At 38.4% G+C, this 72,089-nt stretch overlaps 4 protein-coding genes across 5 annotated transcripts; 3 read left to right on the top strand and 1 right to left on the bottom strand.

Annotated features, from left to right (window-relative positions):
* The first annotated feature begins 29,039 nt into the window (after positions 1-29,039).
* Positions 29,040-34,251, top strand: LOC113121123 (26S proteasome regulatory subunit 10B). The gene is made up of 14 exons (XM_026291364.1): positions 29,040-29,124; positions 29,518-29,597; positions 29,689-29,728; positions 29,803-29,855; positions 29,944-30,011; positions 30,173-30,287; positions 31,908-31,995; positions 32,083-32,144; positions 32,222-32,345; positions 32,439-32,500; positions 32,663-32,783; positions 32,862-32,942; positions 33,032-33,103; positions 34,044-34,251. The coding sequence occupies exons 1-14, from the start codon at positions 29,040-29,042 to the stop codon at positions 34,160-34,162; spliced, it is 1,170 nt and encodes a 389-aa protein (XP_026147149.1). The 3' UTR covers positions 34,163-34,251.
* Positions 34,252-34,271: 20 nt separating this feature from the next.
* Positions 34,272-38,496, bottom strand: LOC113121124 (cell growth regulator with RING finger domain protein 1-like). Its single transcript, XM_026291365.1, has 6 exons — positions 38,261-38,496; positions 37,919-38,055; positions 37,651-37,834; positions 35,531-35,678; positions 35,348-35,455; positions 34,272-35,160 (listed from the first exon to the last, which is right to left on the bottom strand). Exons 1-6 carry the CDS (start codon positions 38,362-38,364, stop codon positions 34,828-34,830), a joined length of 1,014 nt encoding a protein of 337 aa, XP_026147150.1. The 5' UTR covers positions 38,365-38,496; the 3' UTR covers positions 34,272-34,827.
* A 2,871-nt stretch (positions 38,497-41,367) lies between these two features.
* On the top strand, positions 41,368-55,828 carry LOC113121125 (phospholipase DDHD1-like). 2 transcript variants are annotated; one of them, XM_026291367.1, is made up of 13 exons: positions 41,368-42,190; positions 43,732-43,908; positions 44,240-44,368; positions 45,693-45,840; positions 45,926-46,035; positions 46,134-46,240; positions 47,075-47,322; positions 51,432-51,507; positions 51,599-51,748; positions 52,661-52,725; positions 52,894-53,072; positions 54,200-54,448; positions 55,044-55,828. In XM_026291367.1, exons 1-13 carry the CDS (start codon positions 41,452-41,454, stop codon positions 55,223-55,225), a joined length of 2,559 nt encoding a protein of 852 aa, XP_026147152.1. In that variant the 5' UTR covers positions 41,368-41,451; the 3' UTR covers positions 55,226-55,828. The 2 variants fall into 2 exon arrangements, with proteins under 2 accessions (XP_026147152.1, XP_026147153.1); XM_026291368.1 differs by lacking the exon at positions 55,044-55,828 and having other exon boundaries at positions 52,894-53,130; positions 54,200-54,303.
* A 3,736-nt stretch (positions 55,829-59,564) lies between these two features.
* LOC113121126 (syntaxin-binding protein 6-like) lies at positions 59,565-61,879 on the top strand. Its single transcript, XM_026291369.1, has 5 exons — positions 59,565-59,797; positions 60,972-61,139; positions 61,242-61,372; positions 61,445-61,694; positions 61,865-61,879. Exons 1-5 carry the CDS (start codon positions 59,707-59,709, stop codon positions 61,867-61,869), a joined length of 645 nt encoding a protein of 214 aa, XP_026147154.1. The 5' UTR covers positions 59,565-59,706; the 3' UTR covers positions 61,870-61,879.
* The last annotated feature ends 10,210 nt before the right edge of the window (positions 61,880-72,089 follow it).

Here is a 72,089-nt window from a genome sequence, read left to right on the forward strand (position 1 = left end):
TGATCACAGCGTCGCTTCCTGTCTCGCGGAGGGCAGTGAATCGGTTCTGGATGGAGATCTCGAAGGCAGGAGGGGGAGAAGCCGTCGCCCGGGACCCGGCTCGCGTCCTCCGCTGTGGATGCACCCAGGGTCCGTGGTGTCCCGGCGTCGCAGTGAAGGACATCTGGGAAGATCGCATCCTGGGTGCAACGGGCCTGCGCAGAGAAACACACGGAGTAGATGTGGTGGGACTGTTAACAGCACGCTGTATACTTACCCCGGACTTGTGAGCGTCAGCCTGGGATGATTCCAGCGCGGCTCTCCGCTCTCTCAGCTGGGCCTGCCTCTGTTCCAGGTCGCGAATCTGCTTCCCCACGGCACAGGGTGGAGACATTCATCCGCCATTAAAGCAAGTAACAGTGAGTACAGCAGTGGTAATGTGTGTGAATATTAGTAATGTGTGTGAGTATTAGCAATGTAAGCGCAGTTAGCAGCAACCACGCTTGCTGATGCTAACTGGCTAAAAGCTAATAGCAGATCCGGGAGATAAAAATAAAACTAGTGATAGCGAGACGCTTTGATTGTTTTTGTTGTAGAATACAATAGAGGATATATTCACACGTTATATAAACGGAAAAGATAATGTATAAAATTGATTTTTAAGTTAAAAATAGTCAATGAAAAGAATATAGTGACGGAGCTCAAACGCAGTACAGCCGTCAACAACAAACTGCACCTCACTTAAGTAGAAGTACTAAAGTATTCAACATTTTTTGTACTTAAGTATTGCAAGTAGTCTATTTTAAAATTTACTACTCAAGTACTGAAAGTAAAAGTACAAGTATTGTGTTATGTAGTTATTAAAGAATGTAGTCAAAAGTTTGAACATATTGTTTTTACTATTTCAAATGATTAACCTAAAGAACAATCACAATTCCTTTGAATGTAACTTTTTGTAAACAAAAAACGGTCACAGGGTTAGTCATTAATAACTTACCCTCCTGTCGTTTCAAACCCGTGAGACCTCTGTTAATTTTTGAAACACGGTTTAAGAAATTTTAGATTTAGTCCGAGAACTCTCAGTCCCTCCATTGAAACTGTGTGTACGGTATACTGTCCATGTCCAGAAAGGTAAGAAAAACATCATCAAAGTAGTGTGACATCAGAGGGTCAGTAAGAATTATTTTAAGCATCGAAAATACATTTTGGTCCAAAAATAGCAAAAAATACGACTTTATTCAACATTCTCTTGTTTCTGTTGTAAGACAGTTCAAAACAAAGCAGTTTGTGATACCCAGTTCGCGAACGAATCATTCGATGTAACCGGATCTTCTTGAAACAGTTCACCAAATCTAACTGAATCATTTTAAACGGTTCACGTCTCCAATATGCATTAATCCACAAATGACTTATCATTTGTGTGATAAGTGAAGAACCGTTTCTGTCAGATGTGTCCGATTCGTGAACCGAGGAGCTGATGATACTGCGCATGTGTGATTCAGCGTGAAGCAGACCGACACACAGAGCGTCTGAACTGAACTGATTCTTTTGGTGATTGATTCTGAACTGATTCTGTGTGAGTGTTATGAGCGCGGGTAAACCGAAGGCTTGAATCAAGAGCAATCATCGCCAATGACGCCATTACGTCGAGAGCAAAAGAACTGTTGAACCGTTTTCTTCAACTGGTTTATTGAATCGAACTGTCCGAAAGAACTACTGTTGATCCGAACACCGATGCAACCGGTTCTTCACTCGTGAACGAGTCAGTCTATTGTTCATTATCTGGCTTGGCTCGGTGTTCATCACAGCAGTTCAGTCAATGTACTGTTTGAGTACATGAATTACTCCGGGATATTGGTTTGTTTGAACTCAGAGGGAGTATCACTCACATTAAAAAAGCTAACAGCTTAAGTCATTTGTGGATTAATGCGTATTAGAGATGCAAACCGTTTAAAACTATTCTGTTCGATTTGGTGAACTGAATGATTCGTTCGCGAACCGGAAATCCAGCTGCTTTGATTTGAACTCTCTCTCACACAGACACGGAAGAGAAGACAATGCTGAATAAAGTAGTCTTTTTTGCTATTTTTGAACCAAAATGTATTTTCGATGCTTCAAAAAATTCCAACGGACCCTCTGATGTCACATGGACTACTTTGATTATGTTTTTCTTACCTTTCTGGACATGAACAGTAGACCGTACACACAGCTTCAATGGAGGGACTGCTCTCGGACTAAATCTAAAATATCTTAAACTGTGTTCCGAAGATAAAAGGAGGCCTTACATGTTTGGAACAGCATAAGGGTGAGTTATTAATGACATAATTTTCATTTTTGGGCGAACTAACCCTTTAAGCTGTTAACTTGTTTAATGTGGCTGACACTCCCTCTGAGTTAAAACAAACCAATATCCCGGAGTAATTCATTTACTCAAACAGTTCACTGACTGAACTGATGTGAAGAGAGAATTGAAGATGAACACCGAGCCGAGCCAGATAACGAACAACAGACTGACTCGTTCACGAGTCAAGAACCGTTTCTGTCAGACGCGTCCGATTCGTGAACCGAGGAGCTGATGATACTGCGCATGTGTGATTCAGCGTGAAGCAGACCGACACATAGAGCTGAACCGAACTGATTCTTTTGGTGATTGATTCTGAACTGATTCTGTGCTAATTTTATAAGCCCAGGTAAACCGAAGGCTAGCAGGCAACGGCAACGACGCCATTACATAGAGCGCAAAAGAACCGGTGAACTGTTTTCTTCAACTAGTTTACTGAATCAAACTGTCAGAAAGATCTACTAGTGATCTGAAAACCGATGCAACCGGTTCTTGACTCGTGAACGAGTCATTATCTGGCTCGGCTCGGTGTTCATCTCTCTCTTCACAGCAGTTTAGTCAGCACGCGCAGTCTTCGCTCAATGATGTGCCAGCTTCATCAAACCTGCCATCTACAGTTCTGGCAGTGGTAATGTGTGTTTGTAATGGAATGATTCGTAACATTTTTATAATTGTAACGAGTAACGATGCAACACATAAAAAAATATTGGAGTAAAAGTATTAAACTCAGCGAAAATATGTACTGAAGTAAAAGTGGAAGTAGGAGAAAAAAATTATACCTTAGTAAAGTACAGATACCGCATTTTAGTACTTAAGTACAATAGTGAAGTAGTTCTACTTCGTTACTATACATCTCTGATAGTATGATATCTTAAACATCGAGCTGTTGATAGTGTGATGTTTTCTATTCCTGCAAAATCATGGACACTGCGTGAGACACCATCAATGTCAAATCAGAGTAACCTACGAATTCTCTAGAAGCCATCACGGCCTTCTCAACAGCTGCCACCCTCAGTGTGGCAGGCCTGCTGCAACTGGGTCTAGTTTGCTCCCGCTTTCTCTGTCCACTCAATCCTGTAATATAAATCCAACCCCTTCCGTCTCAGGGCTCTCAGGGGCAGCTCAAAAATTTTATAATTTGGAATAGATGTTCTACATTAGGAACACATCCCCCAAAATTAAGCATTTGTTTCTTTGTTATTACTGGTTTTGGGACTTTTCTTGACTTTTTCTTTTCTTGTAACCCCTTTTTTCAGACAGTGATTTGCTATTCAGTGTTATTACATGCCCCAGGAATGTAATCTGTTGTTTTACGAACTGCAGTTTTGTCAGGCTGACTTTATGGCCCTCCTGAGCCAGATGCTTCAGGACGGTCACAGTGTCAGTTTACACTTAAGCTCATCAAGAGCACACAAGCAAAGATCATCCACATACTGTAACAAAGCTGTACCTGCTGTCAGGGTCAAAGCTTCCAAACTCCTTCTTAGGGCTTCGTTGTAAACTTCGCCCTCAAATTCAAATGCAAATCCGAATTGGCTGTCTTTATCAACTGGCACACTAAAAAATGCATTTTCCAAATCTACCACTGAGAAGAATGTTGCATCTTGTGGTATTTGTGATAAAATTGTGTGTGGATTTGGTACTGATGGAGCTCTTTGCCTGTCAGCAGCGTTCACCGCCTGTAAATCTTGTACAAATCGCCACTCTGTGGGCTGACCCACATCCCTTATCTTTTTTACAGGAAAAATTGGAGTGCGAACTGGAGAATCATTGCATGGCACCATTATTCCCACCTTTAATAGTGACTCAAACACTGTTTTTATACCAAGAATTGCCTCTTGTTTTAGAGGGTATTGACGTTGACATGGTCTATAATCAGATTTTGGGGTGACCACAACTGGTTCACATCCTTTAATCAAACCCACATCATATTTGTGTTTTGCTCATAACTCTGATGGCACTTTTGTTAATGCTGGATGTATTAATGAGGTGCAAATGATTGTCATGCAATGATTCTCCCTCTTTCTTTTGTCAATGGGTACCACACCTCTCTCTGTTTCAATGTCATGCTTGCACTCAGTCATAAACGCTCCCAGACACTCACTGTGTTTCACCCCCTCCCCTATCTGTCTCCAGTCTTTGGCATAAACACAGTTTTTCACAAACAAGTCTAATCTGGGCCCTGTCTGGCTCCTGTCCTTGGAAAGCGATAAGTGAGGCACAGAATCTTCCATTAAGTAAAACTGAAACTGTTTTTCTGTCAGGCAAACTGAGACTGCACACACATTTACTGTCTAAAACATTTTCTCAAAATGTAAAGTTTCTCCTTTTCCTCCCTCAAACCTTTTTCATACTGGTCATCTGGTTGTACTACAACATGTGACGTGCAATGCAATTTGTCAGGCAACATGATTTCTCTATCAAATGGTTTTGTTCTATCTTTAGCCAGTTCACACATCATTCCAGCCCAATCAGAATTTATGATGTGCCATTCATATACCCATTTTGGTTCTGTCTGCAAACAGCAAATCTGCTCTTTCTCTGCCACTTGGATATATATCCAAGTGGACTTATATATATTATATATCAGCTAAAAACTCAATCAATATCCCCTCTACTAGCATAGGACATTTAGGCATTTTCATAAAAGCTTCACTTTTAAACATAATAGCACATTTGTCAGGATGCTTTTCGACAGAATCAGACATACACAAAGGAAAGCAAGCATTTTCTTCATTGCAGAGAGCAGAAAGTACATCAGTGTATGTGTATGTGTTAGCGGTTAGAAAATTTTCACTTCCCTGACTTGTGACTGTTGGTTGCTCGCCCGGGACCCCTCCTCTGTGCTCTCCGTCTCCCTCGCTTCAGTCTGCCTGTTGATTTTGCCGGTCCTCCGGGCAATCCTTTGCCCAATGGCTGTCCTTTTTGCACAGTCTGCATCTGGTACAATTCAATATCTCATGTTCATCAGTCTTGCAGATCCGACAACCCCATCTTTCAGAGTTTCTTTCAGTTTCGTTCGGATATCTTCCTCCTCTCTTCCACTGCTGGTCTCGCTGCGCAGAATAGCCCCCCGGCCTCGACACGGCTTGCACTACCGCCAGCTGCCACTCCTTGTCGGTTTTGGCTTTCACTCTTTCCTTCTTCGCCATCTACACCTCCTCTGCATGCAAAGCGTGTGCCAAAACAGCAGACAGCCGTCCACTTTTCCATTCTATGTAGCTGGTCTTTACTGCTTGTGCAATTTCAGGTCTCAGTCCATTCAAAAACTTGCTCCGCATGTGACACTCCCATGTGTCAGCTTGATCCCCTCTTTCATCTGGTTCCTCCAACCCACTGTGTTTGTTGAAAATCAGGTACAAGCGGTGGTAAAAGTCCTGAACAGATTCGTCTCTGGTCTGGCAACAGTTGCCAATCTTTGCTGTATCCACACGCGCTGGAAATGCTGCTTTTATTCCGTCAGCCAGCTCGTCAACGGCCTTTCGGTAGCTCGCATTACTAAGATGCATCCACTCGCAGTGTTCTCTCCGACAGTCCTCTTTCTGCAACTTTCCACTCACTTTATGCCAGCTCGTAGCCCCCAGTTTCACTGCCAACAGCCTTCTCAGTTCATGCACGGTAGGGCTGAATTCTTGGCAGGAGGTGACTAATTCGATGGAAAATTTATCACCTGCTTCGTCAGGGCTCGGCAAGTGAGCCATCACTTCCTTCATGTCCGTTATAGTACATGGTCTAAAGACCATAATAGGGCCGTCAGGGCCAGAAACTTCAATCTTTGGAGCTGTAATACTCACATTTTCTTCTTTGACTGGTTGTCTGGTTTTTCTTTTCTTTGTCGGGGGTGCTCTGCGCACTATTTCCTCTTCTATGTCCTCGTTGGGGGTTTCAGGAATGATTTCTGGGTCTTCCTCTGTTTCTTGTCTCCATTCTGGATCTGGCCACAGTGCTGTTGGTCTTCTAGGTGGAGAGCAGTCGAGGTCGGGGTCCATTTTCGCGGCTTGCACCTCGGTCACCGGGGAATGTGTATATGGCGGAGGTACATGTTTAGAAACATGTTTATATTCTTTGACTTTGGTATAGTTTAATTGTTATTGTTACATGTGGAGAGTTGAGGTGAATGAGAGACGTGAGATTGAGTAATCATTTATTAGTCCAAAAATAAATGGTTAAATTGCTGTTGGCCTCATGTCTCCTCTTATGCTGTGGACCCCTTTCTCAACGAGCATTTCATAACAGGGGTTCGTAACATAAATGGATCTTGTCCTGATTTGTCCCGGATCTTGTCCTGATTTTTCTTTTAAGGTTGATTGATCCTGAATTGGATTCTGTGGAGCAGATTGGGGGTGATCCTACGTATTCTTCGGTTAGAAAGGGTGAGCCAGCAGGGCTGTGTCTAGCGCCAGTCCTGACGACGGTTTGCTGTTTATTGTTTTCTTTATTATTTTAGTTTGTTGTTTTTGGAGGTATTCCGGGGGAGAGAGTAATCTCTTAATCTGTACCTTCTGAAGACTAGTTAGGTTATAGTTAGCTTGATGGTTAGGTAAGTAGGACCGGAGTGCGTTGGTTTATTCCTAATTGCTTATATATTGGGTTTTCTTTTGTCTTCTTGTAAAGATGGCAACCTTTGAGTTGAGTCAATTTATAGATCAACCTAGTGTTGAAGTATTAGAGACATGTCGGAAAAATGATTTGTTTCTCATTGCTCAATATTATGAGATTTCTATCTCTAGAACACTGCGTAAAGAGGCGTTAAAAGCTTGTTTTGTGGCTAGTTTGACTAATAAGGGGGTATTTCCTTCTATGTAAACTGTTCCTGTTGCAGCAGCGGAGTTGGTGGCACCGGCTGCAGGAAGTCCTCCCTTACGTGTGTTGACTGGTGATCCAGTCACTCCATTGATTGAGGTTGGTGCGGAGGTAGGTCCGTCGTCTTCAATGCCTAAATTTGAACCTCTTTCACTTTCTACACAGTCGTCACCGGTAGTTCAGATTCACGTTTAAAGTTACGTTTAGCACGGTTACAATGGGAGACTCAGGATAGAGCTCAGACGAGACAAGATGATTTGAAGCATTAGATCGAGATGTATCGAATTGATGCAGATACAAAAGTGCGACTGCGGTAGTTGGAGTTGCAGTCTGTAGCAGAGGTACCTAAAAAATCTACTTTTAAAACATCTAGTTTGAATGGTAATTCTGAGACCCCAGCACGTCCATCAAATTCGAGTATTAATTCTGGCTCGACTGATACCGCATCGGAATCTGTAGTAGCGCCGTTTTCAACTCATTTTGATGTTGTTAAAAATATCTCTATTGTTCCACCCTTCCGTGACAAGGAAGTTGAGGCGTATTTTCAAGCTTTTGAACGAGTTGCAGTTGCTTTAATATGGCCAAACGAAGTTTGGGCACTAATTTTACAATGTAAACTATCGGGTAAGGCGCAAGAGGTGTGTGCATCTCTCTCGTTAGAGGAAAGCGTACAGTACGATGCAGTAAAAAAAAACGCAATTCTACGGGCATATGAATTGGTGCCTGAGCATGATCGACAGCGATTTCGTACCACAAAGAAGGCAGTGTCTCAAACTTATGTCGAGTTTGTTCGTGAAAAGGGAATTTTATTTGATCGGTGGATCAAAGTGTGCAAGGTAACTGACTATAATTCTTTGTGAGAACTTTTGCTGATTGAAGAATTTTAAAACTGCATTCCAGAACGTACTGCATTGTACTTAAATGAACAAAAAGTCAGCACCGTACAACAGGCTGCTGTGTTAGCTGACGAGTACGCATTAATGCACAAAACTGTATTTTTTAAGCGTTCGTCTGATTTTGGGGGTCCCTCACCAAAAGAAAATGAAAATATTTCTGATTAAAAAAATAGATGGGTTCCTACCAGTCCGAAGTCTGATAAAGAGTGCAGTTATTGTCGCAAAATGGGACACATGCTAGCCGAGTGTCGTATCTTAAAACGGAAACAAGAGCGACAAGATTCTTCATCTTTTCAGCCTCGAGGTTCTGTTTTGGTGAAAACTCTGTCTCCGTCCTTCTCTGGTTTTCCTGCAACATCATCATGTTCGATGGATTTGTGTCGTTAACTGATAAGGTAGAGAATCAAAAACCTGTAAGAATCCTCCGGGATACAGGAGGATCTCAGTCCTTTATATTACCAGATATTTTGGATTTTTGTGCTGACTCTGCGTGTAATACTAGCGCGATTGTGCAGGGTATTGAAATGGGTTTGGTGCCCGTTCCTCTTCATCGCGTATACGTCTCTTCTGATTTGGCATCTGGGTGTTTTGAGGTTGCAGTTCGTCCCTCTTTACCTTTGCTTTGAATTCATCTTTCTGCTTTGATCTAGCTGCTGATTTGCCCATCTCGCGGGAAACTCTGATTGAAGCTCAGAGAAATGATTCCTCATTAAACAAATGTCGTGCGAGTGTTGAAAATAAGACCATGTCGTTACGTAACCAACAGTATTACTGGAATGATAATGTGCTCATGTGTAAATTGAGTAGATCGCTAAATCCTGAGCAGCGGGAAGACTGAAATTCGGTGCATCAAATTGTGGTACCTTTGAGATTTCGACCACATGTTTTAAGTCTCGCCCATGACCATCCTTGGTCTGGACACCTTGGGATAATTAAGACCTATAACCGGGTGCTCCAACATTTCTTTTGGCCAGGGTTGAATTCTGATGTTGCATAGCACTGTAAGACATGCCATATTGGTCAGGTCAGTGGAAAACCTAATCAGGTAGTACCGGTTGCTCCTCTCTGTCCTATTCCTGCAGTCGGCGAACCATTTGAGCGTGTTTTAGTGGATTGTGTGGGCTCACTTCCTCGTGCTATGTCTGGTTGTCAATATTTATTGACAATCATGTGTGTGGCAACACGTTTTCCAGAAGCCATTCCATTACGGAACATAACTGCTAAGACTGTAACTAAAGATTTAACGAAGTTTTTTACAACTTTCGGGTTGCCGAAAACCGTTCAAACTGATCAGGGTTCAAATTTAATGTCTCTCGTGTTTCGTAACTCGTTAAAAGCTCTTGGAGTGTCTCATGTTGTGTCGAGTGCCTATCACCCTGAGTCGCAAGGGGCTTTGGAGAGATGGCATCAAACATTAAAATCGGCTCTGCGCAAGTATTGTATAGAGACTGGGAATGAGTGGGACGATGGAGTTCCATTAGTCTTATTTGCTGTGCGTGAGGCCCGACAGGACTCGCTTGGGTTTAGTCCGTCAGAGCTTGTGTTTGGTCATAATGTCCGTGGACCCTTAAATATGTTGAAAGAGGAATTCCTTTGTACATGTTCATTTGCGAAGACTAATGTCCTTGATTTTGTATCACGTACTCGTGAGCGCTTGCGTAACGCGTGTACTGTGGCGAAAGAAGCACTGTCTCTTTCACAAAAGAAAATGAAGAAACAGGCAGTTGTGCGTAATTTTCTGCCAGGGGAGAAAGTTTTAGTGCTGCTCCCCATTCCTGGGTCCACACTCTCTGCGCGTTTTTCTGGCCCCTATGTGATCAAAAGTAAGTTGAGTTAAACTGATTACATCTTATATACTGCTGAGAGGAGGCGAAAAACTCGCTTATGTCACGTCAATATGTTGAAACCATATTTATGTCGTGTTGAACCACCGGCAACGTTTCAGCATTTGATGTCTTAGGTGAGGTTCCTAATTGCAATATTTATTTGGATGATGTAGTCATATATTCATCTACATGGGATGAACACCTGTCGACCTTACATGACGTGTTTCGATGTTTAGCAGATGCTTCCTTAATGCTAAACCTTAAGAAATGTGAATTTGTAAAGGCTTCTGTCACCTATTTAGGGAAGCAGGTGGGGAATGGTCAGGTACGGCCATTGGATGGAAAAGTGGCCGCTGTCCTTAGCTATCCAGTACCTACTACGAGGAGAGAGTTGCGTAGATTCCTGGGCATGGTTGGATACTACCGGTGTTTTTGCAAAAATTTCTCAAGTGTAGTTGCTCCCTTAACTCAACTGTGTAGTCCTAAAGTTTGTTTCAGTTGGACTGATGAGTGCCAGCAAGCTTTTCTCTCTGCAAAATCTCTTCTTTGCAGTGCACCTGTGCTGTCTGCCCCAGATATGACCTGCCCGTTACAGCTTGAGGTGGACGCTAGTGCAGTTGAAATAGGTGCTGTCCTGCTACAGGAGGGTGCTGATGGAATCGGCCACCCAGTGTCATACTTTTCAGCTAAGTTTAACCGTCATCAGTTGTATTACTCCACTGTTGAAAAGGAAATTTTAGCTATGTTGTTGGCATTGCAACATTTTGATGTTTATGTGGGGTCCAGCTCTTGTCCAGTCGCCGTTTATATGGATCATAATCCGTTGGTATTTCTGCATAAAATGTATAACCATAATCAACGATTGATGCGTTGGGCTTTGATAGTTCAGACGTATAACTTGGAGATCCATCACAAAAGAGGATCTGACAATGTGGTAGCCGACGCTTTGTCTCGTGGTTTGGTTTAGGTTTTGGTATGGTTTCATTCAGAATTTGTTTTTCCTTGTCCTTTTAAGGAAAGAGAAAAGTCAAATTCTTCCTTTAGGGGGAGAAGTGTTACATCCTAAGCCTTCTGAGTGTTGAATCTGTATTTGTTTGTTTGTGATCTAATTAGTCTTTTCTCTTCTGAGTGTTAGGCTTCGCCCCTGCACACCTGTGTCCTGTTTCTCTGATGGCTCAACTAGAGTATATAAGAGAAGGGTGAACCAGAATGAAGCATGCAGCAGTGAATTCCATTCAGCGGTGAATGTGGTCCGCATCATGATGTCCAGCCTCCGAAGAAAGCGGTGTTCTATTTGATGTTTATTTGGTTTGATCTATTTGTCAGTGTCTGTTAAGTATATTCTTTGACTTTGGTATAGTTTAATTGTTACATGTGGAGAGTTAAGGTGAATGAGAGACGTGAGATTGAGTAATCATTTATTAGTCCAAAAATAAATGGTTAAATTGCTGTTGGCCTCATGTCTCCTCTTATGTTGTGGACCCCTTTCTCAACGAGCATTTTATAACAGGGGTTCGTAACAGACACATCCAAGGAATCCCACTTTGACACCAAATTGTCGTGGCAAAATTTAAATCAACTCTCGTCAGCATAAGAGACAGACTCATTCTCAGGTATAATTAAAAAGAAAGCCTTTATTCTTTGCAAAGAAGGTCAGACAGTCATACAGCAACACTGAGTTCCGGCAGAGTGAAACCGCCCCAGGAAGAGGGCAGTCCTCTACCTTATATCCCTTTGCTCTTCCAAGGTTGCACACACTGAACAGCTGAAATTTTCCATAGGTAACAAAACACATTCTCTGTGGATCCCTTCCCGCACATTTAGGACCTGGGTGACCCCCTCAGGTCATCCCGAAGCACTGCTCCCCCACTATATGGCCCAGTGACCCCCTCAGGTCATACTCAGACATCTGTTTTCCCCCAGGTGTCATTCCCCTGAGCCCACAGTTTCCGTGAATCACATGTTTGCCATCACTCTTAGGCCATAAAAATTCACACAAGAACAGAAAGGAAAACACATGCATATATGGGTATACAGAAGCAATGTTAAATGAATTTTTCCACCACACCTCAAATAAGCTGGTCTCCCGCTGCCTCTCTAGCTGCCGTTCTCTGAGGCGATGGTCAACCCGGATAGCTACATCAATGAGGGACTCAAGGTCAGGGTCTCGGAATGCCAACTCGTCTTTGAGCTCTGATGACAAAGCATGGTCGCAGGTCGCTCTTAGGGCTCTTTGATCCCATCTACTCTCAGCCACCAGAGTGTGAAACTATGGAGAACTCAGCTGCTCTCCGGGTACCTTGAGAGAGATTCAGCAGGCGACGATCGACATCACCTCCACTGGCTGGATGTTGGATAACTCTCTTTATCTCAATGATGAACTGTTGATTGTTTGTGGTTAGAGGAGATTTCTGGTCCCACAAAGCTGAGGCCCATTCCGCCTTACCGATGAGGAGAGTAATGATGTAGGCCACCTTACTGCTCTCAGTGGGAAAACTACTTGGTTGTAGTTGAAAGGCTAGAGTACACTGGGTAATAAATCCTCTGCATCTCTCAAACCTTTCTGGGGCTGGTAATCTGGGCTCAGAAGGAAGTGTCACCATGGACCTAGGTTGAGGATCAGGGGACTGGTGGAGTTCTTGGGGTGAAGAGGCCTGGGACTGAAGGCTCAATTTTGACAATCTGAGACGGAGTTTGATCATGTCTTTGAATGGTAGTGGCTTGCTCAGAGAGTGCAGCTAGGATCAGTTCCACATTGGGGGGTGGTGAAGACTCTTCCGCTGGGTTTGCTTCCATGGTTCAGTCTTGCTGTAACGAGGCTGCCTTAAGCAGGGATTGAACCCGGGTCTCTGGTGCTCTAAGAGTGTGAATTTGCTCACTGAGCTACTCCCAGACTGTTAAACCCAAGAACGGAAGAGCAAAAGAGCAAAAAAGGCCAAGGGGCTTGAATCTTCAAAAAGTAACAATAACCTTTACTAGGGAAAACAAAGTACAAAATAAACATAGCAAACTTAGCTACCATCAAACAAAAACGGGGGTCCAAAAATACAAGCACAATCAAACTTAACTTAGCAACTGGATACACAGGAAGCATAGGCTCAAGACTGAACACAATAGCAGGGCACAAAAAGACTTATAAAGGGTCAAACACAGGTGTGAGGAATCAAAGCTGATGAGCAGAGCACTGAACATGGTACAGGGCGATGACGCCCTCTCGAGGAACGGAGAGACCATAGGGATAGAGTTCATAGGGCAAAAGCCATCTGCAGTTCTGGAGGGAAAATGACACCGTACTCATTGAGAGTGACCCCTGCAGGCCAGGATGAAAACAGCAATGCAGATATGAGCCCATTACAATACCATAGAAACGTGGAAGAATAATCTACTAATACTGAAGCAGCAAACTCTGCAAAACACAAAATGGGTCACTGCCAGAACTTTTGGCCATGTACTGTGATTTCTTCTCTGGAGTCCCTGAATATTTTCACAATAGTATGTATGGCACTTGATGAAAGACCTACATTCTTTGCAATTTTGCATCACTAAATGTGATTTTTGATTTGTTTGACACTTCGTTTAAGGTAAACTTTGGCACAAAATAATAAGCCATAATCCAACTTTGCTTACAAAGACTGAGATGCTCTTTATACCCAAACAAGATACCTTGACCTATTACCAATTCACCTGCTTACTGTGAACTGTTTAAAAACAGTTTAACCTGGATATCCTATAACCTTTTCACTTTTATTTTGCCTTGGTCCCTTTTTTAGAATTTGTTGCAGCCATCAAAATGTGTTCATATTTACAAAATACATTTACGTTGGTCAGTAAAAATCTTTTCTTTGTACTTTTGTCCATTGAATAAAAATGATAGAGAATGAACAAATCACAGATTCTTGATTTTATTGCATTGCCAAATTTCATGAGACAAGTGTCAAACAACAACAACAAAAAAAAAATCATTTTGCAGGGCAAAGAAATGAAGTCTTTCACCAAGTACTGTACCACCTTCAGTATCAATACCAGTGCTTTAAGTTCTGTCATTCTCATTGTTGGGAACATTACTTAAAAAAATTTATTAGTTACAGTTACTCACTACTGTTAGTAACTGAATTACTCTATAATAAAAGTAACTCGTTACCAGGGAAAGTAACTCTTTGCATTACTGTTAAAAAAAAAAAGTTGCTGTTTGTCAAAGATTTTATTTTGAGCAGTTTTTACAAGTCAGTTAAATTGAGTAGAACAGACAGGTGTTCGTACATTACTTTCACTATTTATTGCACGTCAACAGAGAGCAAGAGTTTTATCCTGCACTTACAAGTACTATCTTTGTAAGAAAAGTGTTTTGGGCCACTAGATTTGTAGATGCGTGTGTCACACATTACATGTACACATTACATGCACGTTCTTGCCTTTGACCACAATAAATTTGAATGAGTGCTTATATCTCCACCTTGAAAATGCCAACTTTTCATCGGATTGCTCCTTACTCACCATCTCTGCTGCTGCCGGAATCGCGCGTGCGTGCGTGCGTATGTGTGTGTTTGACACCACTGGCGTAAAAAAACTGGCTTTGGTTGGCTACCATGAAATACATGACTCTGCCTTAGCCAATCAAAATCGCTTATCTCTTAATCAACCCACCCCCTTACTCGCTGTGTGAGCCAGGGGTGCATTTTGATTACATAGTTTATTAAGTAAATGCATAGTAACGCACCGCATTAAACGTCCAGTAATGTTAACGGCGTTATAACGACGGGAAAAGTAATTAGTTAGATTACCCCGTTACTGAAAAAATAATGTAGTTACCTAACACCATTCTTTTAAACGGCATTATTCCAAAAACTGGTCATTCTTTAATAAGCTGCTTTAATGCTAAAAGTAAAATCAGACACAACACACAAATCATGTTCTGGTCACAGATATATACATTCAACTCAAATTTTGATACTTGTGTATTCAATAAATTAAATGCACACAGACTGAAGTAGTTTAAGCCTTTGGTTCTTTTAATTGTGATGATTTGGCTCACATTTAACAAAAACCCAACAACAATCCCAACAAATTAGAATATTTTTGAGATGGGCCTGAGAACAACTAGGGCCAACCTGTGCCGTGGCATCAGAGAGGCTAAGAGACAGCACTCCAGGAGGATAGCTCATCAATTCAGCGACAGCAGAGACACTAGGAACCTGTGGCAGGGGATACAGACCATTACGGACTACAAGCCCCCACCACGGACCTGTGACAACAACATCTCTCTGCTGAACGAGCTGAACACCTTCTTCGCTCGCTTTGAGCAACAAAACAGCACTACTGCACAGAAGACTACACCTCCTCCCGGCGATCGTGTAATGACGCTGACCCCAGACAGCGTGAGGAAATCCTTCAGTAGGATCAGTGCCCGCAAAGCTCCGGGTCCTGACAACATCCCTGGGCATGTAATGAAAGACTGTGCAGCAGAACTCACTGATGTCTTAACAGACATTTTTAACATCTCTCTGAGTCAGGCTGTTGTTCCCACATGTTTCAAAACTACCACCATCATTCCAGTTCCGAAGAAACCATCTCCATCCTGCTTCAATGACTACCGTCCTGTTGCACTTACCCCCATCCTCATGAAGAGCTTTGAAAGGCTAGTCATACACCACATCAAGTCTGCCCTCCCCCCCTCCATGGACCCCTTCCAGTTTACATATTGGTCCAACCGGTTGACCGATGATGCCATCGCCACTGCCGTCCACTCAGCACTCACCCATCTGGACAAAAAGGACTCATATGTCTGAATGCTGTTCATAGACTTCAGTTCAGCATTCAACACAATCATCCCTCAACAGCTCATCTACAAACTGATTCAGCTGGGGCTCAACACTTCGCTGTGCAACTGGCTGTTGGGACTTTCTGACTGGAAGACCTCAGGCAGTACAGGTTGGCAGCAACACATCCATCACCATCACACTGAACACTGGGGCCCCCCAAGGATGTGTACTGAGCCCCCTCCTCTTCACTCTACTAACCCATGACTGCACACCATCACACAACTCCAACCTCTTTATTAAGTTTGCAGATGACACGACTGTGGTGGGTCTCATTAGCAACAAAGATGAGACTAACTACAGGAGTGAGGTGAGCCGCCTGGCCAAGTGGTGCAGTGACAACAATCTGTCTCTGAACATTGAGAAGACAAAGGAGATCATTGTAGACTTCAGGAGAGCACATACTCAGCACGTTCCACTGACCATCAACAGTGCGACTGTGGAGAGAGTGAGCAGCACCAAGTTCCTGGGTGTACATATCACAGAGGACCTCTCCTGGACTGAAAACACTGCAGCACTGGCCAAGAAATCACAACAGCATCTCTACTTCCTCTGCAAACTGAGGAGAGCCAGAGCCCCACCCCCCATCATGTACACCTTCTACAGAGGCACCATCGAGAGCATTCTGTCGAGCTGCATCACTGTGTGGTATGGAGCCTGCAACGTGTCCTGCCGAAAGACTCTGCAACGCATAGTGAGACCAGCTGAGAAGATCATTGGTGTCTCTCTCCCCTCCCTCCAGGACATTTATGGAACACGTCTCACCCGCAAAGCCCTCTGCATCACAGGTGTTCCCACTCACCCATCACACAGCTTTTTCAGCCTGCTACCATCAGGGAGGAGACTTTGGAGTCTCCAGGCCAGGACCAGCAGACTGAAGGACAGCTTCATCCACCAGGCTGTCAGGAAGCTGTACTCCCTCCCGAACCTGCCCCCCCTCCCCTCTTCTTCCCCAGGCACATGACATGCACTAGTCACTTGTGCAGCATTGGTCTGCTCACTACCTCATTCGGCATGGAACTGACGTCATTCCACTACCTCATCAGTCAGTTAAATAAAATAACTGCTCTTGGTCACTTGTCACTTTAATCAGACTTAATAAGATATTTTTAATAAGTGATTTTTTTGCACTAAAAAAATCTTTTAACTGCACTGTTGGTCACTTCATTGATTTGCACTATATCTGTCATTTGCCTTGCGCTGCTTTATTTAACTTTATTTTTAATTTTATTATATGTCTTTTTTTATCATTCCCTTATTGTATAGTTGTATCTACATTTTATATTTGATCTAGTTATTTTTTAGGCTTTAATGTTAATGTTATCTGTATGCACCGGGGTCTGAGAATAACGCAATTTCGATTCTCTGTATGTATGTACTGTACATGTGGAAATTGACAATAAAGCAGACTTGAACTTGAACTTGAATATGGTGACATGTCAATCAGCCAATCAACTCAAAACACCTGCAAAGGTTTCCTTCAAAATGGTCTCTCAGTTTGGTTCACTAAGACTGCTGATCTGACAGTTGTCCACAAGACAATCATTGACACCCTTCACAAGGAGGGTAAGCCACAAACATTCATTGCCAAAGAAGCTGGCTGTTCACAGAGTGCTGTATCCAAGCATCTTAACAGAAAGTTGAGAGGAAGGAAAAAGTGTGGAAGAAAAAGATGCACAACCAACCGATAGAACCACAGCCTTATGAGGATTGTCAAGCAAACTGGATTTAAGAATTTGAGTGAACTTTACAAGGACTACGCCGGTTTACCATGATAATTTGGAGCACTTCATGCTTCCTTCTGATGACCAGCTTTTTGTAGATACTGATTTCATTTTTCAGCAGAATTTGGCACCTGTCCACCCTGCCAAAAGCACCAAAAGTTGGTTAAATGACCATGGTGTTGGTGTGCTTGACTGGCCAGCAAATTCACCAGACATGAACCCCAGAGAGAATCTATGGGCTATTGTCAAGAGGCAGCCATATCACCCTGGAGCCCAAGACCGGTTTCCCACTGAAGCTAAGCAGGGCTGAGCCTGGTCAGTACCTGGATGGGAGACCTCCTGAGAAAACTAGGTTGCTGCTGGAAGAGGTGCTAGTGAGGCCAGCAGGGGGTGCTCACCCTGTGGTCTGTGTGGGTCCTAGCGCCCCAGTGTAGTGATGGGGACACTATACTGTCAACAAGCACCGTCCTTCGGATGAGACGTTAAACCGAGGTCCTGACTCTCTGTGGTCATTAAAAATCCCAGGATGTCTTTCGGAAAGAGTAGAGGTGTGACCTCGGCATCCTGGCTAAATTCGCCCATTGGCCTCTGACCATCATGGCCTCCTAACAATCCCCATGTCTACTGATCGGCTTCATCACTCTGTCTCCTCTCCATCAGTAAGCTGGTGTGTGGTGGGCGTTCTGGCGCAATATGGCTGCCGTCGCATCATCCAGGTGGATGCTGCACACTGGTGGTGGATGAGGAGATACCCCCTGTCTATGTAAAGCGCTTTGCGTGTCTAGAAAAGCGCTATATAAATGTAAAGAAAAGAATTATTATTATTAAGAGGAAGGCTGTGGACAGTGGTCATCACACAAAGTAAGTTTAACATGTTTATGTTTCACTTACAGATCTCTGTATTTTTCAGTGTTTACACATATGATGTTTACATTTTTTAAATACTATACTCACTGTTAACAAGTGAAATTATAAATACTCATCTATTTGATTGACAACTTATTTTTTTATCAATTTTCCATGGACACTCCATTATTAGAGCTCAGAATTAAGCTAATGTGCTAATTTGTATCCCTTGAGACTGTTTTTAAAACTTTTATTTAAATTAATAGATGTTTTTGTCATCGTAATCGAAATCATAGACTGCAAGCTTTTGAATTGAATAATGTATAATGTTCCATAAGCGTTTTATTTCGTGCAGCGTTTTGATTTTGAAACGTGCAGTGCTCATGTTTATTCAACGAAGACAAATGCCACAAATGAATCAATGTATGGAAAACAGTGTATATCTAAATATCGGAAATGTGTTTAAAAATCATCTTTTATGGAAAAAATTATACCACGATACTAGGGGTGTAACGGTTCACAAAATTCACGGTTCGGTTCGATACGATACACTGATGTCACGGTTCGGTTCGGTTCGGTTCGATACGTTTTGGTACAGCAAAATGTAAAAACATCTCAACTTTTCAGAATGCCGCAAGCGCACCGCGGGTCATGTGACAAGAACCAGCCAATCAGCTTCATCCTTTCCCGTAACAACGTTGAGAGCTCAGCCAAGATGAAGGAACAGCTGATCATAGTTGTATATGGATTGCAATTTTGAAATAAATTTAGTAACAGAGTTACTGCAAGCGATTTTTAGAGCTACAAATCCATTTATCCTTCGCTGAAATTTCCGCGTCTCATGGAGAGAGCACGTCATTGTTGCTTAGCAAAGACAGACGCCTCATGAGCGCTTCTGCCCGAGCGCTTTGGAAAGGAGGAGAAAGACGTGCTTAGCGTTTTCCATGCGTTTTTAGGCGCGATATGTGAACGGCCTCTAAGGCGCTCGCTCACTCAGCACGCGCTGAAGGCTCGTTGCAAAATGTCTAAAGCATTTAACAGACCAGAAATATAAGATCCTAAAATAACCAACAGGTCTGGTGTTTGGGTTGGATTCCCTGTGAGCTATAGGGCCCTATTTAAACGATCTGAAACGCAAGCGTCAAAGCGCGAAGCCCAAGTAACTTTGTGGGCGGGTCTCGGCGCTGTTGCTATTTTCCTGGCGGGATAAATGGCTCCAATGGGTTGGTCTGAAGTAGCTTCATTATTCATTGGTGTGGTTTGGGCGTAACGTGAAATAAACCAATCAGAGCGTCATCCAACATTCCCTTTAAAAGCAGGTGCGCAAGTTCCATTATGGATTGCTATTATTATGGCGTATTTACCAGGCGCACGCCAGGAGCGGTTCACAGCCGAGGAGACTGATGTTCTTGTAAGAGCAGTGAAAGACAGAGAAGTTGTGTTGTATGGGGATGGGAGAAACCCACCCAAAATAGCGTCATGATTTCCGTCATCTCATGTGTTAATATTTTTTTAGTGTAACGATTTATGATTTGCAAAAATAACTGTTGCATCTGTGTAGATTACATGAGCAAAGTGTATGCGCGTTGTGCACGCTATACATTATGGTCAAGCATGCGCCCCTAAAATAGCATAATGAACAACGCACAACGCGCCACTGACTTTAGACTAGGTTTTTTCTGGTCAGTGGCGCAATTGTTTAATGGAACAGCAAAATAGCACCAGGGATTGTTTGCGCCGGAACACGCCTCCTTTTTTGTGCTGAACCGCCCAGGGAGCGCAAGTTCATTCACTAGTTTAGAGACGTGCTTCTGTGGAGGAAAAAGCGCGCTTTGCGCGGGTGCAAAATAGGAATGACACATGCGTCGGTGTACAAAGTCAATTGCGCTGGGTGCAAGATAGGGCCCCTTGTGTCTAAATGCTGCAGGGATAGTTTGCTGCGTGCATGTTTCTCCTTTTTTTCGTCTTTTCCCAGATAGTACTGACGCATATATCCCAGATATTCCCGCTGGTGTTTTTTTTTTGTATTCCCGCTGGTGTACCCTGTCATGTTGCAGATGCGACATACCGTTGTTTTTTTATCCACCACTCTCTTGCCATCACCATTATAGCTTAAAGGGAATCCAAAGTGCACCCAAACACCAGACCTGTTGGTTATTGGAGGATCTTCTCATTTCTAGTCTGTTAAACGCATTGGCTATTTTGCAACGAGCCTTCAGCGCGTACTGAGTGAGCGAGCGCCTGCTGAGTAGCCTAACATAAACATATAAGATGGTGTTTTTTTCTTCTTCGGGAGTGTCAGGGGCGTTGCCTGTTACGTTGTTTGGGTTATTGGGCTACCTTGTTGAACGCATATCATTATATTTCTCTCTCTCTCTCTTTTTTTTTTTTTTTTTTTTTTTAATATAATTAATTACTCCAACGAACCGTTCGGTACACATAATGCGTACCGCGTACCGAACCGAAAGCGTCGTACCGAACGGTTCAATACGAATACGCGTATCGTTACACCCCTACACGATACATATTGATATTGAATTATTGTCCAGACCCTAATGTGGAGCATGTTTTTATAAACATTATTAGTACAAATTCCTGTGAAGCTGTTTTTAAACCGTGTGCATTGTGTCAGGGTTTGCAAGGAGGAACTCAAGTGCAGACAGGGAATCACAAAACAAACGGTTTATTTACAAAAGGGAAAACAAAACCCACGAGGGGGAAAACAAAGACTAGGGCAGATACAAAAATAACTAAATAGGACTGATTAAACAAGATAAATAAAGACTCAAAACAGGAGAACACTAACTACAAATAACACTCACGGTTATACAAGGACTTCAGAGGTACAATCAATCACAATCACAAGTGTGGAACACATATGTGGAACAATGAACCGACGCAGGACAGAGCACACTAGGAGATCTAAATAGGGGAACTAATCAAGACACGACAGGTGACACAGATAGGACAAAGTTCATTCCCCTCAAAGTTCATTAACGTCGTTGCACAACACGTGGATTTGAGCTTTCCTGTGTGGCGTCATGATGGAGGTGGACGATACCTCGAAATTTGAAAGTATTAAGCGTATACATAATTATTCTAAAACTGCCCATGATCTGGATTCATTGGATGTGTGTCTTCCCGAGTCTCCAGCGGCAAGCCCGTTACCGAAAATGCGACGCCCGTCCTCAGACCCCTCTAATGCTGTTTTGCGGCAATAGAGAGACTGGGTAAGAAGCAGGATGACTTTATGGAAAAAACTTCTGGAGGTCGAGAAATCGGTTGCAACCAATTCCATCCTCATCTCCGATCTCACAACACGGGTTGACGCCGTTGACAAAAAAACAGAGTCTGCTGTTAAATCTGATAAAATGGACTCCCAGCTATCTTCACTGGCTGCAGAAAATAAACGCTTATGGGATAAAGTGGATGAGCTGGATGCCTACAAGAGGCGTTGGAATCTGAGGATTTCGGGTGTGCTGGAGGAAGTTGGAGAGAATGTCAAGATGGTAATAATGGACATTTTTCTTCAGGTGTCACCAGGCTTAGCAGATGTTCTGCAGTCTTCAATTGATGTTGCGCACAGGCTTGGCCCCAAACTGGGCAATGCACGCCCGCGTACTATAATTGTACAATTTCTCTCTCGATCTCACCGCGATCGTGTCTGGGCTGATGCAAGACGATCAGAAGTGCTCAAACAGAAGAAGATTAGGATCTCAGAGGACCTGACGCAGAGGACGAAGGAAGCACGGAACAAACTGTGGCCTTTGGTGGAGAAAGCCCGAAAGGAGGGTCGCCGTGCTGGCTTCAGGGGGGCAAATGCTATCGTGGATGGAAGGAGGATTTCTGCAGACGATGTCTGATTTTTGCCCTTTTGTCTGATCTTTTGTTAATCGAGACATTTATTGACATTAGCAAAATTCTGACAAATATGTATGAGCATTAATAAGGTAAGCAAAGGAGGGAACATAACGGATAGCCTAAACCGTTATTAAGGGGTATGGATATGTTTCAAGTTTTGCACTTTAATTGTATTCTGTATTACATTTCATAACTTTGTTACGATTGTAGTTGTATAGTATTTTTTATTTAATTTTTCTCGTTTTGTTACTGTTCATATGGCGGTTAAACTCTTTATCTTGGTTAATGTTTATGGTTTTAATAATCATACACAAAATATCTTATTTTTTCAGGATCTGTCTTCTAAAATTCTTGATTTAAAAGGTAAATATCCATCTGCTGCAGTAATAGTTGGGGGAGATTTTAATGAAGCACCTGACCTATGTTTGGATAGATTTCCCCCAAAACGAGAGTCATGCAGATGTAACACTATTATTAATGATTTTTGTAGTAACCTTTCTCTTTTGGATGCTTACAGGTTTATGCACGATAAAGATTGTTCATATACTTGGTTCAGTAAAGATCTTTCGAGAAAATCACGTATAGATTACTGGCTTACATCAGACTGTATATCTTCTTTTATTAAGTCCAGTAGTATCTTTCCTGCTCCCCTCACAGATCATGCTTTTATTGATCTCATTTTGTCTGATTCTGGTACTGGTTGTCACAGAAACCCTGGATATTGGAAACTAAATTGTTCTCTACTACAGATTCCCTCTTATTGTTTGGGTATTAAAAGCATCATTGAAGAATTTAAAGCAAAACCTGATGTTTCAATATCTTCTAATTGGGAAATGTTTAAATTCGAGTGTAGAAAATTTTCTATTCGATTTAGTAAACAGTTAGCCAAGGCAAAATCTTTAAAGTATACCTCCATATTAAGTGAAATTAATCAAATTTTAGGCAAGCAACAGACTAGTGAAGTTGATAAAGTAAAACTGCACAATCTTAAAGAAGATTTAAATAACTTTTATGTAGAAAAGGCTAAGGGTGCCTTTATTCAATCCAGAGTAAAGTGGCTAGAATCCGGAGAAAAAAATTCAGCATATTTTTTTTAATTTAGAAAAGAAAAGAGGGGAATCTAAGAAAATATGTTCTCTAAATATTGAGGGCAATTTGGTCACAGATGAAGCTAGAGTTTCTAATTTTGTTTCTAATTTTTATTCACAGCTTTATTCTTCCTCGTTTAATCCTCAGTTTGCTGATAGTTTTTTTGAGAGAGTTCAAGCATTCACACCTATTATAAGTGATGGAAATCGGTCGTCTTGTGAGATGGATTTGACTATGGAAGAGTTGGATATGATAATCCAGAAAGCCCCCCTCAATAAAATCCCTGGTCCAGATGGACTCCCTTTTGAATTTGATAGGACCTTTTGGCAAGACATAAATAAGTTTGTTTTTGAAGTTTTTAAAGACTGTGTAAAGAAAGGTGAATTGACTGAATCCATGAAGCAGGGCTTGATCACTTTAATCCCAAAGCCTAACAAAGATTCCTCATATTTAGATAATTGGCGCCCAATTACTTTACTTAATTCGGATTATAAATTATTAGCTTCCCTTTATGCAAATAGACTGAAACCATTTTTAGAAGAAATTGTCTCAGTTTCCCAATCTGGCTTTATGAAAGGTAGGCATATAGCAAATAACATTCGGCTTGTTTTAGATATGTTAGATTATAATGAATTGATCAATGATGGTGCAATCATTTTATTTTTAGACTTTTATAAGGCCTTTGACACAGTCGAGCATGAGTTTATGTTTGAATCTTTGCGCAAATTTGGTTTTGGCTCTTCCTTTATTAAAATAGTTCAGACTTTTTACAAAAATATTAACAGCAATGTGTCATTGGTGAATGGTGTTTCTCCCCGGTTTACAATTAGCAGGGGCATCAGACAAGGGTGTCCTTTTTCACCATTTTTATTTTTATTAGTCACAGAGTTTCTTAATATTTTTATTACTCGCTGTGTAGATGTTCATGGTATTGTTGCAGCTGAACACACTTTTCTAATTAGTCAACTGGCGGATGACACCTGTCTGTTTTTAAAAGATGAGAAAGAGGTTCCTGTCATTTTGGAAGCTTTAAAAACCTTTTCTAGTGCTTCTGGTCTCACAGTTAATAGAAATAAAAGTGAAATTATACCTATTCACAGTCTTGAAAAACATCATATAGAAGGTATTGAGGTCAAAAGTTCTGTTAGATATTTAGGCATTTTAATAAGTAAATCACCCGAAGATAGGATTTTAGATAATTTTTCACAACGGACAAAAAAATTGAAGAATGTCTTCAATTGCTGGCTACAAAGAAATTTAACTATCTATGGTCGTGTCCTGATAGCTAAAGCTGAAGGCATTTCTAGGATTGTTTACCCAGCTTTGACCTTATACGTCAACCCGAAAACTTGCTCATCTATTGACTCTATACTGTTTAAATTCTTATGGAAAAATAAAACCGAGTATGTTAAATGAAAGACTCTGATAAGATATACTGTGGAGGGAGGTGTGAATGCTTTAGACTTCAGTACTCTCAATCAGGTTTTCAAGATCGGCTGGATTAAACGTCGCCTGAATGCTGATTCTAATTTGTTATGGTTTCACATACCTAAATTTATATTTGAAAAATGTGGAGGGTTGAATTTTTTATTGTCTTGCGATTTTAAATGCAACAAACTTCCACTCAAGCTTGCAAATTTTCATAAGCAAGCCTTGGAGGCCTGTAAGCTTGCCTTTTGCCACAATTTTTCCCCTCATAGGAGTATTATATGGAATAATCAGAATGTGCTTTGTGGAAAAAAATCTATCTTTATTAAGGATTGGGTTGACAAAGGTGTTATTTTTATTTTGGATTTATTGAATAAGGATGGTAACTTTTATTCATACAATGAATTTATCAACCTTTTTGGAGTAAATTCATCACCTAAAGTTTATAACTGGGTTACTAATTCTATTTCACCTAAACTTTTGCATATGGTGAGGTCATTCTGTAGCTACAGAATATCCGTTTGTGAAAAGCCCCAATTGTCTATTGGAGGTTTGGAGCTTTCTAATGTCAAATGTAATAACTTTTGGATTAGAAAATGTCTTATTAGGAAGTCTAGTGCCGCGTTTCCACCGAATTTACCCGGAACATTTTTCCCAGGAACTTTTTTCCCCCCATACCTGTTGCTTTCTGCGTTTCCACCGCGGTGTAAAGTACCGGGAAGATTAGGCAAATGACTGGTGACGTAGGTCCGCGCGCGTTTCTCAATACAAAGTACTGCTGATAAAAAAAAAAAAAAGTACGCTGATTTTGGACGTGCATCATCGGTAGGTCAGACTTTGTGCATTCGACTGGGGAGTGTGATGTCCACAACGACGCAAGTCCGGTAAATCTATAAACAGCAGCGTAATTATATACTAATATATATATATATATATATATATATATATATATATATATATATATATATATATATATATATATATATTATACTTGATAACTTCAGTCAGCTCGTCTTGCTACTGCAATTTTCCCTACTGTATATTTACAATAAAACGAAATAGGATATAAAATACCACTGCCTCCTTTGGTTTTCATTTAAGCATAATAACAGCTGCAGAAATGTACTTACTTCAGGGATATGTGTAACGTTATATACAGCCATTACAATGAAACGAAATATTATATAAATTTGCCTTTTTTATTTTCATTTTAAGATATAGATAAATTGAATACAGACCAAAGAAAACCTGTTAGATTTACCCCGCAGCTGAATTATATGTCATGTTTAACCACTAAAGACACATCAGAGCCAGCGGCACATATCAGAAGTTCTATCCCAGGAGAGGCTGCTTCTCGGCGGATAGATGATCACTGGGCTCCGCTGATTGCGTGGAGCTCACCGTCTCAGAGATCGGCGAAACACATTTTTAAATAGGCGCTGTCTTTATAAATAAACCACAGATTTGAGTTTTAAACAACTACATTCTCGCCTGAAATACTTTTAAAATTACATTTCATCACACAATAACAGTAATATTTTGATGTTTGATGAAAATGGTGGTTGAACTCAACCAATGCTGCGTGAACTCAACCAATCAGAATGTTTAGCGCCAAAGTCCCGCCCCCGAAAGTTCCTGAACTTTAAAAAAGTACCACCTCGCCAGCAGGGACTTTCTGGGGGGCATTTTTTTACCCGGAACTTTTATTTAGTTCCTGGTTCCTGCGGTGGAAACGCACCAAGTACCGGACCAAGTCCCTAGTTCCTGGGTAAAGTTCCTGCGGTGGAAACGCGGCTAATGCCGCGTTTCCACCGAAATTACCCGGAACATTTTTACCAGGAACTTTTTTTCCCAGGAACTTTTTTCCCCCCAGACCTGTTGCTTTCTGCGTTTCCACCGCGGTGTAAAGTACCGGGAAGATTAGGCAAATAGACTGGTGACGTAGGTCTGCGCGCGTTTCTCAATACAAAGTACTGCTGATTTGTTTTTTTTTTAAAGTACGCTGATTTTGGACGTGCATCCTCGGTAGTTAGTTCAGACTTTGTGCATTCGACTCGGGAGTGTGATGTCCGCGACGACGCAAGTCCGGTAAATCTATAAACAGCAGCGTACTTGATAACTTCAGTCAGCTGGTCTTGGCTACTGCAATTTCCCCATTTACAATAAAACGAAATAGGATATAAAATAACACTGCCTCCTTTGGTTTTCATTTAAGCATAATAACAGCTGCAGAAATGTACTTAATTCAGGGATATGTGTATATGCAGCCATTACAATGAAACGAAATATTATATAAATTTGCCTTTTTTATTTTCATTTTAACATATAGATAAATTGAATACAGACCAAAGAAAACCTGTTAGATTTACCCCGCAGCTGAATTATATGTTATGTTTAACCACTAAAGACACATCAGAGCCAGCGGCACATATCAGAAGGTCTAGCCGATTTGAGGCTGCATCTCGGCGGATACATGAGGACTGAGCTCTCGCTGATCGAGTGGAGCTCACCGTCGCAGAGATCGGCGAAACACATTTTTTTAAATAGGCACGGTCTTTATAAATAAACCATAGATTTGAGTTTTAAACAACTACATTCTCGCCTGAAATACTTTTAAAATTACATTTCATGACACAATAACAGTAATATTTGAAAATGATCCAAATAAATGGTGATTGAACTCAACCAATGCTGCGTGAACTCAGATCGCTTTGGCTACTGCAATTTTCCCCTCAGTACATTTACAATAAAACGAAATAGGATATAAAATACCACTGCCTCCTTTCGTTTTCATTTAAACATAATAACAGCTGCAGAAATGTACTTAGTTCAGGGATATGTGTAACGTTATATACAGCCATTACAATGAAACGAAATATTATATAGACTTGCCTTTTTTATTTTCATTTTAACATATAGATAAATTGAATACAGACCAAAGAAAACCTGTTAGATTTACCCCGCAGCTGAATTATATGTTATGTTTAACCACTAAAGACACATCAGAGCCAGCGGCACATATCAGAAGGTCTATCCAAGGTGAGGCTGCCTCTGGGCGGATAGATGATCACTGAGCTCTCGCTGATCGTGTGGAGCTCACCGTCTCAGAGATCGGCGAAACACATTTTTAAATAGGCGCTGTCTTTATAAATAAACAACAGATTTGAGTTTTAAACAACTACATTCTCGCCTGAAATACTTTTAAAATTACATTTCATGACACAATAACAGTAATATTTTGAAAATGTTGATCCGAATAAATGGTGGTTGAACTCAACCAATGCTGCGTCAACTCAACCAATCAGGATGTTTAGCGCCAAAGTCCCACCCCCGAAAGTTCCTGAACTTTAAAAAAGTACCACCTCGCCAGCAGGGACTTTCTGGGGGGCATTTTTTTACCCGGAACTTTTATTTAGTTCCTGGTTCCTGCGGTGGAAACACACCAAGTACCGGACCAAGTCCCTAGTTCCTGGGTAAAGTTCCTGCGGTGGAAACGCGGCTTTAGTTGTCATCCCAAAGCTTTTTTCAAATGGTAATTGAATTATCCTTCTCTTTCTACAATTAATATATGGACTGGCATTAATAAGTTTCTGTTACCTAACAAGTGGAAAGAGCTTCACTTTAAAATTCTACATAATTATTATCCCTGTAACTCTCTCCTTTCTAAATTTAACTTCGACATATCTTCTCACTACACATTCTGTAATTCTAATCTTGAAACAATACCACATCGGTTTTTTGAATGTGATTATGCAAAAGAATTCTGGAAAAAAGTAGCCTGGCTTATAATTTCTGTTTATTACAAACTCTTTACATTTGAGGTTGTGAATGTGCTGTTTTTGATTTGGGACACCGGGTCAAAGGAGATGGATGACAGATTAAAATTGCTTACTTTATGTGGCGCGTTTCATCTTCATAAGTGTAAAGTAACTTTTTCAAAGCCCAATTTTAATTTTTTTTGTGTTGATCTAAAATTATTTTATGACTCTCTTTGTTTATTAGCTAATAAGAAAGCTGCTAAAACTTCTTTGCTGCTTAAAGAAATTATGGTTTCATTATAAGTTACTTCCTGAATTTCTGAAGTTTTATTATTTGTTTATTCCCAGTGTTATTTATTTCTATTTACTTTTATTCACCTTTTGTATTTGTAATGTCTATGAATCTTTTGTGATTTTTTTTTTTTTTTCGTAGACTATTCCTTATCTACTGCCTTGCTTTACTCTGAGTGTATTGTATTATTTTTTATTTTATTTTTTGTGTTTGATTCTGTATCCCCTGTGCAATGTTAAATAAAAAATAAAATAAAAAAAAGCGCTTGGTCGTATATACCTCGCTCGTCCAGTCGATGGCGCTAATGCGCCGTCAGATGATTTTGTCAGCCTCTGTCATTAACAACACGAAGAAGAAGAAAGAGCGAAGTGGCCGTGAACATGGCGGACACCAGGGAGAAAGGTTTACAAGACTACAGAAAGAAATTACTGGAGCATAAAGAGATTGACGGACGCCTCAAAGAATGTAAGAGTGAAATTTCTGTTCACGTCAGACTGATATCGATCAGTTTAGTGTCTTCTCCGGCTGTTGTTTGCTTTATTTCGGCCGTCTGTGCTGTAAGTCGCTTTGTCATGCAGAGCTGAAATCAATTAGCCGCTAATGGTAACAGCAAATATTAACAGCGAACCCCTATTAAATGACTAAATCAAGACACACAACATGCTGCTTAGTGTTGTTGTTGTATATAATAACAACATATACCATTAAAAACAGCCATTCTCATTTATTCTCAACGAGGAAACGCTCACAATGAACCTTTAGCATCTCTGATACATGAAGCAGATGAAACCTTTACCACGTTTGTACTTGTGAATAAACACTTTATCGCTTCATAATGTGCTGAAACCTCTGTTGCAGTGAGAGAGCAACTGAAGGAGCTCACGAAACAGTACGAGAAGTCTGAGAATGATCTGAAGGCTCTACAGAGTGTGGGACAGGTAAGATCTCAGCCAAATACACTCGAGTGTTTGATTAATACCGCGATAGATGAGATAGATATCGGTATTTCTTATGATCGGATCATTTCAGATTGTCGGTGAGGTGCTGAAACAACTGACCGAGGAGAAATGTAAGTCCCAATCAGCTGTATTTCTAAGTCTAGTCTAATGCTGCTCTGTTCCTGAAGTTCTTCTTCTGTTATAGTTATTGTCAAAGCAACTAATGGCCCACGTTATGTGGTTGGATGTCGCAGACAGGTGAGCGTGTTGATTGTACATTATAAATCATATGATTGTGTGACTGCCAAGTCAGTTTGTCTTACCTGGCCTTGTGTTGTTGTTTCAGCTGGATAAAACCAAGCTTAAACCAGGCACTCGCGTGGCTCTGGACATGACGACTCTCACGATCATGAGGTAAGTGCGAAGATTTCAGTCTCAACAAGCATGTTTAGCTCTGCTTGTGCTCTTGCCTGACAGTCTAGGTATAATTGCGTCCCTGAAAGGGCCTTTAATATTCAGTTGGTATGTTTTATGAGAACCCCCTTTTTTCTTTCTTTTTGTTTTTTTGTTTTAAGGTATTTGCCTCGTGAAGTGGATCCTCTAGTGTACAACATGTCTCATGAAGATCCTGGCAGCGTTTCTTACTCGGAGATCGGTGGACTGTCTGAGCAGATCCGTGAGCTGAGAGAGGTCAGAAAGACAATAGCATAATATAATTATCAGCTGATGAAAAAAATCTTACTCATCCCAAACCTTTATATTAGATTTTTTTTTTGTGCTGATATTGCGTGCAAATGATCTCATGTTACTTCTGTTTCAATTGGAAGAACACGTCAAATCCCTTTTTTTTCCCCAATTATTTTCATATGATAAATATCAGATTAGTGTACTTCGGTACCGAGTCGGTACTAAAAAAAATTAAAATGTGACTGTACCAGGTTTCTTTAAGTACCGGTGGTACCGAGTACCCAGTCAACCCAGTTCTTGACGCATACAGCGCTATGATTTCCGCGAAGCAGAAAAACGTGAACGGAATCTCAGAATCCAGTCATGAAAATGAAACTTACATTTTAATATAGACAGTCACAGAATTTGTCAAAGTTAGCATAAATTAATCAAATCTCCATATGGACCAGTATCTGTAAATGTTAACTGCAAAAGTTGGTTGAAATATAAATCCTGCATGTTCTGCGTGTCTCTGAATGAATGAATGGCAGAGACATGTTGGGTTGTTTACCTCACAGACTGAAGCGCGTGACGCATGCAGTAACTTCAGCATCTGCCGTCTCATACGAGGACATAAACGACATCACCAGAACTGTTCTGAGTCACTTCACAAGCATTTTACCATTTCATCGAAGTAAAACCAGTGTCAAAATAAAAGTTCATTTTTAAATAAAGGCATTGTGCTAGAAATATTACTATTATTTAGTAGAATGTATGTGATACTGCTACTACTGTTTAAAAAATTTATAAAACTTTTATTTTTAAAAAAAAATCACAATATTTCTTCCATGTTTTAATTTTAATAACAAATCCCCTTTATTTACCCCAAAATTAAATGTTTAAATTTAATTGACAAATTAAATTTGGGTGAAACTTGTTTACGGTTTTTCATAATTATATTACTTTATTTTTAGTGATAAAATGTTTTTATTTTAATTAGCTTTTTTTTGTGTTTTGCTTTGGTACCGAAATTGGTACCAAGGATTTTCAGTGGTATCGGTACCGAATACTGAAACTTTGGTACCGTGACAACACTATATCAGATACTCGGTCACATGATATATGCCCAACTTCTTTTGCAGTATCATGTCATTTAATATTCACTCTAACTACATATGTATATGTGGTCTGTGATAATATCGTAATTGTTGTTTTAACAATGTGCAATTTGACATTGAGTATTTTGCAAAAAACATTCAAAACACGCCTGCAAGATTCAGTCTAATAGTCTAAATAATTCCAAACACAACCACAATGCTGTTTCGTTCCTGAATTAATCATCAGATTAAATGGTTTGGTTCAAATGACTCACTTATTAAAGCCTTATTTATACTTCTGCGTAGTTGTCCACGTCGACATGCAGTACACATGCAAACCGATAGTATGCAGTGTCCACGGACATTTTGCTTGATAGAGCTGATCATGTCAATATTTTAAACGTTTAAAGCGTGTCTGAATGTAAACCGACAGAAGATGTGTTTATAGTCTGGATCTGTGCATTACACCTTGCAGTGTGAATGCAGCTTGAACTTTACTGAACTCATTGAAATATCTCGATTACGAATGAACGATTGTCTTTTGTAGGTAATTGAGCTGCCTCTGACCAATCCTGAGCTATTCCAGAGGGTGGGCATTATTCCTCCCAAGGGCTGCCTGCTGTACGGACCGCCAGGTCAGTCACTCTGTTATACTCTGTTGAGCAGTAACTGATATTTATGTGAAATGGTACATTTTCACACAAAGTGCTTAATTTTTAAAGGCACTGGAAAGACCCTTCTTGCCAGAGCTGTGGCCAGTCAGCTGGACTGCAATTTTCTGAAGGTATGTTGATATTGATTCTATAAACGGTTTGACATAGGACAGCGGTTATGCTGTAAGGTCTGTATGATGTTTGTCAGGTGGTGTCCAGCTCTATTGTTGACAAGTACATTGGTGAGAGTGCCAGACTCATCCGAGAGATGTTCAACTACGCCAGAGACCATCAGCCCTGCATTATCTTCATGGATGAGATCGATGCTATTGGTAATGCTCTTCAGCTCACTGCAGTCCAAGCCATTCTTATATGTTATGAAACAGTCGTTCTTGACTGATTTAACACACACTTTCTCTTTGAAGGTGGACGTCGGTTTTCCGAAGGAACTTCAGCAGATCGAGAGATCCAGAGGACACTTATGGAGGTATGGAGGTGGTTTGTAACTTAACTTGTGAATGAAGCGTATTAAATTAATCAAAATGAAAAAGGTTTTTCTTGTCAATTAATGCTTAATTATTTGAATGTAAATCTTCCTGTATATTAATGTACAAGCAAAACAATTAGAGCAAATATTTCTGTCTGTCAGCTGTTGAATCAGATGGATGGATTTGACACTCTGCATCGAGTCAAGATGATCATGGCCACCAACCGGCCGGACACTTTAGACCCCGCCCTGCTGCGTCCGGGCCGACTGGACAGAAAGATCCGTGAGTCTGACTCTTTCACTATCATTCAGAGACTGTGGTAAGGAAACTTGAGCTAATTTGTATTTTTCTAATGTCCAGACATTGAGCTGCCCAATGAACAGGCTCGTCTGGACATCCTGAAGATCCACTCTGGACCCATCACCAAGCATGGAGAGATAGGTGCGCTTCAGGTTTTCTGGATTGGTTTTTACAGCTGCTACTTGAAGTACTTCTTTTTCCTCTCTCCTCACATTTCCTTTCATCTCCAGATTATGAAGCCATCGTCAAGCTCTCAGACGGTTTCAATGGAGCTGATTTGAGGAATGTGTGCACTGAAGCTGGTAAGAAAGATCCATATGCATTGCAATGTGCAAATCAAGGAGTCCTAAAAAGGCATTAAAGGGATAGTTCATAGGTTGATTTAAAGGGATACATGTCGTTCCAAACCCGTCAAAGCTTTGTTCATCTTCAGAACACAATTTAAGATATTTTGGATGAAAAACAGGAGGCTTGAGGCTGTCCAAGTAAATGTACATTTAGCAGACACTTTTATCCAAAGATAAATAGACTTGCAGTGCATTCATGCTATAAATGTAATTTTTTTTTTTTACAAGTATGTGTGTGCCCTGGGAATCGAACCCAAAACCTTCTGCTAACGCAATGCTCTAATATTGAGCCACAGGAAAACTGTGAACAAAGTTTCTGTCAAGGTCCATCAAAGTATGAGTTAAAATACAATTACTTGCTTCATGTAGCATTTTAAATGTACATTTAACATCCAGCAATTGTTACATTTTGAGTTACATTTTCTGTTGGGATCTGTATGTTTGGTGCTCATTCTTAGTTTAATGGAGATTCACTCATGCGACTTTCTAACATTTACACACAAACTGTCAAATGTTAGACATTCACCCAGACAGTGCAAGCCTTCTTAGATTCTTATTAGTCTGAAGCACTGAATATGAAGCCTATGTTCAACTTGGGTCGTGCACTTCTTCTGCCATGTGAAGTGACTGTCAGATGGTTTTTCACGAACACATGCGATTCATCAAAATTCAGTAATCATGTTCATCGATTTATCTACTTTATCAGTTAGTTGTTGCAGTCCTTAATATGATGAAACATTTTTAAAACACATTTTGTCAGCATTTACAACTTTAAAAAAAAATAGCTGTTGGTGGAAATGGTTTGGGTCTAATAGCATGACGCTAAAAAGACAAACCTTGAACCTTTGAGCCTCTAGAATTCCCACTGTATGACCTTGTACTTGTTCTCCAACAGGTATGTTTGCCATTCGTGCCGACCATGAGTACGTGACTCAGGAGGATTTCATGAAAGCTGTGAGGAAGGTGGCAGACTCGAAGAAGCTGGAGTCCAAACTGGACTACAAGCCTGTATAAAACCACATTTGTTTGTGCAAAGTATAAATGTGAGGGGTTTTTCAGTCAGTAAACCATATACTCTCAATGGACCCTTTTTGATTTTTTTGTTTTTTTGTTAATGCAATAGTTTTTTTTTTCAACATTTGAAAGCATTCTGATGTTCCATTTCAGTTATTACCATCAAGTGACTTAAGCTGTTCAGTTAATGCATTATTTACCACAATTTGATCAAAGTAATATTTACCTGTTGGCCAAGTATAGACTTGTATGATGATACAGCTCTTTATAAATCTGTGTGATCAGTTATATAAACTGTGGCCTGGCCTGCTTTTCCACATTATTGAAGCCAACGATTAATGAAATAAAATAAACTCCCATGTTGTTTCCACAGTATCTCTCAATATCCTTTGGTGGAGAAAAAAAAAATAACTTGACGATTCCTTCTGAAGTGTGTATTTGTTAGTTTAACCAATATATTGAAAATAAAAATAAATATTCTATTTAACTTAATCTCTATATTAAACATCTACAAGCACATTGAACTTCAAAAGCCTAAAACTGACATCATTCTGTAAGAGTTCATTCTTGGGGTTAAAGGTCAGCTGCCTGCATCTCTTCACGTTTCCTTTACGAACTTTGCCTTTCCAGCAAAGCCTTGCTTTTAATCCTGGGTTTATACAGGTTTAGTCTTCTGTTAAGTCCTCCTCATCAGGAGCTGGTTGGTTAGCCAGAGCAAAAGACTGAAGGACGAACGCCCGGCAGATCGGACAGTGCTGGAAGTGGCACACGCAGCCGTCACACACGCATGCATGTCTGCACGGCAACAGCACTCTGTTAATCGGTGCATTCTGACACACCACACAGTCCCTGCCTCGGGTGTCAGGCCACTCCCCTTCTGAATCTGACTCCTCCCCCTGCTCACCTGGCCTTTCTGGCTGTGACTCCGCCCCTTGCGTGCTAATCGAAGGCTCTGTGGTTCCAGACAAGTTTCTGTTGTCTGCTGACATGAAGAGAGGCTGTGGAAACGAAAAAGATCCCGCTCTAGATAAGGCACTTAATTAACAGAACATAATTAAAACCTGTCCCATTTTGCTTTAGGGACACTGGGTGATGAAGATTAAGTGTGATCAAAATGAACATACAAAACTGATCCCAGAACAGTAAAAAAAAAAAAATGACAAAGTTGTGGACGTGTTTTAATACCTTCAGATCGTACAGATTCCCTTGCGCTGTGAGGAGATACTGAAACAGGATCCTCGCAGAGAGTCTGTATTTGTCATCAGGAACGTGGAGGACTGTCACACTTGCCACCTAGAGAGACAACAGAACAATGGACTTCATCTTGTCCCATCATTGTCCCAAGATGAAGAAAAGACTGCTGCTCACAATATTGTAGTTGTCTCTGGTTTCCGGAGTGGCCAGAGTCAGCACAGCAACCAACGGGTATCGATCCCGGGGGAGCAACCCAAAATCGGTAACTCCGAGATCTGGAGGCATCTGAGTGAAGTATTCTCCTTTTTCTTCTTTATGTATACTAACGCTATGTTAAGGACAAAGCATGAAATCGTGTTCTATTATCTTAATTTTTATAATGTTTTATTCATCACATAGGGGAGACATGTAAAGGCGCTTTATCACTGTATATTTAGGAAGTCAGATGCAGTACAGATTTAAACGTACTAGGTTATATAAAAACTAATACAAAAATTGAAATTGCTCGTATATGTTTACAAAACAGTTTAGATTATATATATATATATATTTAATGCCGTCATATATATACAGTAGGGATCGAAAGTTTGGGCACCTTTGCAGAATCTGTGAAAATGAGAGTAATTTTCAAAAAATAAGAGAGATCATACTAAATGCATGTTATATTTTATTTAGTACTGTCCTGAATAAGATATTGTACATAAAAGATATTAACATTTAGTCCACAAGACAACAAAAATGCAGAAATTATTAAAATAACCCCACTCAAAAGTTTGGGAACCCTTGGTTCTTAGTACTGTGTTCTGTTACCTGATGATCCTCGACTGTCTTTCTGTTTTGTGATGGTTGTGCATGAGTCCCTTGTTTGTTCTGAACAGTTAAACTGAGCAGCGTTCTTCAGAAAAATCCTTCAGGTCCTGCAGATTCTTCAGTTTTCCAGCATCTTTACATATTTGAACCCTTTCAAGCAGTGACTTAATGATTTTGAGATGCATCTTTTCAGACTGAGGACATTTGAGGGACTCAAACACAACTATTTAAAAGGATTCAAACATTCACTGATGCTCCAGAAGGAAACAAGATGCATTAAGAGCTGGGGGGTGAAAACTTTTGAACACGATGAAGATGGCAAAATTTGTCTTATTTTGTTGAAATATATATATTTTTTTCCATTTAGTTCTGCCCTTCGTAAGCAACACAAGATACTTGTATGTTTCCCGGTACACAAATTAAGTACAGTTTACCTTGATCTTCAAATTCCAAAAGTTTTCACCCCCCAGCTCTTAATGCATCTTGTTTCCTTCTGGAGCATCAGTGAATGTTTTAATCTTTTTAAATAGTTGTGTCTGAGTCCCTCAAATGTCCTCAGTCTGAAAAGATGTATCTCAAAATCATAAAGTCACTGCTTGAAAGGATTCAAATATGCAAAGATGCTGAAAAACTGAAGAATCTGCAGGACCTGAAGGATTTTTCTGAAGAACGCTGCTCAGTTTAACTGTTCAGAACAAACAAGGGACTCATGCACAACCATCACAAAACAGAAAGACAGTCGAGGATCATCAGGTAACACAACACAGTACTAAGAACCAAGGGTTCCCAAACTTTTGAGTGGGGTTATTTTAATAATTTCAGCTATTTCTTTTGTCTTGTGGACTAAATGTTAATATCTTTTATGTACAATATCTTACTCAGGACAGTACTAAATAAAATATAACATGCATTTAGTATGATCTCTCTTATTTTTGGAAAATTACTCATATTTTCACAGATTCTGCAAGGGGTGCCCAAACTTTCGAGCCCCACTGTATATGGCTCAAGTGGTAGAGCATTGCATTAGCAGCACAAGGTTGTGGGTTCGATTCCCAGGGAACACATTTTAGGTAAAAAATGTTAGCCTGAATGAGTTGGATAAAAGCGTCTGCTAACTGCGTAAATTATTATCAAATTATATATATATATATATATATATATATATATATATATATAATGTGTATATTTCTAATAAACCGTAATGCAATATTTATATTTCTAACTGAACGTTCTATTCATCAATCTAGCTTTGCCATTACAAGAATAAATTACATATTACATGTAGTAGTTATTGTTTTTTCATTTATGTACAGTATATGGTATACATTTATGTAAAATTTAATCTGAGATGCAATCATCATGTAGACATGGTGAATGGTTTCTTTATAGGTTTTTTTTTTTTTTTTACTCATCATGAGGACATGCTATATTTAACTTCAAATGGAGAGCGAGTTGTCTATTTGTCAGACACATGAAGAGGATACTTGAAGCTTTGGTGGTGAAGGTAGCTGAACTCCAGAGCCTCTTGACACAGCTCAGGTGTGAGGAGCCGGGGCCGGGACCCATGCTGGTGACTCTGAAGGGCCGTCTGGAGGGCCCGGACCCCACAGCCCCAGAAACAACTGAGGACGCAGTCTTCAAGACAATACAGCTGCAAACTCACACCCTCTGACACAATGAGAAAACATACACCTACTGAGCACGTTTGACTCGTTTCATATTGATTCAACAAGGTTATTGCTAGTTTCTCACCAGTGACTGTCCCAGCAGTCGAGTCCATCTCCAGAGCGAAGGGGTTGGTCACCTGCACCATCTTCCTCTCGGGGACAACTGTCAGAGATTCAGCCTCATCTGAGCGGCGTAAAATGTCCGGGACATCAAATCTAAACCTTGACAGACAAGGCCAACGTAAGTTAGACACAGATTAAGGATGTGACCACCAACTTCTGCTTTTAAAAAGAAACCAGATGACCAGAGATGCCATATTAAACCCAAAAAACAATAAACTTCACACACATTAAATAAGTCCTTACATAACCCAAACCATCAAACACTGGACTGAAATGTAGTTTATCCAGATAAATTTGAACTTACCAGCCCAACACAACAGCTACAGTGATCATGAAACACAATGATATGACTATAATGTCAAAGAGAGGAGAGTACTCATACAACATTACTAAAAACTCTGCGGCCATTATTAAAATGTTACATTAATACGATGCGCATAAATGTCGGTATGTCCGATAAAATAAATAGTTTAAAGTGCGGTAGTCTTGTATCCTGTGCAGGGCTGTGGGCTGTCACCCTGCGAGACTCACCAACGTAAACTTCCGGTTGTGACAGCCGTACGGTGGACCAGAGGTCCAAATCCGCACATGACTCTAATACCGTCACGCTTAGGGAGGAGCAGCAAGATAGTGGAGGGAAGCCCGATTCAGTCAGCGAATCGGCTCTTTCAAACAAATAACTTCAATGAACCGTTTCAAAAATGAATCAGTTTTGGATACGTCATCACGTAACGCAGCGTTGTTTGATGTAAAATTGCACCGTCGTTCAAACCTTCTTCATCTTTTTTTTACAGTCTGTGGTTCAATCGCAAATACCGAAAATTATACAATAATGCATGCACAACTAAAGCAGAGCAATATTTTATTACATTATTGCATATAATAGCCTAGCCTAGAATACAATTGCAATCGGGCATAAATATATCAAATACATACAAATAACAATAATAACTCACGATTAATACAACCATAAATATATGTTTTAAATTAGTAAACTTGCTGCTATGAAAAGATTTCCATAGTCATGGTTTGTTATGATTGGACAATAATTGGTCGACATACAACTAGGCCTATTTCAATATCTGAAATCTGAGGGTACAAAAAAATCTAAATATTGAGAAAATCATTGTGAAAAAGTTGTGCAAATGAAGTCCTTAGCAATACATATTACTAATCAAAAATGTGTTGATATATTTACGGTACAAAATATCTTCATAGAACATGATCTTTACTTAATGTCCTTATGATTTTTGGCATAAAAGAAAAATCTATAATTGCGACCCATAATGTATTGTTGGCTATTACTACAGACATACCTGTGCTACTTCTGACAGGTTTTGTGCTCCAGGTCACATACGAGTAAATTCAATTAAATTCAAGTTTATTTGTATAGCCCTTTTTACAATAAAAAATCATTACAAAGCAGCTTTGCAGAAAATTACGTTTCTACAATATTTAGTAGTAGCTTATAAGTCGTGACTTTAAGTTTATGTGCATATGACAGAAGTTTTCAGAAAAATTAATACAAGACGTAGTCAACCAGACGATGAACATTATTAACAGCAATTATTATACGATGCAATCACACTTGTAGCAATATTTGTTAGTTCTGTTTGTTGATTCAGGGTTAGCATCATCTGAGGTCCTCTGAGGGTCAGCATCATCTCTTCTCAGGTGTTCTGGATCCAGACTGGAGCTTGTGTAAATCCTAGTTACGTGTAAATCACGTGGCAAAATAGAGAAACAGATAGAGACATCATTAGCATAGCTGCTGATCCAACAGAGTAAAATAATAAGTTTAACCAAAGCTAAAGAATAATAATGCACATTTGATGAGATGCAACTACACTCACAATTTAAGAGATACATTATTCGAATGCTTGGCGAAAGAGATGCGTTTTTAATCTAGATTTAAACAGAGAGAGTGTGTCTGAACCCAGAACATTATCAGGAAGGCTATTCCAGAGTTTGGGAGCCAAATGTGAAAAAGCTCTACCTCCTTTAGTGGACTTTGCTATCCTAGGAACGACCAAAAGTCCAGCGTTTTGTGACCTTAGGGTGCGTGATGGGTTGTAGCGTGGTAGAAGGCTAGTTTGGTACGCAGGAGCTAAACCATTTAGTGCCTTATAGGTAAGTAATGATAATTTGTAACTGATACAGAACTTAATAGGTTGCCAGTGCAGAGACTTTAAAATTGGGGTAATATGATCATATTTTCTTGACCTGCTAAGCACTCTAGCCGCTGCATTTTAGTCTACCTGTAGTTTGTTTATTGAAGATGCTGGACAACCACCTAGAAGTGCATTACAATAGTCCAGTCTAGAGGTCATAAATGCATGAACTAGCTTTTTCTGCATCAGAAACAGATAACATGTTTCGTAGCTTGGCAATGTTTTGTAAGATGGAAGAATGCAGTTTTTGTAACATTGGAAATATGATTTTCAAAAGACAAGTTGCTGTCTAATATAAGATTTTTGACTGTAGAGGGAGTATCCGTCTAGTTACAAACTGTAGTCTACTAGATTCTGTGTACTGTTTTTGGTCCAACAATGATCTCTGTCTTATCCGAATTTAATTGGAGAAAATTATTGGTCATCCAATCTTTTACATTTTTAACACAGTCTGTTAGCTTAGACAATTTAGAAGTTTCATCTGTTCTCGTTAAGATATAGCTGAATATCATCAGCATAACAGTGAAATAAATCAATTAAATACACTTATCATCCTCAGTAAAAGTGATCCCTGAATATTTTCATCGGGGAAAAAATTATTTATTCTGTATCTCTCAATGAGTAAAATGCTAAAATAAATGCCAAGTTTATACATATGGTTTTCACAGAAATTACTGCTTATATTTTTAAAAGTGCATTACGTTTTATATTAGGTTTTAGTTTATTAATACGGTTGTTTACTGCATTTTTCGCCAAGCTTATTAAAACAACGCTATATAGCTTCCAACTTATATTACTTAAGCCACATAAAGATAGACTATAAACAGCCTAAGGCACATTCCAGTCCGCTATAAGGCAGAAATAATATGTAATATTTCTAAAACAGCAACGGTTCTCGCCCAGTTTAATGAGGAGTCGAGAACCCTACAGATTCAGCGGTGAACGACTCGTTTAAACTGACTCTGTGAACCGGTTGAACCAATTCATTGAAAAGTTCCGACTCAACAGAAAGATTCGTTCACGAGTCGGACGGACGCTTCAGAGAAAGAGGGGCTCCACAGAGAGACATACAGTCGGCATATTAATGAAAGTGAACATTTCGGTGTGTCCGCCATGTAAGCGGAGGACTGTGCGACTGAACTCGCCTTTATTGAATGTTGTCTGAAGTCCAGCGTGTGTGATTGACGCGTCCGTACAGATGCTGGCGGCTCCGGTCGCGCCGGGGGAAGGAGATGTTCTGACATCGTTAGATTTGTTGTTACTATAATCAGCTGACCGGTGCTGGAATCCTCCGTGTGCTGTTTTCTAGAAAGCGGTGACAGCGATGAGCGCTTGTCAGGACGAAACGTCTTTAAGTTGTTCGCAAAGCAGAGAAAATGTCAGCGGCGATGAATGGGGAAGGATGGAGGAATCGTACGCGTCCTGCTTCGACGAACCCACGGGCGACGCGATACGCGCCGAGATGGACGCGGTGCAGCCGGGCATAGACGGACATGTGCCGCTGCCCCGAGGCCAGCCCCAGCTGATGCTAGGCCTGGTGGAGGAGGGGTTCGCCGGCTATCACGGCCGTCTCGGCTCCGACCCGGACTCCGATTATCTCGACATCACCGGAGACCTCAACTACAGCGAAAGTGACGGGAGCGTCGCCACGAAGAAGCGCAACCGCTCCAACAGCTCGCGGCACCGCGGGGAAGTCGTCACGGAGCTCGGACCCGAGGAGGTGCGCTGGTTCTACAAAGAGGACAAGCGGACCTGGAAACCGTTTGTCGGACACGATTCTTTGAAAATCGAGTTGGCTTATCGCAAATACTGCGAACTTAATCTTAACGAGGTCAGACGGAGGGATGCGGGCGAAGAAGCGGAGGATTTATTCGAGTCTCCGTCAGGAGGCGAAGAACCGGAGGTCCGGAGACAGTCGGTGCCCGAGAGCGCGGAGGCTGGAGGCTCCCCGGAAGAGACCGAGCTGGATTCAGAGAGCATCGACGTGGACGCGGTGTGTGTCCGTGGAGGACTGTACGAGGTGGACATCCACAAGAAAGACTGTTATCCCGTTTACTGGAACCGTGAGTAGTTTACAAGCGTACGTTCAAAAAAATAACAAGAATAGATGTTTTGCAGAATGTTCATACAGCTCTTATATACACAACGATATTACTTGAGGCTGTCAAGCTCCACAAGCACCATGAAAGTATCCTAAAAGTAGTCTGAGTATATTTCAAATAATCTTGTGTTAGATAAAAACTGAAAATTTAAGTCATTATTTGCCCAAACAAAAGGAAACCCGGAGCTCTGTGCCTCAAATGGATAGCACTAGTCCTTACTAATGAAGCATTATAGTGTATCATCTCCTTTTGTGTTTGTAATAACATATGTAACAATAACAGAACTTCTATTTTAAACTTTTCATTCTGAGGTGCAGACAGATTTCAGGGCAATCCATCAATAGGAATCAGATATTTCATATTAAGGTGAAAATGTAAAGGGTGATTAAGTTCTGTGTGAGAATAGTTGTGTCATTAATATTTACTCACTCTGAAGTTGTTCCAGACTTGTATGACCTTCTTTCTTCAGTCGAACACTAAAGACGATCTAACTGAAGAATGCTGGTAACCAAACAGTTTCTGGTAGCCACTCACTTTCATGGTAAGAGAAAATCCCTTCCAGCAACAGTTTGATTACCAAACCTTGGGTTCAACAGAAGAACGAGATTCATACAGGTTTGAAACAACGTGTGGGTGAGTAAATGATGACAGGATTTTCATTCCTGAGAAAACTATCCCTTTCAGACGTCTATACACTACAACTTACAGTCTTTCATTTGTATGATAAATGGTAGCCAAGACACCTAGACACACTTCAGCATTGAAATCAGTTGCATACCAGTGGCATCGCTCTGTGCTTGCATTCAAGCTTAGTGTTCACAGTCCAAAACAATGAAACTAACCACCACACAGACAAAAGTTCACTTCAAGAATGAACAAAGTGGCATCAATAAATATTTGCGAAAACAGTGCAAACTTAGTGAAAAAGAGAAATCTATACATTGATTTTCTCTGTATGAAACATAGTCTTTATTTAAGCTACTAAAAAGGTAAATTGTGCTATCAAATGATTAATCTCATCCAAAATAAAGTTTTCGTTTACATGATATATATGTGTGTGTGTACTATGTCTGTTTATTATGTATACATAAATCCACGCACATGCATGTGTATATTTAAGTTGTCCTCATTTGTAAGTTGCTTTGGATAAAAGCATCTGGTATGTGCATATTTTCTAAATATATGCTATATGTGTGTTTATTTATTTACGCATAAATATACACAGTGCACACACATGCATCATGTAAACAAAAGCTTTTATTTTGCATGCGGTAAATGGTTTGACAGCACTGCATAAGAGTCCTTTTGTACATTAATAACAAATATAATGTAATTTAATTCATTGAAAAAGACCATTCATTTGTCACACTAGGCATCCGAAGTCTTGCGATTTTATTCTACGATAACCGAAATCCGTTGGGATCTCAGAAAGGGCCAAAATCTTAGTCAGGTGAAGTGTTTCTCCAGAAACGGATAACAATTCCTACTGCTTGCATTTACAGAACAGGACCACATCCCAGTCATGAGAGGCCAGTGGTTCACGGACGGGACCTGGCTGCCCCTGGAGGAGGAGGACAGTGACCTCATTGAACTGGAGCACCTGGACCGTTTCCGAGGCCGGCAGATGAAAGACACTTTTGACATGGAAGCGGTGGCCACAACGGTGGACAGCAAAGACGGTAATAAACCACGTTAGGAATAGGACTCAGGGTTAGGGAAGCTTTGTTATAAAGGTCAAGCACACAAAAAAGGCAGACTTAACATTGACGCTTAGTTCAGCTGATCTAGAGACACGCTCATGAATGAACCACAAACCAACCCAGACATCCTGTTCGTCTCGTATGACATACATTTGAAGTAACTCAATCACTGTTGGCATGTATACTGTCACTTGTGTTTGCAAACAGTCAAAAAGACCTTTAATTGAAATTAACTGAGCTGGTTAGGCATTAGTTAACAGTCAGGTAATTTGAAACAGACGTGTTTGACTTCTGCCCTTAATTCACTCAGCCATTCACAGCCTGAAACTAAGCCGGAGCCACGTGGACTGGCACAGCGTGGATGAAGTGTACCTTTACAGCGATGCTACCACTTCAAAGATCGCACGGACTGTTACTCAGAAACTGGGATTCTCCAAAGGTCTGTAACAATCTTGATTAGTAAGTACATTCTCAATGGTGTTGCTCATTCAAAAAACACTTGATGAGTGCAGTATTCTGTCTTAAAGGGATAGCTTACCCCCCAAAAAAACATTCTGTGATTAATTACTCATCCTCATGTCGTTCCAAATTTTTAAGACCTACGATGAACAAGGCTCAGAAACGTAGTAAAGACATCCGTAAAATAGTCCATGTGACATGAGTGGGTCAACCGTAATTTTACGAAGCTACGAGAATCATTTTTGTGTGCAAAGAAAACAAAAATAATGACTTTATTCAACTATTTGTCTCCTCCACATCACCCTGGTGCAATTTTGGAGAGTATCACTAGTATGCAGCGTATGTATGCGGATGCGTTGTTTATGTTCAGATCAAAGCATACACAATGTAAAACAATGTATCGATGTACGGTTCTCCCAGGGTGACGTGGAGAAGATGAATTGTTGAATAAAGTCATTGTTGTGGAAGAAAAGTTAACTATTACTGAGAAATATACTGTGAAAGAATATACTTAAGAGCAAACTATATTTAATGTTTTCGGACACTTATTAATTGCATGCTAATTTAAATGAATTGAAAAATATATTTTATTTTAAATGTATTAAATGCAATTAGCTGATCTGATCTTTTGACCCAAGAAGTATATCTAAGTACAGCTTTATATGTAATTTCATTATTACTTTTATTATATTATTATTATTATTATTTTTTTGGTTAAAGTGCACTGGCAGATATGCTGACAAACATTGATGTTAAACTAAATTATGCTTTAATTTCATTTCTATTGAATATATGTCATATATTTAATTATACTTGCAGTTACACATTTATAATATACAAGCATGTGACTCCATATTCACAATATATTTAAATGTAACATTAAGTGATACACTAGAGTTAAAATTATGAATTATACAAGTAATTTACATATGCTTTAGGTAGGTAGTTTAGTTATACTTCTTCAAAGCATAACAGAATTTTATTAAAACATAATGAACTTTAAAGTAAAAACCTTTATTTCACATCACAAAGTGCACTTATTTAAATATTTTGTGTTCAATAGAAGAAAGAAGCTTATATAGTGTGAACTATACCTTTAAGTAGTCTTATATGGCTTTTATTTCATTCATATTATTTTATTTGCAAGTACAACTTAACCATTCTTCTAAAATTTCAAGTACAAGTGTACATTTAATACCTTTTCAGCTTTTTCCACAAGCAGAGCCATTATTCAAACTAAATATAATATGAAGTGATTATCAATGTTACAAAGTAGCAGAGGTTCTTCCTTCATGTCTGGTTAGCGTCCAGCAGCGGGACCCGTCTCCATCGAGGCTATGTAGAGGAGGCGGCTCTAGAGGACACGCCCCCTGAAACGACACACATAGTCTTTGTGGTACATGGGATTGGCCAGAAGATGGACCAGGGCCGTATCATTAGAAATACAAGCATGTGAGTCCTCTGATCACACAGCCGAATCTGCACAAAACCAGTCATCTAAACCTGAAACTAACTGATGCACTTCACTGATGAGCAGGATGCGTGATGCTGCCCGCAAGATGGAGGAGAAGCACTTTTCTGACCGAATAAATGAACACGTTGAGTTCCTTCCTGTGGAATGGCGATCTAAACTCACCCTTGATGGAGGTATTGACTATGGACAATAATAAAAAAACAAAGTGCATATGTTTGAAAACTATTGTCAATGATAGATAGTTTATTTAAAACGAAGTGTACTTTTTCAGACACTGTGGACTCCATTACTCCAGACAAAGTGCGAGGTCTAAGAGACATGCTGAACAGCAGTGCCATGGACATTATGTACTACACAAGCCCTTTGTACAGGGATGAGGTGACATACAGCCACAATCCTCCATTCTTACATTCAATTTTTTTAATTATTTTTATGAATTTTTCACATTTTCATGAAGTTGCAATTTAGTATATGTTAAGTATTTAAATTTTCAGTGTAATACTGAATAACAGAGTAAAATTATAATCAAATACTTTACATGCAACATATATTTTAGTTGACACATCAAAATAATTGTACTTATTTAAAGCACAACAAAAGAGTAAAATGTACTTTAACGTAAAACTGTTAATTTGACATTATACGAATTGCAATTTTTAAAAGTGTGCTTAAGTGTGTTAAGAAATATAATCTGGAAAGTTTTCTCTCTTTGAGTATGCTAAATTGGCCTTTTATTTAATTAATATTCTCTAAGTGTAATTTGTGCACCAGAAATGTTTAGTATAAAATTCAGAAAGTAGAAATAAATAAAGGTCAATATTATTTAAAATATGTGGTTTAACCAATATGTGTGTGTACTATGTATTTTAGCTTATTCGAGTATATAAGCTTATCAAGATTCAATTGAAATCAGTTACAGAATTTCCCATGCACTTCACATGTTATTTTTTTATTCAGGACCTATGTTCAGTGTTACAAGGCTTTCACTTATTAGGTTAAATTCAGAATGTATGCTAATTTGGAAGGCAGTCTATTTAGGCAGCATACAGCATGGCAGCTGACTAGGTTTTGGAAAATAGCTATTCTCAGTCTCTTTCATGTAAAGTTTGACTAAATGTCCCACACTGAAGCACATTCTGTCCTACTATTTCCTAGTACACTAATAAAGTGTCACAATTGTTCATTTCATGCTCCCTGCACTTGCATCCTTAGATCACCCGGGGTCTGACCAAAGAGTTGAACCGACTCTACACGCTTTTTTGTGAGCGCAACCCAGAATTTGCAGAGAAAGGAAAGGTGTCCATCGTCTCCCACTCACTCGGCTGCGTCATCACCTTTGACATCATGACAGGGTGGGACCCTGTGCGCTTTGTTCATGAAGAGGTGCCAGATGCCATGGAGGCTGATGTTAGCAGACAAGAACGTCAGCTACAGGAGGATCTTCGTAACACATGCTTAAGGTTTACAACTAATTATAACAACACCCCCATTATATTAGTAAATCTAATAATAATAAGCAGCACAATGACAATGAACATTACAATAAACATTCTAGAACTGTTTTTTATTTTTGAGTTTTAACAGAACTTAAAACCTAAAATGGTGTTTTATGGTGGCCATTTCTGTGAATCCAAAAAGTAAGACACTCCAAGGCATGATTTCAGAATAAAAACAGAAAAATATTCTTAAACAAGTGACAAAAAACACATTTTAATTAAATTGCTTTCCATGGATTTTTTTTTTTTACCCTTTATAAGCCTTATACCCTTTATTTTTTCTTTTTATATATTTACTAGCACTTGACAAATGATTAATCGTGATTAATCGCATACGGAATAAAGGTTTTTGTTTACATAATATATGTCCTGTGTGTACTGTGCATATTTATTATGTATATATAAATACACATGCATGTATATTTTTCAGAAAAATGTTTCAGGGAATGCAAAATTTCAAAATCACTGGTAGCCCTTCGGGCAGACATTCTTCAAATTTTGATAGACCAAAATGAATTAAAGTAGCACGAATAAAATAAATAAATAACAAAACATCATCTGAACTTAACTGCGGACAAATCAGCATGAATAAAAAACTTAAATGATAGCTTTATTTCTTCAAATAACAAGTGAAGAGAGAGTAGGGGAGCAACGGATCACAAAATCATATTGCATTATCATATCAGATTTTAAGTAACAAATCGAATAATTTTGCAGATGAGAAATTTTTTTTTTATTATTACTTAAATAACAGAATACTTCTCTGATACCACAGCAAAACGTAGCATGTAGGGATGAAACAATTCACTCAACTCACAATGCGATGCGATACAATTCACAATTTCAAAACACAATTTTCTTAAATGTATTTATTATAATTTTTTTTTACAAAATAAGATTTAAGAGAAATTGTAAATGAAAAAGTTGTCCAACAAAATACTGCAAATTTGTCTTAAAATTATAAAAATTATAAAAAATAAAATAAATAAAAAATCTTAATTTTTCAACAAAACCAAAATCAAATAATTAAATAATACAAATAAAATAAATATCTTTATATAAACAAACTAAGGCTTTGAATGTGCTTTTTTCATTTAAAATCAGGGGCAACCACTGCATTCTAATCATGATCCAAAAAAAGATGCTAAATACATGATTGATTGTATAATTTCGAAATCTGGAGCAAAAACAGAATGGTCTGATTTTAGGTTGGTGAATGAGACGCAAATGTCTCTCTCTGACAGCAGGTGGCGCTTATGGAACAGCAAGTATTTATAGGCTGCTGCCCCTTTAAGACCAAATGCACGGATCCAATATAATGATGAACTTGAGATTTCTTTCGACACTGTTTACGTTCTCTTAAGACATAACCGACTGTGTTTACAAAAGTACTTACAGAGAAAGTTATTTTGAGATGATTTTGTGTGTATGTGTTCGTTCAGATGCAAGGATATGTGAAAGAGAATACATTTTTTGTTCGTGCATTGTCTGAAATGCAGCTCTCTGAATGAGTGCACATGAATGGTTTAAAACTGAATGTCTTAGAAATAGCAGGTCTTGGAATCTATGATCTGTTTTGCCCCTATAAGCTAGTGAACGACGGAAATCAAGGAAGGAATTTTATATCACTGTTCAAGATAGCCTGTCGGGAACCACGGTGATACATTTGGTAGCCCGAATGGAAAACATAATAGCCCCGGGACTTCAAGTTAGCAATTTTGCGAGCCCTGTTTATATATTAAATATATTTATATATAATTTAAATTATATTTTATACATAATGTAAATTATGTAAACATTTTCAAAATATAAATGGTATGTGAGGTTCTTTTATATACATAATAGATATACTGTCTACGTACACAAATATATTATCTAAACAAAAACTTTTATTTTAAATGTGATTAATCGCGATTAATCGTTTAACAACACTAATATTTAACCTTCTAACCTTATTTAATGTATGCATCTTCATTCATTTAAATTTGTATATTTATTCAATAGATGCAATTACCAAATCAAATATTAACAAAATCTTGAAAAGCTTAATCTCAAGGTGCATTTAAATGTATTTCTGCAGACTGTTTAATGCAGCTCAAAGATGCCAGAATGCATTTATACAATGAATTTGATTATACAGTTAACAAATAATGTGTTGAATATAAAATAAAATAACAGTTTCCTTTCAAAATGGCTGATTCAGTCAGGAATAAAGAAAGATACTTACTGATTTCATTTCTGCATACTAGTATACTACTCTTGCAATTCGTACCTGAAAAGATATGCTAAAATATTAAAAGTAGTCTACTAGTATGTAGTTTCAGATATATAACAACTGTCTTAATGAATGTCTTATTGAATCACTCACCCGATTCGTTCAGAAATGCTGAATCACTCAGGAACGAAACACCACCGTGTTGATCTGAGAAAGAAAGATAGAAGTACATTATCGACAAAAGAGTCGATAGTGACAAAATGTCTAAAATGTATATCACTTAATGTTAACATGTTTATTTATTATATACCATTATATAAAGTATAAAATAGTGATCTTAAAAGCAGGACAAATGAGTGTCTGCTGTAGATGGACATGGCATTTCAAAACTAGACTGTCAAAACTGAAACCAGATGGATGTCCACCTTAACTGTAGTCTTGCATAGCCAGACCTTCAGAGGTCTGTAATTTATGGCAGCTTTAATTGGCCAAGGCCCATGAGGCAGTTTGACCGACATCTCAAACAATCAATCACAGTTTGTTTCGTTCATCGTCACCTTCCTAGGGGTGGAAATGTCGCCACAATAACAGACCGGTGTGTAAAACTCTCGGACGTATTTTAAAGATTTTAATGCCGCAAACTTAAAAAATTTCACATACTTTTGAAAATCCAGTGTTTAGCTGATCCCAATAAGCGCTCGTCATCACAGTTGTAAACACGGCGGCTTTCTTCTTTCATGAAGGGGTTGGCGCAATTGTATCTTTGTTTCCAGGCAGAATGTTAAAGAATGCGACACATAAGTCTCGCGGAAATCCTGTAGAATTCAACTAATCAGATGACAATTTCAACACTCCTGAAGTGTTTCCACTTTTGAGTTCCATATGCATCAGACGTTTAGCCAACGGTCTGTGGGCGTGACATCTGAGGCTGAGACTACCTTAATTGTAGCAACTGCATAGCAACATGCTAACAACCACTCAGATTAATCTAGTTATTGCATAGCAGTATGCTAACATCCACCAAGAACACACTAGTAAGACACTATCATCCTCTCAAAACAGTTGAGCAATCGCATAGCAACATGCTAACAATAACTACTCTAGCAACATGCTAACACATATTTATATTTAACATACCGTATTTAAAACACACTAACAACATATTAACAACCACCCAGAACACAAAAAGCACAGCAACATGCTAACATCCACCCAGAACACTCTAATAACCTCTCTGAACACGCCACAGCAATCAAATACCCTAGCAATATTCAGAACACTCTAGCAAGACGCTAACAACCATTCAGAAGACTAGAAACTGCATAGCAATATGCTGACAACCTTAACCACTGCAGCAACATTTAGCATGCTAGCAATCTTAACCATTGTCACAACATGCTAACAACCTTAGCTACTGTAACAACATGCTAACAACCACACAGACCACTCCTGCAACACACTAACAACCACTACTAGCAACATGCAAAAGTCCACTTGGAGCACTTTAACAACCAAACAGAAACTTTGCTAATAAACATTCACAACATCTTAGAACCACTCTTGTTTTCATAAGATTTTGTAAAAATATAGTTGTTATTTTATCTGTGATTTATGTTGCACTAAGATTTAGAAAAATCTACCTTTTTTTTTTTTTTTTACTAGTTATTATTATCCATTTGTTTATTTGTCACTATAAACAGATTTTAGTGCTCTTCCATTGTTTCTGATGCATATAAGAATCATGAATCATTAAAAGGTTTTAGATTGTTCTGCACTTTACTTCACAAGGACAATCCCTCTCTTAATCTTGTTTATGGGATGTTCCTCTCCCAAAATTAATTTTATATTTCATTTGCAGAATGAGGGATTTGGAGGATAAGCTCTGGCGTTTCCAAACCTCATCCTCAAGACCCTCTCCAGCCCTGAAATTCAAGGTACGTTAGTATAACCGTACCCTTCCTTTCTCCTTCTCACCTCCGGTTTGTGTTTGTCTTAATCAATGCACCTTGTGATTTGGGGTTGTAGGTGGAGAACTTCTTCTGTATGGGATCTCCTCTGGCTGTGTTCTTGGCTTTGCGAGGTGTCCGTCCGGGAACCAACGGAACACAAGACCACATCTTACCCAAATCCATCTGCCAGAGGCTTTTCAACATCTTCCATCCCACTGATCCTGTAGTGAGTGTGAATAGATTGCAGAGTAAATATAGCTCAGGGTCAGATTTCTTTTTTACTGGTGCATATTATGAGCCAGTTGGGAAACAAAAACTAGTCTGGAAATAATAGAATGAATTATAGCATTAAAAGGATACTCAACCCCAAAATGAAAATTTGGTCATTAATCACTTACCCCTATGTCATTCCAAACCTTCGTTCGTCTTCAGAACACAATTTAAGATATTTAGGATGAATAACGGGAGGCTTGTGACTGTCCCACAGACTGCCAAGTAAGTTACACTGTCAAGGTCCAGGAAAGTATGAAAAGCATCATCAGAATAGTTCATCTGCCATCAGTGGTTCAACCATAACGTTATGAAACGACGACAATACTTGTTCTATATATACAATTACTCTTACATGAATAAAACAAAAATAATGACTTTATTCAACAATTTGTCTCCTCTGTGTCTCTACACATCACTGTAGCGCCATTTTGGAGAATATGAGCAGAACGTAGGCAGCGTACGCTTTTCTGTAGAGACAAATTGTTGAATAAAGTTGATATTTTTGTTTTATTCACATACAAAAAGTACGGGTTTTACGGGTTTGGAACGAAATGGGGCTAAGTGATTAATGGCAAAATCTTAATTTTGGGGTGGAGTATACCTTTGAAATACATGTATTCATATTAATAGTTAGCTCTAATCTGTTGAAATTGTCGCTTAATTCTAATTCATTCAAATGCATTTTTTTTAAATAGGTTTACCATTTATTTGTAATTAAATGTAAAATTTAATAGCAAATTTTGAGTAAAAATATTTTCTTTTTTTCAGTATAGTTCCTGTTATTGTAATTGAAGATATAGAATATCTGTATATCAGTCAGGAAATATAAATAACAATCAAATAAAAACAAATGGTTTCCTTTTAGGCATACAGGTTGGAACCTCTCATCCTGAAACATTATAGTAATATAGCACCGGTCCAAATTCACTGGTGAGTAAAATAATGCCTTTGCTAAATAAATGTAAAAATTAAATTCAAGTGTTAAACTGGAAAAAATAAATATTGCAATCAAATAAAGTGCTGTTTCTATAATGTACAATGCACTCTGTGACTGCATATATTTTTGTACATTCATGTAACCATTGATTTTCTTTTTAGGTACAACACCAGCAGCCCCACACCGTATGACCAGATCCGTCCCACTCTACTGAATCCGTCAAAGGAAAGTGCTTCTGTGTCTGATACGGAGAGCCTCCCGAGCCCCTGCACCTCCCCTCCACAGCCCCGCAGACACTACGGCGAGTCTATCACCAGCCTGGGCAAGGCCAGCATCATGGGTGAGATGGAAAGAGAGAGGTCATTAAAGGCGTCTGGAATAGTAAAACACTTGCAGGGGTGAGCAGAATGTATAGTGTGCAGTGTAGGAGTAGGATTATGCTTCCCAAATACTGAGATAATGGCAGTCTGCCTTCAATTACTGCATATTTACAGTTTATAGCGCTTGATTTTAGTGTGCAAAGCGATAAACAGAAACAGCTCAGCAAAGCATTAGATCAATAGGAAGCAATTAGGAAGTGTCGATGTGGATATATTAGAGCTGTCAGTCAATTACATTTTTTTTAAAATCTAATTAACTGCATGATTTGTTTTAAATAATTAAATAATTGCAAATTAGATTTGGCTGTGAAAATACCCCCAAAAGATTATTTAAAGCTATTTTTGTGTATAATGAGAAAGCATTAAGTAGACTTTACAAATAGTAGCTTTAGAAATAAAAATTTGATTTGATTCAACATAGCATTAATAACACATACGTGTAAGTGCTATAACGGCCTTACATAAATTATGCAACATTAAAGAAGATTTTAGTTTTTTTTATCATGCAAAGGGAGTCATTGGTAACCATTCAAAATACCTTATTTAATGTTTTATGTAACTAAAACTGCCAGTGGCATAAATGTCTTTATGAGTCATTTATTCATTCGATTAGTTCAAACGGCTGATTCATTCAAGAATTTAGACAGCTCTCTTTATGAATGGGCCTTTGAGTCATTGATGCACCCAATTCGTGTTGCTCGGAGATGCACAACAGTCCTGCTGTGGCTTTATAGGTAATATTTTTGTTGCCAAAACTGAGCAAAAACAGACAATATTGTGTTAAAAATATAACACAATATTAACTTCTTATTTACTGAACTGTTGTATAAAATCACATTTGCTCTCATTATATTCGGGACAAACAGCACTCATGTGATATTGCTCTCGCTGCTTGTGTGATATCACTTAGCATATGATATAAATATGAGACAAAAACTTACCGAACATTTTTGCCCCAATATCTATAAAACCTTTTTTATACAAATATTGCAAGTGCCAAAGCAATAATCCTGATTTCTGAAATAAAAAGGTTTCGCGATTGTTAAAATGTAACGTTATCTGTGCATACTTGATTTTTTTTCTGCAGGAGCGGCAAGTATAGGTAAAGGCATTGGTGGTATCCTGTTCTCCAGATTTTCCCGCTCTAGTGGACAGGTGGGTAGTGTGGAGGAGGAGCCATCAGACTCTGAAGGAGGGGCTTGTGAGAAAGGGGAAGATGGACGGCTTGTGGAGTTAGACGATATAGTTGAGGAAAAGACAGAGGAGAAGATCGAGGAGAAGACAGGAGACACCAGCATGTCACAATCAGCCTCTGCCATTATGGATAACTCATCCTGTAAGCAGCATCTACACAAAGAAGTCATTGTGTAGTTTGATAATTATCGCTGTACTCATAATTTCATGTTTTCAGTGTCTTGGTTTAGAAAACCTGTTTGGTAACAAACTATATATTTGCAGTTTCGTTTGGTGCCGCTAATATTCCTGAAAACGCTTGTTTTTACTGATAACTTGTAAGATGTTTCCACATCTGAGTAAAAAATGTTAAGGTAATTGTAAGATAAGTTTTAAAGTAATAAATTAAGTCACATTGTGAGATATAAAGTTGCAATTACCAAACATAAAAGTTGAATTGCAAGATATAAAAAAAAAATTATGAGATGCAAAAATCACAGTTGCAAGATATAAAGTCACATTTTAGACATATAGAAATGTCCTAAGTTATAAACTAACAATTTGAAAATATAAAATAAAAAATAAAACTGTAAGAAACAAGGTCGCAATTGTGAGATATAGTCACATCGCTAGATATGAAGTCACAGTGAGAGATATGATATTGCAGTTCTGAAAAACAAAGTCAAAGTTTGAGTAGAACGCCCAAAAACCTCCAGATCTTCAAAACGCGTGACAGTGATATTCTTCTTGTTTTGCAGTTGAGCTCGAGAACCGCATCGACTTTGAGCTGAGGGAGGGCCTGGTGGAGAGCCGCTATTGGTCAGCGGTGACGTCACACACAGCCTATTGGTGCTCCCACGATGTGGCTCTGTTTCTGCTAACATTCATGTACAGGCCAAATGAAGCGAATGACATGCCAGAGGACAACCCCGAGTCATAACGAACACACATTGATCACTCCCTTAATTTAGTTTAGCAGACCTTGTTCACTGTGCATCAGAGATCCTGTCCTTGCCTTGTTTTCCCTTAATTCAGAAGCACACCCATGGAGGAGACTTGCTCTCTCCACCACATCCCCAGACTAGGATTGTTATTAACCTCCGCGAGATGATGGTTGCAGCTTGGAAATTCAGACTATTCACATCTTGACCATTCCCAAAGCAGCAGAACCTTCATATTGACTGATGTGTATTGACTGAAGTTGTGGTTGAATAGTAGGACTGAGAAAAATCTGCTGAATTGAAAGTTCACAATCAGAAAGTGTTTTTATTAGAAGTGCATAAGATGTGTTTTCTTGCCTAAAAATAATAGTTTTGAAAATTATCCAGAAATACTATATGTTTACATTATTTAGATGATGAAACACAATCTGCATTACTCCTAAAATGTGGCCAAATGTTAAGTTGATAGTGAACGGGAGCAGTGCACATAGATTAATTCAAAGAGAATAACCTTTAGTTCAATTCAAAATGTCAATTCTGTCATTATTTGCTCACCCTCATGTTGTTCCAAATTTGTGGAACAAAAAGAGATATTTAGCAGAATTGTACTAGTTGCATTGAATGGAGATCAGTGTTATTTTTAGTATCGTTGATATTCTATTACAGATTTTATTAATATTTTGAGTTTTTATTTATTTATTCCCCCCGCTTTTTTAGTTAACAATAATAACCCTGATGCAAACTGAAGTTTTTGAGCTTAAAAAAAGTTTCAGAAAAATGAAAATATTTCAAGTCCTTTAAATTTAATGTGAAGAACCGGTTGATATTTACGCTCTCATTCTCTAAAAATGGTAATATCTGCCCTAGCTCTCCTTTCCACAGTCATGAGTGGATTAGCAGTGTCTGAATCATGAATGAATCTTTATTTGATTTAGATCTTAACTGATTTAGCTGTCTGAATGATTCAGTCAACCGAGCTCAACTCACTGAATCTTTGATCCGGTTACCAGTGAATAACCACTGACCTTTCTGTTCGTTCCCGAAAATATTTTCTAGCTTCAGAAGACTTGGAATATAGTTGTATGGATCCCTTTTACATCTTGAAAGCCTCCATTCCCGTTTATTGTAACTGGAAAGACCGAGGAGGGCGACGTAAGCCAATGTTGATCGTAGCTCCATTGATGACAATGGATCAACTTGGGCTTGTGATGCTTTTGGGAAAACCCAGCCCAGAACATCCTTCAGAATTTCTCCTTTTGTCTTCCATGGAGGTCATACTGGTTTGGAACATCATGGTGGAGGGTCACCGAATTTGTGAACTATTCCAGACATTTCCATTCCTTTTCCTTCTTCTCTTTCCAATACATTCGAGGCATTAGTTCATCCTCATGCACTCGCATGAAAGACACTGAAATCTGCGAATCTGAATGCACTCTTTGCTATGAATTAGAGTTTATCCTTTAACGTGCATGAAAGACAAAGTCTGGATGACTTCCACTGAACCCCTTACAACTGGATCTCCTCTTAGTTCTGTCCAAGATGACACACTTGACATTTTTCATACGTGGCATTCTCTGGAGACGTCATATCGAACTTGTTACTTGTCATGTTGTTTATAGCACTAATACAGTAACAAAGACATTTCATTTTTCAATTCAAACCATTGTTTTTGTAACGTCCATGTTTTCTGTATTAATTTTGTATGATTCGTTTACAGTAATCCTGAAAAATGACACCCCCATGCCTTTACGATGACAAGCGAAAAGCACTTAACATTGGCTCCTTACCTCAACCTTGAATGTGCCAATACACTGAAGAGTGCGATCTGCATCAGGTGTCAGAGGGAAACGTCTGCATTGTGTGCATATATCTATATCTATATCAGAACTGGACTCCAGCGTGTCTGTTCATGTTTAGCTTCAGTGAACACAGAGCTGTTCCTCTTTTATGAACCTCGTGTTTTTCATTAAAACTGATATTGACCGCCTGCTCTGTCTCATTCTGTTAATTGCTTTTAAAGTCGGACTTTATAGGTAGGTATCAGCCACAAGCGGAGTTGCTGTGGGCCTTGAACAGAATAAATGGAAAACAATGTGACTTTATTAATCCCTGAGGGGTGATTTAGCGTTACCCATCAATAATGAGTCATCAAATAGAGACACTGGAGCTGTTGTTCTCAAATGGGGGTGTGACCCAATAAACAAATCAGCAATACTATACATTTTTAAAATGGAAGGAGAAAATTGTTCCATGCATCTTGCTGTTATTGTCAAATTTGCATTTTATCAAAATAAACAGTATTTTTGTGTAAATTCACCTGTCGGTTGATAATATGTCCAGTATACTGATACAACATTTGAGGCAGTTCTTGTTATGTGTGTTAAGCTGTAAATTGCACTTGCTTGTTTGGGGACACTTTTTTTGTTCATTATTATTATATTTTTATAAGATGTTTATAATATTACAAAAGATTTATATTTCAAATAAATATGATTATTTTGAACTTTCTATCCAATAATTATATAACCCGGAAATAATGGTTTCCACAAACTGTTTTCAACAATGAAAATAAGAAATGTTTCTTGAGCAACAGATCAGCACTGCGACACTGAAGCAGTCATATTTGGTATCAATTAGACAGTATTCTACTTTTTTAAATATTTTAAGTTATTATTTTATTTTATTTTACTTATTTTGTGGGGGGACCGAGTACTAAGCACCAGTTCACTGGAATTGTGCCATTATTATTATATTTTGCATGTTATATTTTTCAGTTTTAGTTTCAGTTATATAATAAACCCACAATGAAGACTGGAGTAATGGCTGGTGAACATTTCGTTTTGCCTCCTCATTACATTTTAAAATATATTAAAAACCTCACACTATTTACAATATTAATGTTCTAGTGTATTTTTGATCAAAGAAATGCAGCCTTGTTGAGAATACGCGTACATATTATATTTTATTATTTCAGTATACCAAATGGCACAAAAAATACTTATTTATCAATTTATTCATATTAGTTAGTTCGTTTATTTATTGAATTATGTATTTATTCTAGTGCTGTCAATCGATTAATCGCATCCAAAATAAAACGGTTTGTCTACAATATATATATTTATGTGTACACTGTGTATATATATAGATAGAGAGAGAGAGAGAATATGTTGTTTATATATTAAATACATTTATTTATAACATAAATTATATGAATATAAATATAAACATATAACTACCTGTAAATATGTTTTTTTAATACTGTATTGTGTATTTATGTATACATAATACAATTATGCAGTAAATATATATATATATATATATATATATATATACACAATGTAAACAAAAACAAAAAAACTTTCATTTTGTATGCGATTACCCTCGATTCATCTTTTTGTAGCACTAATTCACAATTTATGAATTTCAGTTAAGATGATATGCTAAATAATTATTTATAGTGCAATATATATATATATATATATATATATATATATATATATATATATATATATATATATATATATATATACAATGTAAACAAAAACAAAAAAACTTTCATTTTGTATGCGATTATCCTCGATTCATCTTTTTGTAGCACTAATTCACAATTTATGAATTTCAGTTAAGATGATATGCTAAAGAATTATTTATAGTGCAATATATATATATATATATATATATATATATATATATATATATATATATATATATATATATATATATATATATATATATATATATATATATATATATATATATATATATATATATAATTTAGTAGTCCTTTATAAACCTCTGTGTTTTCAGCTCTTAAATGAAGACACATTTGATATCAATTTATTCAGCTGTTGATAAAAGTCCTTTCCCGGCCTGCCCCGGAGCCTCGGGGAGGGTGGATGTCTGGCCAAGGCCTGCGTTTTCGACCAACCCCGAATTCCTCCAGGGCCTCCGACCTGCCGAGCGAGGCCGACGAGGGCGAGGGCCGGTCGGATAGGTCTCTCACCGAAGAGGCCCTGGAGCCTATTCCCATGACCCGCCGGGCAGTGTGCGGGAAACCACGAGTCTTTGGGTTCCGGGGGGAGTATGGTTGCAAAGCTGAAAAATGAGGCCTCACCCTCGGCATGAGGGTGAGATGGCGCCCCCTACTCCGGTTCTCATTAACCGTGGAGGCTGAGCTTTTATCAACAAGTCTTCAAATCAGCCCTCCAACCACCAACCGGGCTGCATGTGATCATCACCGCTAGTTTCCAGTGTGTGTGTGTGTGTGTGTGTGTGTGTGTGTGTGTGTGTGTGTGTGTGTGTGTGTGGCTCTGTCTCAAATAGCCTAGCCTACTACAAGCCGCTAAACTAGACAGCATGTTTGAGCTCAGTTGACTCAGACGCCTCTATGATCCCTAAAGTGCTCTCTCAGGAGTCAGCTCAGTCGGATATAGCACACAGCCTGCGGGTTTTCTGCGGGGCTTGTCTCTCGTGAGATGAGATGCGGGATAAAGATGGCTTGAGGCGCAGACACAGACAGTTTTCACCGCTCTTCGAGGCTCGAGGGAGAAGAAAGCTTCAGGAAGGAGAAGGTGTGTTGATTCATCTGGGTATTCAAAGATTTGTGTGGTTTTAGGAATTCACAAAGTTGTTATGTGTTCGGAAACTTGAAGAGTAACAGGTGAGCCAACGTGTCATTTAGATTTGAAATATGTTAACGTTTTAATAAATACATTTAACATTCAAACGTCGGTTGTTTTCAAACGTAATATTAATTCAATATCGATTAACTTTGTCACTTGTGAATAGTCTATCTCAATATAGACATATAACTTAAACTTGGCTAAACTATATATATAAAATATATTTTATATAAATATATTTATACTGTTTAATTATTTTTAATCTTAGAAAAAAATTATTTTTGTTAGTGGAAAAAAGTGTTCAATTTTAATATATTTTAAAATGTAATTTATTCCTGTGATTTTTCAGCATCATTCCTCCAGTCTTCAGTGTCACATGATCTTACAGAAATCATTCTTATGCTGATTTGCTGCTCAAAAAACATTTATTATTATTATCAGTGTTGAAAACTGTGTGCTGCTTAATATTTTTGTGAAAACTGATACTTTATTTCATGATACTTAAAAATAAATAAATAAAATAAAGTAAAATTACAGCAGTAGTTTTGTTCTAATAGTATTTAATTAAAAAAATATATTTTAAAGTTTATATATATACATATATATATGTATGTAGGCCTACATATTATTGCAGTAATTTATGTAGTAAGTCAAAAAACAGTTAATGAAACCGCAGAAATTTAAATATTAAACCTTTGTTTTGACCAATAAATATTAATTAGTTAAAATAATGTTTAAAAAAAAAATTTTTTAAATTTAATTTAATTTAATTTAAAATAATTTATTATGTTTATAATGGCAATCAACCCATATTCTGCATGCTAACATTTGTTATTATTATCAGTGCTGAAAGTGTTATGCTGCTTAATATTTTGTGGAAATGGTGAAATTTTCATTAATCTTTTTGCTTTCTCAAAGTTCAAAATTTCAGCTATATATATATATATATATATATATATATATGTGTAACAGCAGAAACGTAAATAGTAAACTGTTGAATTGACCGAGAAATATTAATCTGTTTAATTAATTTATGTTTTGTAATGGTATTTGGTTCAAGCTATGTGTTTGCCATTGAGCACAAAATATGTTTTGTTCATGTTTTTGGAAACATTTCTAAAAGGCATTGTGAAGATGAGCTTTCAGTCAGCCATCAGCCGTGAGATTTTTGTCCCAAGAGATGAAAAGGTACTGGTAGCCATCGAGGTGAGGAGGAGGATGAAGAGGAAAGCACTGTCCTTCCTCAATGCAGGTCGCAAGCGGGACTACCTAACCTACCTCTGCCTATCAGGTAACGTATTCAGAAACTCAAAGTATCTAGTTACTAGTTTAATCACTGTCGAGCAGTCAGATGTTCTTGACATTTGACAGAGACGTCCTTGTTTCCATGTAGTTACCAACAGCAGACCAGCTCAAGTCCTCATTACTAAAGTTAAGAGGTTTCGAGGCACAAGACAGCTTGCTGAAAGGTCTCAGTGGTCCGTGGAGCAGCTGCGGCAGGTCAATGGCATCAACCCCAATAAGGTGACCATCCTTCTTAATGCAGCTTTCATTTTTCAGTATAGTCTGTTATTCTGACTCAGTGCGTATTTTCAGGACACTCCTGAGTTCGACTTAGTGTTCGACCGCACCACTGATCAATGGATGGCCAGCTCAGCTGCAGAGAAATGCATGTTTGTGCAGGTTCTGTACCACGCTTGTCAAAACTACTGGGAGGCCAAGCTTGCTCAAGCCAGCGCAGCATCCCCTGCAGACCAGAAGACCCCGGGAGCAACGGAGAACAAGAAGAGCCCTGGAGCTCCGAGCCAAACTAGCTTTGTCAACTGTCAGCAGAAGCTAATGGGAGGTGAGCGGCTGGGGAAAACAGATCACTGTATTGACCTCTGAACCTGAACCTGAGAACTAGAACAAAACAAAGCCCCGTCTTGCTTTCTTTCCTTCTTTCTTTCTTTTCCATATTTCAGATGCTTGTTCTGTTTATATGGTTATCTACCGCTGCAAGATTTTTTTGAACAGAATGAAGAACAGTGTAATGAAGAACAGTGTGACAGCAAACCAGGGTCATCCTCAGCGTGAAGGTAAGTAGGATTGTGTGTGTGTGTGTGTGTGTGTTTGTTTTCCAAATTCGTTGTGATCAAATTGGTGTCATAATGTGACCCTGGACCACATAACCAGTCTTAAGTGTTAATTTTATGCGAAATTGAATAAATAAGCTTTCCAGTTATGTATGGTTTATTGGTATAGGACAATATTTGGAAATGTACAAAATATTTTCATGGAACATGATATTTACTTAATATTCTAATGATTTTTTGGCATAAAAGAAAAATCTTTAAAGAGCCAGTAAGATGAAAATTCTAAGCTTCCTATCACTGTTTATAAGTCCTGTACATTAGGTTTAAATCCATCCAAGGTAAAAACATTGTCATTTTGTCAAAATATCATTTTTAAAATTACCTCAATTCTCAGAGATCCCCAAACGGTTCGCGCGAAGCTGTACAAAAGATTCAGTTTCCTTAAACCCCACCTTTCGGTAGCATACTGTGTTCTGATTGGTCAACTAACATAACCAGTTTGGATTGGTTGTTCCGCACACACCTCCACGGTAAACTATGCGTTAGCATCTGTTTGGGGTGAATTATGTCTTATTCCTCTCATCGCGAAGCAAACAGTAAAATTAAAACTTGAATAGTCTCGCTGCTTTTTCTTCTGTGTGGGTGTATTAAAACCGCGCGCTTCAGTTTGAATCTGAATATAGCGTTCAGCGCGGGGGCGTGGTCACATTAGATATAATGAAGGGAGACATGAAAAACAGACATTGTGTTGTTTTCATATGGATTATCACAGAATATCTGTTTAGTTTAGTTTAAAGTAGATGTGTCAAGCTTTCTATAGATATCTCTCTCATGTCTCTTCGTTAAGTATTCACAGAGTTACACTTCATTTTAATGACGTGTTTGTACATGACGATCAGCACAAACAAAGGCTGCAGACAGCACACATACTGATAAGACGCTCGGGAGAAAACAGACACATAACTTCATAATCATACTTCGCGTTGTGATTCGGAGATGCTTGTTGGTCTAAATGAAGTTGGTAATGAACCCTCTTTTATGGCCAAACACTTTGAAAATCCCGCTGTACTCACCGAGATTAGAAAAGCAGTCATCAGTGAAATGTTGTGAACACAACAAAATGGATTTGTTGTACTGCTCCGGTATTGTGGTAAAAATGAATTTTAGCCATTGGTTCTTCTGATTTTCATTCTTTGGCAGTGAAAATAAAACAAACTTGCCTTTACAATTAAAAACACACTGTCTCCTCGACATGATGCTCTCACACCAACCAGAGCGTCTGTGTGTGTGTGTGTGTGTGGGGGGGGGGGGGTCAGAGATCCGTTTCTCCCATGACGGTAGGCGGAGATTATTATGCAAAGTGTTCCTAGTGACGTACATAGAGATGGGCAAAAGATTTGAAATCTATAACGACTCGTTTCAGCGATTCAGAGTCGACTCCTTACTTTAGAAGCCAATAACTTTATAAATCGTGTACTTTTTGGTTTAATTATTTGCACATTGTTTACACTGATGGACAGCTACATCATACACTGTAATACAGGTAATTTTTGATTTCCCATCTGTGTGGCTCTTTAATTCTGACCCATACAATGTATTTTTGGGTATTGCTACAAATCGACTTTTTTTTGGTCACATATGGTTTTGAAAAACATTTATACCATTTTTAAACAAATGTTTAAATTGAGTGATGGTGTAACCATTATGAAAACAGATTTATATATATATATATATATATACCTTGAAAACATGTAATAAATAAATAAATAAAAATAAAAAGTATGCCTTTTAATCAATAATTTAATCAGTTTTTTTAAATAAAATAATAAAAATAAAAATTTTATACCATTTATAACATTTAACTAGTGATGTCAAATTATTAATTGCATCCAAAATAAAAAGTTTTTGTTTACATAATATATGTGTGTGTATTGTATATGTATTAAGTATATACAAATACACACACAACTTTGTGCATGTTGGTGCAACTTGGTAGATAAAACGTTATTATTATTTATATTAATAATATTAATTAAGGATTTGTTTTCAGGAATAATAGCATTTTTATATCAATGTATTTTAATAATAATAATATCACCTCTATTATTGATATTTTTTTATATTTACAACAATGTTTACTTTTAATTATCATCTTTTGTTTTCAATAATGTTTTTATATTGTTTTTCTAATAATAATAATAATAATAATAATAATAATAATAATAATAATAATAATTATTGTTCGTAATTAATCTAATTATATATATATATATATATATATATATATATATATATATATATATATATATATATATATATATATATATATATATATATATATATATATATATATATATATATATATATATATATATATATATATTCACATAAGTTATGTGTATTCTGTGTACATTTTAATGTATAGATAAATACACATACATACAGTATATATTTTGTGTGGGTCAGTTCAGTCAGGTCCAGGCAGGAAGAGAGGGCTCTTTGTCGGCGGGAGGTGGTTTATAGTGCTCCTCTGACAGATCTCTCAGCAGCGCCAGAGAATGGGTCCATTGCAAAGAGCGCCCGGTTAGTTCAGAGGCCACTTTGTTCTGATGAAGGCATGCGCGGGGACACAAAGACAGGCGTTGAGGAGGGGGAGAGGAGCGGAGATGAGTGAAGTGGCACCAGCCTTCCCAGCGGATCATGGATGAATGGTGTGTAATGAATGGGAGAGATGCCAAGCTGCCCTGGAGCCACCAGTCCACACACCTCAGCCCTACTCACAGACTGCCATGTCTGTTTCACACAGTTAATGAGTTGAGTTAATGACACAGCAGAATTTTCAACTGTATGATAGCTGCTGCTGTCATTTTCTGTTGTCCCCTTTCATGTTCATTAGCACATAAAACCAGCCTATTTCACACAAGATCAAGATATCAGAAACAGAGACACAAAAACACATGCTAAAGCCATGCTTTCAGTCGCTGATCTGGGTTATTTGTTTTCCATCGCACTAATAGAAAAGCATTCAACTGAAATGGGAGCATCAGCTTTATTCCAGAGCAGCAGCAGACAGCAGTGGAAGTTTCTCTACCGCTATACACCGTACTGTATTAAACATGAGTCTATTTAAAATTAATCTATTTAGTGACCTACACTGTAAATGTGTTAAATGAATGAATGTTTGGAACTGGACATGATGCTTGTAGGTGTTTCTGAATATTTCCACAGGAGTAGCTGTTGAAGCCTCCAGGAGCAGGACGAGGAACAGCGCGTCTCCTCCGACCGTGAGGAAGATGGGGAACGTGATGAGGAGGGCTAGTCAGGTTCTGATGAGGGCCGACGATAAAACCAGCCTCTCGCTGCACGGGGCCAGAGAGTTCGCAGAAGCTGTGCAGAAGGTGAGCTACTCTGATTTACTCCAAATTGAACTGCCATGAACAACCAGGCAGTCGTGGTGGTGGTCGTGGTCGAAGTCGTAGTCGTGGCCTAATGGTTAGAGAGTCGGACTCCCAATTGAAAGGTTGTGAGTTCGAGTCCGGGCCGGCAGGAATTGTGGGTGGGGGGGGAGTGCGTGTACAGTTGTAAGTACCACGACTTAGGTGCCCTTGAGCAAGGCATCGAACCCCCAACTGCTCCCGGGGCGCCGCACCATAAAATGGCTGCCCACTGCTCCGGGTGTGTGTTCACAGTGTGTGTGTGTGTGTTCACTGCTCTGTGTGTGTGTGTGTGTGTGTGTGTTCACTGCTCACTTCGGATGGGTTAAATGCAGAGCACAAATTCTGAGTATGGGTTACCATACTTGGCTGAATGTCACGTCACTTTTTTTTGTATATGTGAGAGTGTGTGTGTGTCTGTGTGTGTGTGTGTAAAATATCACTTTCCATTTCCAGACCTACATTTTGCCATTAATTGTAATAATCCATTGAGGTGTTTGTCTGACAGCAGCAGTGCTCCACACAGAGATCTGATCTGATCATCATCAGTCTGTCTGGAAAGACATGACGAAACAGAACAAACTGAGACAGACTCAATCCAGAAGAACTGTTCCAACGTCTTTCAGAAACCAACCTGCAGAACTAACGAAAAAATAGTTGCACACAAAAGATGCCCACACCAATGTTGATCTAATTTAGTTAATAGAAGTTAAAGGATAAAGAAAATCTATTTATGATATTATTTTTGAAAGTATCCTCATTTTACATCATTTTTACACAAGTGCCTAAAACTTTTAACAGCACTGTAGCTTCACCGGTTTCTTGAAGCATCTCGGAGACGTTGGGACAGTTCTTCTGGACTGAGTCTGTCTCAGTTTGCTCTGTTTCTTCATGTTATTCCTGACAGACTGATGATGATCAGATCAGATCTCTGTGTGGAAACATGGAAACTGATAACACAATACAACAAAAGATAGAAATAACTGACCATTTTTTAGTTGGTGAAAATACTAGTGTTCTAATAATTTTGTCCACCTATGTGTGTGTGTGTGTGTGTTTGTCTATATATATATATATATATATATATATGTATGTGCTAGTGCTGTCAAACGATTAATTGCGATTAATCACATCCAAAATATATGTTTTTGTTTACATAATATATGTGATTTCTGTGTGTATTTGTTATGTATATATAAATACATACACATGCATGTATATATTTCAGAAACATATGTTGTTTATATATTAAATATATATATAGACATGTAAATAGATTTCAATATTTTCAAAATATATACGTGTACATATATATATATATATATATATGTTATGCTACCCAAGGCTGCATTTATTTGATCAATATGCAGTAAAACAGTAAAAACTTTTTTTCAAATTTTTTTCTATATCAATGTATTTTAAAATTTAACTTATCCCTGTGATGGCAAAGCTTGAATATTCAGAAGCCATTACTCCAGTCTAATCATGCTTAACTACTGCTCAGGAAACATTTCTTCATATTATCAATGTTGAAAACAGCTGTGCTGCTTAATATTTTTGTGGAAAACATGATACAGTTATTATTTATTTTATTTTTTAGAGTAGAATTCATTTGAAATAACACTTCTTCTTTTTCTAACAATGCAAAAGTCTTACTGTCACTGTCAATCAGTGTAATAAATAATATACTATTTAAAATATGTAGTCAGGAGAAGTTATGGCTGTTTTCTGGAGGCTAAACAACAGTATAGTGTATAAGTGACCATTTCACTTAATTATATTTAATGAAATTAAAGCGTCACATTTTCTTTATTCCACCGCTGGCTCTGAAGCAGATTTAGAGGTGTTCCTGAAGGCCTGGAAATACACAGTTTAATTACAAAGAAGCTCCTAATCATCTAGTCGCTGGGAAATCTTCAAATGTAACTTCTCATCTAAATGCTGTTTTGAGTGCGAGGCATTTCGTTCAGCTTCCTCAGAACCTGCATACTCGACTCATGTTTATGTATTTTATTTTTCTTAATGCATTTGCAAGCCATTGAGAGTTTTTAAGCAGTTGTGTTGTTTTGTGACTTCTGACTTGCAGATCTGTTTATTCTGCCCTTTCTACAGTAAGCACAGTTTAATATAGCAGCAGGTGGCTGCTCCTTTCTGTAGGTTTAGCACTTCAGCTTATTGGAAGCACCATTTCTTTTCCATTAACAATATAGTAATTATTTATTTTGAACTCTTGTTTCATATGATCATATAGATTATAATTGCCCCCACATGATAATGGTTAATTAAACAGTGGTAAATTACTCCATTTGATATAACACACAGAGATACCTCTGATCTGTAGTTCTGGTCACAGGAGGAAGCTGCTTTTATCTGCTCTTTAGATTAAGTTCCTTGAAGATGCTACAAGCTGTTTTATTTCATTGTGAACACCGTGTTTATTTGAATGTGATCTGTGTGTGAATAACACTGTCAGTGCAGTCTTCGTCTGCTGATTCTGTGTAATGATTGTGAGCAGCAGTATTAAGAGACCAGAGGGTGTTTTCTGCATGGAGTCGGACTCCCTGTTTGGTGTTGGCATCCTGTTTTCTGCTCATGTCTCTCTGCTGTCATCATGTTGTCTCCTTGGCCTGTGTTTTTTGCCTATTTCTTTTATGTCCAGTTTAGATTTCATTATATATATGTGTAACAGAGAATTGTATCTGTCTTTGTCTGTGCTCCTGTACACATTGTAAACACCCATCATTTGAGCAATAAATGACAGGGGACCTACTTGTAGTGCAATGTGTATTGTTATCTGTGGTGGCTGTCTTTGAACCTTCTGTCCACTAGATGGAGCTCGAATACAAACAGTTCAACATCCTGCAGAAAATCCTCTATCAATAACCAAATAAATAAATAATTTAAGGTTTTCAGTGCAGCAAAGTAAAAGGGGGGCATAACAAATGTAAAAAAAACAATAATTCTGAAGTGTGTATATTTGCAAGTTGGATGCATCCTGATTTGTTGTTTTAGTCATATTTCTAGAAAACCCATATGTGCTGATACACATATTTCTTATTAACTGATGTAGCATTTACACTTGTTGTGAAGGTGTTGAGGCAGTGTACAGCATTAAAGGGTCAGCATGTTGCGTGCAGCCTCTGTACTGAGTCAAGACTCACTGACTGCATGACACTGCGCCGATTCATTCTCTCTAATTTCATAATCTGATGTGCTATAGATGATACCATAATCTGCCCCTCTGAAAAGCATTACAGTCATCAGTCGATATGATTTAGCATCTTCGATCTGCCTCGCGGGTGTGACACTGACCCGGGAGTCATGTTTCCAGGAGCGCGAGGAGCTGTAAAAACCAGAGTTTCTTTCTCACATTGCGTATTGAAACGAAAATGATCTTTCCTTGAGTTTTAACGTTGTACCGGATCTTCAAATGATCACCGAATGACCTTTAAGGGATTTTGAATGACAACTGACATTAGAAAGACCTTGGAAAAGTGCATAGTGGTCTGTAATTGTGTAGGCCTACAGCAGAGAGCTCGTAATACACAAACTATTCGCTGATTTTCCTTAAAGTGACAGCTGACCCCATAGATATGATGGGACTGGACTGGTAAATCCTGCCATTATTTACTTGACCTCAAGTTGCTTCAAAACTGTATAAGTACTTTGTTTTTGTGGAACACAAAATATTTATTTTATTAATTTGCTTTGTTTGCTTATATTAAGGAATGAATTAATTAATTAAAGCTGCAGTAGGTAACTTTTGTAAAAATATATTTTTTACATATTTGTTAAACCTGTCATTATGTCCTGACAGTAGAATATGAGACAGATAATCTGTGAAAAAAATCAAGCTCCTCTGGCTCCTCCCAGTGGTCCTATTGCCATTTGCAGAAAGTCATCCGCTCCCGGTAAGAAACAACCAATCAGAGCTGCGGTCCGTAACTTTGTTTGCGTTCAAAATGTAGAAAAATTTATATAATAAGCGAGTACACCATGAATCCATTTTCCAAACCGTGTTTTTAGCTTGTCCTGAATCACTAGGGTACACCTATAATAAGTGTTTATATTCAGACTATTTTAGATTGCTTCGGGGGTACCGCGGCGGAGTAACCCAGTACCTTTGTGATTCTTCATAGACATAAACAGAGAGAAGTAGTTCCGGCTACTATGTTCTTCCGCAAGACGCAAGCAGTTCTGTTTATTAACCGCTAGACCGTCAAAAGTTACCTACCGCAGCTTTAATTAATTAAAAGGTATTTGTGACTTAATTGTTATCTCACAATTCTGACTTTTTTCCATGCAATTCTGATTTTATATGATGCAATTCTAAGAATTAATGTCAGAATTGTGAGATATAAACTCATAATTGCAATAAAGAAGTATAAATTGTGAGGTAAAAACTAATAATTGCAATAATGAATTGTGAGATTGGGAGAATAAAAAGTCAGAATTGTGATAAAAAAGTAAGAATTGCAATAAAAAAGTTGAATTTTGATATAAAAAGTCAGAATTGCAATAAAGTTAAATTGTGAGATAAAAAAGTCAGAATAGTGAAATAAAAAGTAAGAATTGAAATAAAAAAATTTAATTGTGAGAAAAAAAGCCAGAATTGTGAGATACAAAGTCAGAATTGCTATTTAAAGTCTGAATTTAGATATAAACACAGAATTGTAATAAAAAAAATCTATCCCTTTAAATGGTCTTCAAGAATAAGGAATTTTAATGTGAATTCAGGATTTAAATAATGCACTTGAGTATTATGAAAGTGAAGGGTCTTAGATGGAGAACAAAATAGCACTGTTCATTGTCATCATAAACACCCTTCAAAACAATTATTTAAGTACGGTTTAAACACAATAAACAGCCCATGTACCCATAATTCCACCTGCTGATGAAATCTATAGCCTATTCGTCATTGGTGAAAATGAAGACCTAGAAAAAGCGATTAGTGAATAGAGAGATCATACACCCGGCACACAAACATCATCATTCTTACCCAGCGTTCTCTCTGTTCCAGACAAATGCTGTGTACGGGGGGGGATGATCAGATTCAATTTGTCCCTCATAAGAAAACAGAGAGTAGAAAAGCAGGAGACAGAGATATTGAGAGATTTAGGCCAGATGCTAGTTATCGGAAGAAGTGGGACAGGAGAGTGTTTGTTTGTTTCTCTCTCTCTCTTTATCTGTGTCAGAAGCCCATCAGGTCCTGGCAACACTAGATGAGTTCTCAAGCTCTCTGAGGGGATGTCCGACCCACCAACAATCTCATTCAGGACAGACGAACAGCAGGGAGATTGTGCAGTAGAGTCGGACATGCACATATGCATCTTGATCCTTATAATCTCCAGTTTGTATCTACATAGAATCAGTCCTAACAGATCTAACAGTTTGGAAACTTGCAGCAAATAATCTGCAACGGATGTACTAGAAAGAAATATTATATTAGGATTAAGAAATACTTGTTTAAGTTCTATAATTGATTTAGAGTGATTTAAAGTCTTAATGAACTGATGGCGCCAGCAAAGCAGTCATTAGACGTGAGCTGATTCACTTCAGTTAACTGATGTAGCCATGATCTTAGACAGACAGGATGGGTTAAAAATGCTAGTATAGAAGTTACATTGTTTGACATATAAGAATGATTAAAAGATAATTATATAAAAAAAAAAATCTATTTTAAAACATGCAGATGAAAGTGAATATTAGAAGACTCTATGTATTCCTATTGTTTTAATACACTGTCGTTTTCAAGAAAATGTCAAATGAATCACTCTAAACAGACATTAATTTCAAAATAAAAAGTTTTAAATGTAAACATTTATAAACGCTGCTGCGGCAGAGCAAGTACCGACTTGATACTGCCAATACATCCACAACATGCTGCTACTGCACATATAACAAATATGAATTAAAGCTGCAAACAGCGATGAACGGGCCCTCGCACACGGGCTCACCGGCAGCGAGTGGCTTTAGTAAATAGGTGAACGGTGAGAAACATGCATTTAAACTCATAAATATAAGTGGAATATATCAAAGTTTACTCCATATTTGTGCCAATCTTTGTGTTGCCAGCAGGTGGTGCTCTCATTATAATGGACTATTGGCCTTCAGATGTGTTCAGGGCAGGACTCTTATCGAACCTGTGAAGTTTGGGGAAGATCGAAGAAATTATGCCTGAGTTACAACAACTTCTCTTGCTGTGGCGAGACATCAAAATTTGTCATGACGCCATGGACATGCCCTTTAACAAAAACTCAAGATCTCCACAAGTTAACATTGCACAGGCCTTTAGATTAGACTGACTACAAAAAATACATTAATCTAAAAAAAATTCTAGGAGTAGTTTGTCACAGCATACAACATGTCACTTCCTGTTGCCAGCAGGTGGCGCTATGACTATAACTGAATATGGGCATGTAGATCTGTTAAGGGCAGAAGTCTTATCTAACATGTGAAGTTTGGGGCAGATTGGACATTGTAAGTCTGAGTAACAGCAACTTCATTTTTCATGGCGAAACATCAAATTTTGTCAGGCCGCCATGGACACGCCCTTTAACGAAACCTCAAAATCTTCGCAATTTAACATCGCAAACACCTTTATATTTAACTGACCAAGTTTGGTGTTGATCTGAATATATCTCTAGGAGTAGTTTGTTAAAGTACAACCCCTGAAAATGTCAAAAACAACGCCAATTTTGCAGAGAAAATTCAAAATAACCGACTTCCTGA

Source organism: Carassius auratus, chromosome 20, assembly GCF_003368295.1.
Source record: "Carassius auratus strain Wakin chromosome 20, ASM336829v1, whole genome shotgun sequence".
In the NCBI taxonomy this organism is placed as follows: domain Eukaryota; kingdom Metazoa; phylum Chordata; class Actinopteri; order Cypriniformes; family Cyprinidae; genus Carassius; species Carassius auratus.

Excerpts from the sequence above, each read along its gene's own strand:
- LOC113121123 (XM_026291364.1), top strand. The coding sequence starts at position 29,040 with ATGGCGGACACCAGGGAGAAAGGTTTACAAGACTACAGAAAGAAATTA. Across the intron at positions 30,288-31,907 it reads AGATCCGTGAGCTGAGAGAG|GTAATTGAGCTGCCTCTGAC; the intron begins GTCAGAAAGACA and ends TGTCTTTTGTAG. Across the intron at positions 31,996-32,082 it reads CCTGCTGTACGGACCGCCAG|GCACTGGAAAGACCCTTCTT; the intron begins GTCAGTCACTCT and ends TAATTTTTAAAG.
- LOC113121125 (XM_026291367.1), top strand. The coding sequence starts at position 41,452 with ATGAGCGCTTGTCAGGACGAAACGTCTTTAAGTTGTTCGCAAAGCAGA. Across the intron at positions 46,241-47,074 it reads GCCCTTTGTACAGGGATGAG|ATCACCCGGGGTCTGACCAA; the intron begins GTGACATACAGC and ends TTGCATCCTTAG. Across the intron at positions 51,749-52,660 it reads TCCATCCCACTGATCCTGTA|GCATACAGGTTGGAACCTCT; the intron begins GTGAGTGTGAAT and ends GTTTCCTTTTAG.
- LOC113121126 (XM_026291369.1), top strand. The coding sequence starts at position 59,707 with ATGCGGGATAAAGATGGCTTGAGGCGCAGACACAGACAGTTTTCACCG. Across the intron at positions 59,798-60,971 it reads AAAGCTTCAGGAAGGAGAAG|GCATTGTGAAGATGAGCTTT; the intron begins GTGTGTTGATTC and ends CATTTCTAAAAG. Across the intron at positions 61,373-61,444 it reads ATGGCATCAACCCCAATAAG|GACACTCCTGAGTTCGACTT; the intron begins GTGACCATCCTT and ends GCGTATTTTCAG.
- LOC113121124 (XM_026291365.1), bottom strand. The coding sequence starts at position 38,364 with ATGGCCGCAGAGTTTTTAGTAATGTTGTATGAGTACTCTCCTCTCTTT. Across the intron at positions 35,679-37,650 it reads CTTCACCACCAAAGCTTCAA|TATACATAAAGAAGAAAAAG; the intron begins GTATCCTCTTCA and ends ACATAGCGTTAG. Across the intron at positions 35,456-35,530 it reads CCAGAGACAACTACAATATT|GTGGCAAGTGTGACAGTCCT; the intron begins GTGAGCAGCAGT and ends TTGTCTCTCTAG.